At 37.3% G+C, this 69,856-nt stretch overlaps 3 protein-coding genes, 1 long non-coding RNA gene, 2 other non-coding genes and 3 pseudogenes across 9 annotated transcripts in view; 4 read left to right on the top strand and 5 right to left on the bottom strand.

The window, feature by feature from the left end:
• Nucleotides 1-10,150: 10,150 nt before the first annotated feature.
• LOC112181108 lies at nucleotides 10,151-10,263 on the bottom strand (annotated as a pseudogene).
• A 10,405-nt stretch (nucleotides 10,264-20,668) lies between these two features.
• Nucleotides 20,669-22,608, top strand: LOC112177652 (receptor-like protein EIX1). The gene is made up of 2 exons (XM_024315920.1): nucleotides 20,669-21,335; nucleotides 21,431-22,608. Exons 1-2 carry the CDS (start codon nucleotides 20,669-20,671, stop codon nucleotides 22,606-22,608), a joined length of 1,845 nt encoding a protein of 614 aa, XP_024171688.1.
• Nucleotides 22,609-23,330: 722 nt separating this feature from the next.
• On the bottom strand, nucleotides 23,331-27,820 carry LOC112175214. Of its 2 annotated transcripts, none has more exons than XR_002926354.2 (3): nucleotides 26,317-27,820; nucleotides 24,633-24,876; nucleotides 23,331-23,516 (listed from the first exon to the last, which is right to left on the bottom strand). It is a non-coding gene; the product is annotated as an uncharacterized LOC112175214 (long non-coding RNA). The 2 variants fall into 2 exon arrangements; XR_005803256.1 differs by lacking the exon at nucleotides 26,317-27,820 and adding an exon at nucleotides 25,354-26,308.
• A 3,035-nt stretch (nucleotides 27,821-30,855) lies between these two features.
• LOC112177651 (receptor-like protein EIX2) lies at nucleotides 30,856-33,488 on the top strand. Its single transcript, XM_024315919.2, has 2 exons — nucleotides 30,856-33,083; nucleotides 33,156-33,488. The coding sequence occupies exons 1-2, from the start codon at nucleotides 30,872-30,874 to the stop codon at nucleotides 33,476-33,478; spliced, it is 2,535 nt and encodes an 844-aa protein (XP_024171687.2). The 5' UTR covers nucleotides 30,856-30,871; the 3' UTR covers nucleotides 33,479-33,488.
• Nucleotides 33,489-34,772: 1,284 nt separating this feature from the next.
• Nucleotides 34,773-43,254, bottom strand: LOC112177650 (annotated as a pseudogene).
• A 3,486-nt stretch (nucleotides 43,255-46,740) lies between these two features.
• On the bottom strand, nucleotides 46,741-56,820 carry LOC112175212 (annotated as a pseudogene).
• Nucleotides 51,243-51,316, bottom strand: TRNAA-CGC. The gene has a single exon. It is a non-coding gene; the product is annotated as a tRNA-Ala (tRNA).
• A 1,930-nt stretch (nucleotides 56,821-58,750) lies between the features above and the next one.
• Nucleotides 58,751-63,439, top strand: LOC112175204. Of its 3 annotated transcripts, none has more exons than XR_002926344.2 (3): nucleotides 58,751-58,996; nucleotides 59,341-61,675; nucleotides 61,803-63,439. It is a non-coding gene; the product is annotated as an uncharacterized LOC112175204 (transcript). The 3 variants fall into 3 exon arrangements; XR_002926343.2 differs by having other exon boundaries at nucleotides 58,771-60,397; nucleotides 61,551-61,675; XR_005803250.1 differs by having other exon boundaries at nucleotides 58,787-61,675.
• Nucleotides 63,440-68,783: 5,344 nt separating this feature from the next.
• Nucleotides 68,784-69,856, top strand: part of LOC112177649 (beta-amylase 3, chloroplastic) — a 1,918-nt gene continuing 845 nt past the window's right edge. The window contains exons 1-4 of the mRNA XM_024315917.1: nucleotides 68,784-68,796; nucleotides 68,895-69,001; nucleotides 69,251-69,393; nucleotides 69,635-69,776. Of these exons, the coding sequence (XP_024171685.1) occupies nucleotides 68,784-68,796; nucleotides 68,895-69,001; nucleotides 69,251-69,393; nucleotides 69,635-69,776 (405 nt within the window). The remainder of the gene's footprint in view (nucleotides 68,797-68,894; nucleotides 69,002-69,250; nucleotides 69,394-69,634; nucleotides 69,777-69,856) is intronic.

Raw genomic sequence — 69,856 nt, 5'->3', positions numbered from 1 at the left:
TATGGATTAAAAGGTGGTGTGTTTCAACATACTTTGGGGAAGCATATCCATGAGTCCCTACTCTCTACCACCTGATAACAAAAGCAAATACAATATGAACCATTATTCCAGGGAATTAGTAAAATAGAAGGAAAGAACCAAAAAGGCTAATAAATAACTAATCCAATTTGTCCTCTCAATATTACATTTCAAAAAAGATTATGCCAACCTCCAAATGAAGTTGACACGGAGTCCTTAAAGAACTTATGCCTACCCCTTTGGCCCTTCTCTAGCAAGCCCAAAGTCTGAGAGCTTCGGCTTAAAGTTCTCATTCAAGAGCACGTTAGAGGATTTCAAATCTCAATATATCACATATTCAAACAATGCAAGAAAAAAGGTTCAACAAAGTATATAACAAATTATTGTCTTCAAAGAAATAAAGAGTTACCATGTGAGGTAAGCCAGTCTCTACCATCCTTAAATACACTCTTCAGCATATGGATATCAATGGCTAGAACCAAAAATAGAAGATGGCTTTTGTTTCAAGCTCACAAGCATATCATTGACTATGAAAATGGGTGCAGGCAGATGGAGTTTGGAGATGTATAAATATCTTGCAGCTCATAGAAACACACAAAAACTCACTAAAGATCTATATCAAACTGGTTTCTTTGACTTCACTCATCTCTTTCTTGAATTGAGTTTTAACAGCCACCAGTTCATCCCGTTCTTTACGCTAAGCTCAAACCTCCCTAATTTCTAGACATTAGAATACTTCTAGATTTTGCTGATGAACAAGAAACTAACTTGTAGTAATGTTCAATATACCTCCATTATTTCTATTTTTACCATGAAGAAAAAGGGCTTCATGCATATACATATGTAGCTTAATTAAACTAACTTATACCTTTCTCAGTGTTTTAACATATTAGTTCCCGACTACTGATAAAACAACCAAAGTAAATGACAACCGGCCATAGGCAGATACAAATCATCATGCACTTAGCCACTAGGTTTACATATTTCTGTACAAGAGAGTTGGTTAGAGGCCAGAGCAGAAACATAACACTAGCCTTTCAGAAAAATAAAGAGAACATTGCATGGAAAATCCGAGATATACTTTTTATTTCATCATCATGACAGGCAGGGCAAAGCCTCTATGATCCACAACAAGTAATATTGACACATTAATTCACAGAATGCACTCCGTTAATTTGAAACACCAAAGAGTATGATCAACACCAAATACAGTATCTAATTCATTCATCTTGAATAACAACTACGTCACAACAGAAAGCTGTATCTCCAATGCAAGTCAGCATATAAAGGTTTTAAAGTTAATATCTAAACTCCTCAGGAACACATATTCTACTGTCAAGGATAGGTAAGATGACCTGAAAACAGCCAAAGATGGCCAAAGGAGTTTTCCAGGAAGCCTTAAGACAATGTTTTCTCAAGCTTTAACAAATGAAGGGACTTCCACACTGCCCACCTGATGCCATCAACCTGCACCCAACACCTGAATAAGTCACAATCTAGAAAGGGAACCCTACTTAATACATGAATCAAAATTCAAACTTGAACAAGAATTCACATTCTGAATTGACATTTCATGCAGCTATTTCAATTGCACAAACAGAGAACAGGCTTTAGAGCCAGCTGTTGTCATTTGAATGGCTAGTGAATGGCAGGTGGAATGGGAGAAGAAGGGGGAGAAAGGCAGGTTCATGGCACTTCTTCGATACAAAGGCAAGTTAATTGGAGGCCTCCTTCTGTGGGTTGTTTAAAAATGAATTTTGATGGGGCTTGCGATGCTAAAAATAATGTCTGTGGCCTGGGTATGGTCTTTAGAGATAACGTGGTTTGCTAAAAGGGCTATGGCAGTGCCACAGGTTGGAAACCTCCCCCCAAGATCGGTGGAAGCTCTAGCTCTTCTACATGGTTTACGCTTCGCCTTGCATGTGGGATTACGATCTAGAAGTTGAAGGTGATGCCCTTCCGTGGTTAATGCGCTGGAGGATAGTTCTAATGATTGAGTGTGAGGTAATATATTGAGGAATTTAAGTCTTTAGCTCAATTATTCATGTCGTAGTGGTCACTTTGTAAAGCGGGAAGGCAACAATATGCTCACCAGTTAGCAAAGGAGGCTTTGAAAGTTAGTCAACCTTTTCTTTGTTAGATCGGGGCCTCATTGGCTCCATCAGTGTGTCAGCAGGACTTATAGTGTGAAGTCTAGTGTGGGATACTCATGGTCCCATAACCCATTGTAATCGTTTCATTATTTAATGAATCTTCTTTGATAAAAATAAAATAAAAATTTAAAGTACGTGGAGAAGAGTGCCAATACATAAAAGCAGTAAAAGACTAATTAACACACCCCCAAATGGAGGATAGTAGAGCATCTACTGTCCAAGTTCAAACACCACATCATTCCACCAAAGAATATCAGGAAAAAAGTAAAAGAAAAAATAATAAAAAAAAGAGTTAAACTAATCATTATCAACTGTAAGAATACTAGATTTCAATTCATGTTGAGCCTGAATGTGAGCTCAAAACTTCAATAATGAGGGAAAAGAAGAAGCATGTCCTACGTTACAGCAGAACACCATCTTGATGAGTAAAATCAACTGAATTAGAATTACATCTTAGAGTTACAACATTGGGATTTTACTCAAGTCTTGTAATTACCCAAGTCCTCTGCTTTTGGCATTAACAGTGAAACCGTGTTAGTTTTGGATTAATTTTACATTCACTCGTAAACAATAGTATAGTGGGAGCCAGTTAAGGACGAGTGGAGGCCATTGCCCCATTGAGATCATGAATTTGTCAATGGAGGAGATTTTGAATATGCCCCCACTAGAAAAATATGTTTACAATATATTTATGTGTTCCCACACCCACAAACCGTAAACAATATATGTGTTCCACATTCCACAACCCACAAACCTTTAAGTGGTGGCTGGATAAACATATCAGCACTACAGCACGCCATAATCCACAACACAGTCAAACACAAACACAGTACCCAACCGATAGTGTGATGAGCTCGATCTTCAGGAGTTCAGTGATCTATTGTCCTTTATAGTCTTATGTGAATGTGATCAGTTGATTAATTTGTTTTTTTTTTTACTGTTTTCTCTCCTCTGTTCTCGTATATCCAATTGAGAAAGTTGTGTATGATTATGAATCATTATTGGGCAGCATATTGTCTCTATTTGTTGGAAATATGATTGCGTTATGTGCTAGGAAATAGCTAGTCTTTTTTGTATAATGGAATCAATTTATGTAGTATATGCATGATTGCAAATGCAGGGGATGAAATGAATGAAATATTGTTAATATTAGAAACCGTAATGTGTGATCATGTGGTGTTTGTTATTTTGGCCCCCATACATTTTCATTCTCCCTCCGCACTAAACAATACTAAACCAACCGACCAACCCAATTAGAATTCTTAGTAAACAAATAACTATGTGGGTAGCGATGAGTGAGGAGAGAATGGAAGTACCCAATGAAGTCAGGAATGAGGATCGGAATCGATTAAGCTTCCGAGGTCTCTGCGAGCAGATTCTCTTCCAAACATAAGCCGTACTGATCACAAAATATTGTTAAAACTTGAAAGGAATGGAATTCCGGGAAGTGAGAGAGAAAGTAAGTACCAGCGGAAACGCAGAGAACTGTGCCACTGCAACTGTCTGAACCAGACCGAAAGCTTTCTCCATTTTCATGAATAAACAAGGGAAGAGGTTTTACAAAACAAATACGGTAAGCGAGTATCTCAATTTTAGAAGAGAACTTAAGGGCTTGGCTCCAGTGAGAGCCCAGTCTTGTACGACATCATGTACTTGTTTTTGTTTTTTTTTTTTAAATGATTGTACAAAACTGAAACTAGTCATATACGCATCCTCAGCATAGTCATATAAGTTGTGCTGGGTCATCTTCTATTATAATGTAAGACAGAGACTAGTAATCAATCAAGAAAAAAACCATTTCTGTTGTAGTAAAAGGATGCAGGAGAATTATCTCGTATATTGATAATAGGAGCCCTTATATAGGGAGTTATAGAATACATGAAATGTAATAGAATCCGAACATAACTAGGAAATCTAGAACTCCTCCTATTACAACTCTACGACTAAACCCTAGTTGAAAAAGCACACATGATGTCGACTTCCTCACACCCCCTTGTGCCGCTCAACTTGTGATGACGCTTGATCGTTGCCTCACTAAAAACCTTGCCAGTTAACAAAAACTCTGTGGGACAAAAAACCCTGGTCGAAGGACAAAAGAGCACAACACGTCCTTCACTCTTCGAGATCGAACATGTAGACATCATACCTCCCCCTGATGTCAATATCTCCCATGATTGCTACATCATGGGAGTTCGGATACTTTCTCATCTGATGTTCTTCACATGTTTCTCGAAGGTGGATTTAGGTAACGACTTAGTAAATAAGTCCGCTACATTATCCTCAGGTCGGATTTGATTCACTTCAATATTAGAAGTGCTTGTTGTTGCTGATTGTAAAACAACTTAGGCGATATATGCTTGGTGTTGTCGCCTTGATGAAACCTAATTTCATTGCTCAAGTAGCTTCATCTGTGGTAGACTTCAAACCACAAGTTCCTCGAATATGTCTAATTACAGACCTTAGCCATATGCATTCTCGCACGGTTTATGTAGAGCAATAATCTCTGCATGATTTGAAGAAGTAGCAACAAGGCTGCTTTGTAGACCTCCAAGATATCGCAGTGCTTCCCATGGTAAAGACATAACCTGTTTGGGAGCAACCTTGTGAGGGTCAGAGAATACCTACATCAGCAAAATCCATCAAAACATCATATCGTTTGATGTAAGGGAGGAGATGGGTGGCCGGCGGCTTTGCTGATCACGGCATCTTGGACGGTGCCACTTGGGCTACTGAGATCCGTTCTCATTCTTCCGTCATTCTTTTCTCTCTACAGAATAGAACAAGCTCATATCTATCGTACATTTTAAGTAACGAAAGATGTCATTATATCAGTCTAATGCATTGCGTTGGCACAAGGCTACATCTAGCCAACAAGTTCATAACAAATGAGGTGTCCGGTCTTGTATTGTGTTAAGTACAATAATGCGCCTATTGCACTTAGGTAAGACACTCTGCCAATTAACACGTCTTCGTCATCATCCCTAGGACAAAACGTATCTCTCTTAGGGTCAAGACTACGGACGACCATGGGAGTGCATCTTGACTTTATCAAAATGCAAAGCATTTATTGACACGGTATAGAAGTTCTAAATCTACACAAAACGTGTTCTCCCAAGATCCTTCATCTCAAACTCGGATTTCAAGTGTTCAACGGTTCCCTTAACTCTCAAGGTTCCAATTATGTTTATCAACATAAACCGTGACAATTGCAAATCCAGAACTTGTCATGAAAACGCAGGGGCATAGTTCATCATATATATCCCTTCCCAATCAAGTAGTCACTTTAGTGAGCGTTTCACCCTCATTGCAAATGCGCTCCGTGGTCAAGAGCCACTTGATTTGGGTAAATGAAGTCCACAAGAACCTTCATTATATTCCGTATCTAGATCCCATAGAGATATGTAGTGACCACATTCGTAAGCTGCATGTTCAGTTATTTGGAAACTACCAAATTGACAAAGTAGTGGAGTGCAATGACATCCATTATGAGAGAATATATCTTCTCGTAGTCGATTCCTGGGCGTTTTGTGAGAAGCCTTGCGCCATAAGGCGAGATTATCATCTCTTTTTCTCATCACGCTATCTAACGAAGACCTATTAATGTCAATAGGTTTTATGTTAAGAGGTGTTGGCATCTCAGGCCCGAAATCCTCTTCTTCGTTAGTGAATCTAATTCAACCTGGATCACATCTTTCCATTTAGGCCAATTTTCTCTACGTTAGCATTCTTCAATGGAGTAAGGTTCGATGTCATTGGTCTCAATAATTCTACGTCCTCATGTACACTAGTGTAGTTCGTAGAGATCTCTATATTCTCGAGAATTGGCTCTAACATTGAGGCGTCCCCAATAATGTCTCTTAGACATAACCACAATCCAGAATATTCTCATGAGATGGATTTTAAGTATCAATGATCAATGGATCAAGTTGTGCCAAACTCGTTTTCTTCCTAGGGCGAGAATCCATTGGACCTATGGGTCTCCTACGCTCTCTAGCGGAACCCATGGCCTATGAAGCCATTATGCACCTTGTGGTGTCACCATACCACCATCCATAGTAGTGTGCCGTATCCATCTCCTCTGGGTGGCACCATGTCCTCCTGTGGGGACATGTTTGCAGCAAGTATATGTGATCTCGTCACTTTTAGGGATCAAGATGAGACATAGTAGGGACATACCACGACAATTCCTATTGTTCCTGTTGAACGTTGACGTTCTAATCTCCCCTAATGACAGGAAGACTGTCTCATCAAAGTGACAATCCGCAAATCTAGCGAAAAAAGAGATCGTCTGTCAAGGGTTCTACATAGCGGACTTTTAGTTGGAGACTCATGTCCAACACAAATATATATATATATATATTATATATATGCATTCGTTGCAATGACTCATGTTGATGCGCTGTGGCGACGCAATTAGCACATGAACCGCACACTCAAATATGCATAAGTACGAGATATTAGACTCGAACCCATTCACTAGCTGTAACGCAAATAAAACTTGAGTGGCTGCTATGAGTCGTAGACGAATTAACATAGTTGGATGCGATATTGCATAACCAAGCGGAAATATTGGTGCGCATTACCAATATCCAGGCTACCATCGTAGTCGTTTAATGGTGGCTTTTCCGCAAGACCAATTAGGTGTGTGCATGGAATATGATACTTGATATCAATACCCAATGATATGCAATAGTCATCGAAAATTTTCGATGTAAACTCTCTAGCATTTTCAAGTCGAATTGACTGAACGGGATAATCCGGGTAGTGAGCCCGTAGCCATATGATTTAGGTTAGGAGTTCATTTTAAGCAGCATTACGAGTGGACGATAGTGCGACACATGACTAGCGTGTCCGCATATCAACCAACAGCATAAAACATCTAAGCAGTCCGCAAGTTGGTTGAGTCGATCCACAGAATCCCCTTGGATTCTATGTAAGAATGGAATATTTTTTAGTGTCCTTTGCATAGAATGATCTTGATCCTAAAAAAAACAGGCTTTATAGAATGAAAGATTGGCCTTATAATCAACCAATGAAGGTTTTGGTTGAGCCAGAATGTCACAATTTACTTTGAGAAGTAGATAGAGGAGCCAGGTCTCCATACATGGCGTCAATGCCATGTATTGGCCGCAGGGGTAGGCGGTACCGACCATGTGTGGCTAGTCTTGCACAATCATGGCGCCATGAGGCGCATGTCTAGCTCCTAGAACCAATTCTTGGTTCTTACTTCTTTTCGTTCTGAAAAATGGATGTCCGTGTGAAGAATACATGGATCATCATGTCATGACTTGGGTATCCCAAACGGTCATGCCAAAGTCTATATGTGTCAGAATCCCATAAATCATCTCCATGACATGGTTGGATTCAATGACTCAAATAGTGGTTGCATACAACCCAATAGAGCGACAAATAAGTTTCCCTGATACTCGTTTATGTCCGTAGTCATTAGAGGTGATGTGATTACATGCATTTATATGCATGTAATTATATCTAAAATACTAGAATTAAGCTAATCCTCAAACTAATTATTATGTAATTAATCCATTTTTATTTATGTTGTAGTAAATAAGTGGAGTTATGGATTTCGGAAGAAGTTGTGCAAAATTGGAGCAGAATGGGGTTTTCGACAAAAAGACGAAAAGTCAACTGATTAACCATCGGGTCAACCAAGTCAACTTTGCCCAATAGCAAGAAGTCCGAGACCCAAGACCAAAGAAGCACACAAGTGAAGACCCAAGCTCATTAGTGTTACATCATTGTATTCAAATTTCAAATTCAAAATTGATGTAATAATAATAATAATTAGTGGACCACACACCTTACACGCACACATCACACATGTGGATGAAGAAATTTATTTGTGTTCACACTAGGCACACACTCACTTACACTTTTGCCCTCCTATTTTCTTGATATTTTCCAAAATGTTTTCTACACTTCTAATTCTCTACATTTTTATTAGGTTATTTAGTCTTTTCATTTTACCTATTTTCTACTTGTTTTTGAGTCTTTGGATCTAGAGTATAAGTCCAATCTTGACCCTAGAACCCAAGGGGTATTTAAACACCTTTGCACACACATTGCACAAGCTTAAGACCCATTTTTCTACACTCTAGGCTTTTTGGCCGAATTTAGAGACCTCTCCTCCATTTTCCATCTACTCTCTCATTCTTTCTCTTTCCAATTTATCATTCTCTACCATTTTCAAGGGAAAATCAAGGAGCTTTCACTTCACATCATCAAGGTTTCATCACCACAAGGGATTTTGGCTTTGGTAAGAGTGGGGACTTAATATCAAGTTTGGTTCATATTTGCCTATAGCAAATTGTGAGCTTAATTTGTGTTCCCTCTCTCCTCTATCATTTCTCTAAATTTCTTATATATTGGATGATGTATTTGAGTATGGGTAGTGAGTAGTTCAATTTTGGGAGATAGGTTGTGAAGCCCTAACTCATCTTGTGTAAATATTGATGCTTTAAATGAAATAAATGCAATTTCCATTGTGTATGCTTTAAATCCGAATTTATTGGTCCTTAGAAGCATGTTTCTAGGTTTTGTCACCCTTTGAAATTATGTTGTGGGCAATTGTGATGAATAGATTGATAAATTGACAACTTATTAGTCTTGTGGTATCTAGGATTTGAGTGTGGTGACCATTAGCTAGCTTAATTGTAGCTAAGCTTGCTTGAGTCTCTATTATCTTGCTCTCTAGGCCTCTAATTTTGGATATTGCGGCCTTGACCGGCGTAATGCCCAAATTAGAGAGTTGATTGTGGCCTTAACCGGCATAATCAATACACCGAAAGGAAAATTGGTTTAGTAGCCTTAACCGGTACTAGATACGAGACTCAACACATATAGGAAATGCATGCATTTGTGAAATTGGCATCGATATTTGCAAGAGAGTTAGTGTGAATCACCCGACACTCCCATGTTTCCATTAATTTGAAATCCGAATTTAATTTCTTGCTTGATAATTAGTTGTTTGCCTTTATTTTAGTTTGCATTTAATTAGTTAATTCTCAATTCAAAAATCCCAAACAAAATTCTACCTTCCATTGTGCATAACTCAATGGGCTACAAGTTAGTGGCTTTGATTAGGCTTAATGTGAGCTAAGGCGAGCATTGCCGAGGCTTGGTGCCTTGTGAATATTATTTTACTTTATTTTATTTTATTTTTCTTTATTTTATTTTATTTTCATTGTATGCATTTGAGTGATTCTAGCGCTAATTACCTCGGTTAGGTTCAACACCTAATCCCCGAGGTACGATAATCAAGGTTTTAATACTTCCCTTACTTGACAACGATTCGTACGCTTGCGAGAGCATATGCATCAAGTCAATGGCGCCGTTGCCGGGGATTAGGGTCTTTGGATCTTAATCCCTTGGTAATTGGCATTTAGGGTCACTTATAGCATACTTTTATTTTATTTCTTGTTTCTTTATTTATTTGTTTACCTTTTTTTATTATTATTATTATTAATTTTTTTTTTTTTTTCACTTCTTGCTTGTTAATTTACTCATTTTAATAATACTTTTTATTTTTCATTCTCTTCTCACCCCTCTAGTTTATTGTCAATTTTGTAGTAGATATGGCTAACGAGCGTCAAGAACCACAAGATGAGGAGGAGCTTCCCTTGAGCCATTATTCATGTCCTAGTATTGTGAATGCTCCATCTTGCATTGTGCTTCCTCCGACAAATGCCAACTTTGAGATCAAGCCTAACATGTTGTCTATTCTACCTACTTTCCATGGCATGGCTAGTGAGAGGCCATATGATCATATAATTGAGTTTGATGCCATATGTTCCACTATGCACTTGGGAGGATTAACTTTGGAAGGTTTGAAGCTTCGATTATTCCCATTTTCTTTGAAAGATCAAGCACGCACAAGGTTTCATAAGTTTAAGCCAAGATCCATTCTCTCTTGGGCTGATATGCAAAGTGTCTTCTTGAATGCATATTATCCACATCATCGGACTACTTATATGCGGGATAGCTTGACCAAGTTCTTTCAAGAGGATAATGAGACTTTTTATGATGCATGGGAACGCTTCAAGGATATTGAGTTAGGTTGCCATCATCATGGACTCACCAAGTGGCTTCTTTGTGAATCTTTCTACAATGGGTTGATTATTGATGATAGAAGGAGATTGGATAATGCATCGGGTGGAAATTTTCTAAAAAAAGGTCCTAATGCCGCTTGGATATCTGTGAGGAAGTGGCTACACAATCCGGTCAATGGGATAATCATCAAAGGAGAAGAGGAGGTAGAGATGACCACACCACATCTAGAGGCCGAGTTGATATGGAGCCTCATGGTAGAGGTGTATGTGATGTTTCTCATGTTTCTAGAGATGATAGAGTTATGAGTTCTACGCTTGAAAGGCTTGAAGCAAAGATTGACAAGAAATTTGAGATGCTTCTTCAAGCACAAAAGGGTAATATTACTTCTTCTTCACATGTCAAGAGTGTTAGTTCTTCATATCTTTGCTTGATTTGTGAGTCCCCTCATCATTCTACTCATGATTGTCACTTGGCTTCACAATTTCTGGAATTTGTTGAGGAGCAAGTTAAAGCGGTTAGTTCTTATCAAAGGCCACCAAGAAATGATCCTTACTCTACTACATATAATCCAGGTTGGCGAAACCACCCAAATTTCTCATGGAGAGATGGTGGAGGGTCCTCTAATGCACACCAAGTTGGTTCTCATTCATATGGAGGGAATTAAGGCCCTAATTCTTCATCTTTTAGTCCCCACGGTCATGGGATCATGCAATTTGGTGGACAAAAACATTATGGGCAGCAAGCATCTAGTTACAATTCTCAAGGCCAAGGGCCATCTTTTGGTGCCACACATACTTATGGAGGAGCCCCACATGATACTCAAGGGTTTGGTCAAAGTTCCCATTCATTTGGAGTTGCCAATTCTACACAAAATGCTCCTCCCGGATTTCAAAATAGACAAGCACCACAACTACTGGAACCAAAGAAGTCTCATATGGATGATATATTGACCACCCTAGCTCAAAGTCATACTTCTCTTACACAAAGCCAAGCAAAGACCGATCAAACTCTTAGTATTCTTGCTCAAGGTCAAAGTTCACTTGCACAATGTGTGGGAAAGTTGGAGGTTCAATTGGGTCAAATGGAAAAAGAGCTTGGAGCACGTCCACAAGGAGCCCTACCTTCACAACCGGAGCCAAATCCAAGAGGAAAAGTCCATGAATGCAATGCCGTCACCACTTTACGTTCGGGAAAGCTATATGATAATCATGTATACATGCCCACATCTTCTAGTTTCCATACAAATCCTTTATTTGTGCATGATGACGATTTTCATTTATATGGGGTCAAGAGGGAAGAATATGTACATCTTCGCCGTGTTGTTGATGATCAATTGCATACATATCATGATTCTTTTTATTATAAGGAGGATGGGACCGGAAGGGAAGAAAATGTACCTTCCGGTAAATATGGAGTGGGTGATGTGACTTTGAATGCAAAAGGAAGAAATAAGGGGGTGGATAAGGTAGCCGGAAGGGAAGAAAATGTACCTTCCGGAAGAGCTATTCTTGATAGTGGTTATGGTTTCTTGATTACAAGCATTTTATGCGTGTAATTATATCTAAAACACTAGAATTAAGTTAATCCCCATGTCAATTATTATGTAATTAATCTATTTTTTATTTATTTGTAGGTAACAAGCGGAGTTGCGGAAACCGAGAGAAAATAGTGCAAAATTGAACCAACTTAGAATTTCCGACAAAAAGATGAGAAAAGTTAACGGTCGATCAATGGGTTGACTAAGGTCAACGTCATCAGGGTGTGAAGTTCATGTATTGGTATTTGGTGGAAGAGAAGAAAAATGAAATAATAAAAGAAAATGAAAATGAAAGAAGAAAATGGATGCTGCACGTGTTGACCATTTAATTAAGCAAACCTTTGCTTAATTAATCCTTAGTGACCAATCCTCCTCCTTTTGTTATTATCACGTACGTGCAGCACATTTTGTTTGATTAGATTGAGCCAATTAATGGCTAACACATGGCAGACTACCAACCCATTCTTTCTCCTCTTCCGCACAGCCACACATCCTTTTCTCTTCACAATATATATTGACCCACGACCTAATTCCCTGGGGGGGGGGGACACTCACACAACAACAGGAGTCGCAGCCACACCAAAAACAGAAGCAGCCCTTTTGGGCTGCTCTCTCTCTCTCTCCTCCTCTATTTTTCATAGTAGTTTTAGTTTTCTTTGGGGTATTCATAGAATTTCTCACACAAGTTTCAAAGATTCATCAAAAGCTACAAGATTCAAGCTTTAGGTATTTGTGGGAGTTGTAATTCAAGGGAAGTCATTTTAGCTCCCTAGCTAATTGTGGCTACCTTTGTGTTCTCCTACACTTCTATAATCTTTTCTCTTTGAATTTTGTATCTTTGATGTTCATAGTTATGGGTTGTGAGTAATTTCTTTGTTGGGTTTTAGGGTTGTGTCCCTAACCCAAATTTTGTGTAAAAGATGTTTAATTTAATGTAATGATGCAATTTTCATATGATGGATGTTTATATCTATTTTTGTTGGGTTAAAATGCATGTCTAGGAGCCTAGTCAACTCTAGGGTGTGTATTTTGAGCATGTCTAGGATGGAGTTAGAGGCTTGACCCCTCTAATTCCTAAGCTAGAAACCTTCAATTTCGTATTCGAGGGGTTATAAGCATGGTGATTTACACCCGTTGCGTGATTGCGCGGACGGGTCGCTTAGTAGTCTAATTCCTCGATCTCTACGCCTCTTGATGTGAATTAGTGACCCTTGAATCGGCTCTAATTCATGCCAAGTGAGTCCCTACGGCCCTTGAACCGGAGTAGGAATACCATGAAAGGGAATTTCGGTCCTTGAGCCTTGAACCGCCTTGGATACGACTACCGCCAAAATAGGAAATATGCATCTATATTAGATTAGCTTCCGACACATGAGATTTGGGTGAAGGAACCTCCCTAACACCCAACATTCTCATTTTTATTGTTTACATTTCTTTTTTTATTTTTATTGCTTTACATTCATTATCTTTTTGTTAAGTTGAAATCAACTCCCAAATATTGAACTCATCCACTCATTTGTGCATATCCACCACTAGGTTCTTAGTTTTGATTAGGCTTTGGTGAAAATCAAAGCCGAGCATTGCTAAGGCTTGGTGCCTTAGATTAACATTTTTATTTATTTTCTTTTTTCTTTTCTTTGTTTGCTAAGTGTCTTTAGTTCCAATTACCCAAGGATTGTGGGTTAGCCACTAATCCCCATGGTACGATAAACTTTGGGCATAATATTTCCCTATCTTGACAATGATACGTACGCTTGCGTAAATGTGTATCCAAGTCATTTCTTGTCCTTTGAGAATGGTGAGAGAAAATATTGTTTGATTGATAGTGGCAAAGAAAGAGCTTTATTGGGAAAGAACACTTCTAGGGATGAGGATGTCTCGGATCCTAGATTAGATGGTGAGGCCATGAAGGCTAGGGACCCATCTAAGACCGATGACACCTCTAGAAAGATTCTTAATGACATTAGACCCACTCCTAATGAGTTTGAGCCATCTACTACAAGAGAAAAAGGGGGAGGAATAAGGAGGAAGACCTACATGCTCATGGTAGCTCTAGTGATAGAAGTGGTCCGATCTATTCATCACTAGGCGAGGCCTTGAAGGTTAAGAACCCTAGTGGGACCGTGACTACCCTTAGGGGCACCACCGGAAGTCTCGCATTTGATCAACTTCTTGCTTTGAGCACACCGGAACCTCAACTTCCCTACCCTAATGTGCTAAGAAAGGAAAATGTGAAGAAGGGTGGGAAAAAGAAGAAATTTGGCTTGATGTCTGAAGTGCACGATATTTTGAAGAAGGTCAATGTCAACATCCCTTTGATTGAGCTCATTCAACAAACGCCGGTTTATGCAAAATTTCTGAAGGACTTGTGCACCCATAAGAGGAAGATAAAGAATGATGAGCGGTTTGAAATTTGTGAGGAGGTTAGTGCTATCTTGCAAGGACGGATCCCTCCAAAACTCAAGGACCCGGGGAGCTTTATTATCTCTTGCACTATTGGTGAGAAAGTCTTTGATAGAGCTTTGATGGACTTTGGTTCAAGTGTTAACATTATTTCTTTTGAGACTTTTCGGAAACTTGATCTAGGGCCTATTAAAGCTACTCCTATATACTTGCAACTTGCGGACCGGAGCATTATTAGAGCTATGGGCGTCATTGAAGATGTGTTAATCAAGGTTGACAAGTTCTACTTACCGGTGGATTTGGTGGTATTGGATATGGATGATGTACCTCATTGTGACAAGAACATACCTATCATTCTTGGTAGACCTTTAATGGCGACCGCAGGGATAAAAATTAATGTTCAAAAGGGTACTATCAAAATGAAGGTATTGGGCGAAAATGTATTACTCAAGAGGCTTGAACCCATTTACCCTCCGGAGGTGGTAAAAAGTGTACTTTCTATTAACTTGGTCAAGGGCAATGAAGCAAAGAGAGATAGAATATTTGGCCCATTGAACCAAGTCCCACACTACAACCAAGAGCCATTGGTTTCTAATTCTTCCTCTTTTTGCCAAGTGGTTGCAATTTCTCCTCTTGATGAGCTAAATGTGAATGCGGATCCCCCATTAAATGAGGAGCAAAAGAATCAAATTAAGACAATAGAGGAGATTTGTGGGTTGAAAAAGAAGAAGAAAGGGTATCTTGAGTGGAACACTCCGGTGAACATCAAATTTCTTGCACCATCTTGTGGAGATTCTAGTTCTACTAAAGCTTGTGTGGGTGGTGGTGGAAAGAAAGAGCCACCTTGAAGAGACCATGTTCTATAGACCAGCTTGGGGTCTTTAAAAACAAGCGCTTCTAGGGAGGCAACCCTAGGTAGTTTTGAAATTTTCTTGTTTATTTTGCATCAATAAGGCTATTTAGCCATTTTTTTTGGGAGGATGGGAGGTGTCTGGAGATTGAAATGTGGAGAAAGAATGAATTCGGCAGTGAGCATTTTCTGTCCAGAAAGTTCAGTTGAATTTGGTTGACTATAGCTTCCAATCCACATGCTAATTTCAGCTGAATTTTTTGGAGATATATCTCTGTGTGTCTACTATGTGCTGCCAAAATTACAGCCCTGTTGAATCACTGGAACTCAAGTTATTTAGTAGTTAATGCAAGAAGGTCAGAACAGAGGCAGCTACTATAGAGTGACTTTGAGAACCTATAGCCTCTACATATCAAACTATTTTGAGATAAAAATTTTCAGAGATGTATCTTCACATGTATTCTATATAGTGACATAACAGTTTTTAATTTGAACCTTCCTAGCTTCAGATATTGTGTTCCAAGTGACAGAGGTCAGAAACAGGGCGTAGCAAAAATTGCAGAACAGAATAGTGAGTTTGGAGGCCGACGATTTTTGACTCAAAATTTATATTTCAGTGAAATTTTACCTTCAGGTAGCCTTATGAGTCTAGTTTCATATCTCATTGGTCTCACCCTCTTTGCACCTCTGGAGCTTCAGAAATTGCAGTATTGGTGACTGAGGGTCAGCAGAAGACTTCATTACAAGCTGACAACTTTGATCAGCTATAGATTTCTTCTCAGTTGGAGATAGGTGGCTCACTTTATATGGATAGAAAGCTCTCTGAGTCTACTTTCTATTCCATGAGGTCTCACGTATTTATCTATTCTTTAGTTTGAGATATGGGTATTTGAAGACAGAAAGGTCATTGCTGGAAGTTTTCTGCACTGACTAGTTTTGTTCACTCGGGGTGATTGGACTTTTTTGCGCTTTATTTCATCTTTGGAGGATAATCTATGGGCAGTCGTGGAGTGTGTTGGATGTGTTCAAGGCCATGATCTTAATTAAGGTCCCTTGTCCTTATTCTTTGATGGGCTATTTGTGACGCATTGCTCTTAGACACTACATATTTTTCAATAGAGTTGATCTTTTCATGAGCACCTTGAGCTAGTGAGGAGCATACGTAGAGGAAGTCAAGGCCTTGTGCCTTGAGGTTGGTGTCTCATATTTGTCTTCTCCGAAGGTCGTGAGCAATGGAGGTCTACAAAAGGGGTTTTCCGTATCTTTTCTCCGCATTTAGATTTTCATTTTCATAGTTAATTTTTGTGCCTTCGCCCGAACTTCACTCTCATGCCTAAATCCAACACGGATTTTAGCTTTCGAGCTCACTTTGCAACATTGAGGACAATGTTGGTTTTAAGTGTGGGGGTGAGGGCTCGGACGCCTATTAAAAAAAAATAGATTAGCTTTTTGTAATTAGAATTTAGTGGTTAATGTCTTTTCCAACCCCAATGACGAGACATGGACTTAACTTGTTATGATTGTGGATAGATTGAGCATGATCTAGGACTTTGAATTTGTTTTGTGATTAAGTGTATATGTGATCTATGCTTGACTATATGTGTGCACATAGCCTATGTTAGGTTCGTTCATCATAATTAGAGAAGCAAATATATTATTCGATTAACTTGCATGCCCTTATTTGTGAGTTTTTGTGCCTATATCGATAGTGTATGCATCGTTCATTCACTTATTCTTTCATTCGTGTACAATTTCATGACATTGCGTATCTAGAACTTGCTTGAGACCTCTCGAGGCTACTTTTAGCTTACGATGGGATAGAAAGGATTGAGGCATTAGGCATAATACCACCATGGCCAAAGAAGCATGTGCCCAAAGATATTTACCACTAGATTGCCACTTTGAGCCGATGTATATATTTAGCCTTTTTGTTCATTTGCACCACAAATTCCTACCTAGCCTATACACTTTTATCCTACCCTTCCATGGTAGTTGGTGAAGCGATTCGAGAGAATGACTTTATGTTTGAATGCTTCAAAAGAAAGAAAAAGTCAAAAGTGTGAGGTTACAAAAGAATAAGTGTGGGGGTGAGTGGATTTGTATAGAAAAGAAAGTTCTCGATAAGTTTAAAAAAAAAAAAAAAAAAAAAAGAGAAAGTTTGTGAAAATAGAAAGAAAGTTCAAGGAAAATAAAAGTAGAAAAAAAATTGTGTTAAAAAAAAGGTATTACATGGTTTATTTAGTGGGTTATACATTGGGATTAGAGTGAGTGCCTTAGCATTCGAAAACAAAAGTCATATGTCTCTACAAGAGAGAGTTGTTTCATCGATTTCTATGGACTTTGTATTTCCTTATCCTTCATTTCTTATTGCCACTCGCCCTTAGCCCCAATACAACCAAATAAAAGACATCTTGATCTTGAATGTTGTGAGCTACCTAGCGGAGATGAGATCGAAGAGCAAGCATATGGCGGCGCATGTTGTGAAATTGCTTTTGAGTGAAACACATATATTTATAGCTCCTAAACACTTGAGCGGTAATACTTAGTGAACCTATGCGAGTTTAGTGGGTTATGTCGGGTCTTTTATATGCCTATTTGATTATGGTGGATTGATTTGACACATGGTCAACACATGCATATACTTGAGCATTTTTCACATGTGCATCTTAATTGCCTTACAAATTCAAAAATCTTATATTGTGCTTACATCTACTTCATGGTCATATACATAATTAGTTCTCCGAGGGTTATGGTTGGAAAGGCTAATACCATATTTTACTTATGTTTGTGAGTTAGTAGATTTTCGGATTTTGTTTCATTTAGTTTGCTTGGGGACAAGTAAAGTTCAAGTGTGGGGGTGTGCAAAGGAACTCTTGTCCATTCTCACAATGTGTTTCCACATGAAAACGATTGACTCTTATATCTTTCAAATAAAGTTCGAATTAAGGTATGTCCAACACATTAAGTAAAAGAATCGACACTCTATTAATAGCCAATGATTATATCAAAGTTTCACAACCAAAGTCTAATCCAAAAATAAAAATCAAACTTAGACAGATTGTAGTCACTCAATCCGTTTGGTGACTCCAATCAAATATGACCAGGAAAGTAGGAAGAGATGTCGGTGGAGCGAGGCTCTCTTAAGTATCACTAATCTCAATTACTTTCCTAGACATCATACTTAATTAGGTGAGCCAAGTGAGAAAGAGTTAAAACAAAATGTAATTTATTGATTTAAGGCATAACTACCATTACATAATTCTTGGAAATAAAAGATTATTCTAAATAAAAATCTGCGGCATTTTGTCTTCATCGCCAGATTTAAAGTCTTCTTGAACTCGATGTCTTGACCACTGTGAGGCAGCTACCTTCTTAGGTACATTGCAAACTCAGGCCCATTGATCAGACGTTCCATATCAGAAATAGATACCATGAAGAGGATTCTCCCTTAATTGAGGCGCATTGGCGCAATGTGCATGGTCCCTAGGACCTGAGGCGTTGGAAGATTATGACCATGGCCAACGTTAGCTCTATGGTTTCCAACCCTTAGTCCCTAAAAGTCACGGCTCCTATGGTGGCGTGATTGTCGCCTATGGCGACTACCTTCATGAGCATTTTGATCATATGGATCATGACGTCTATGGCGACTTTCTCTAGCCATGGGACAATGCTCTGGATAGCTATCTTGAAGCCTATCAATTTCTGTTCTCACAAGCTTGTTGTCTTGCCTTTCAGCAATTTCCATAGCTTTAATAAGCTTTTGAAAGCTTGTGATCCGTCTTGCATTTATATGAGTCCGAAATTAATCACAAGACCTCATAGCATAGACAAGGAAGGTATTGAGGGTTTTCTCAATCAATTGTTCTTCTGTGATCGTCTTGCCACAGAAGTGCATCATTCCTGTGATGCGGAGAGCTTCCGAATAAAATTGTATGACTGTATCAAAGTCAAAGAAGTGAAGATCATTCCATTCTGCTTCTAAATTCAGAAGGATGAAGTCACGAACGTTTCCATAACGTTCACGAAGTGCTTGCCAAAGCTTTATGGCGCTATCCTCATTCATGAACTCAAACTGGAGGTCTCTATCCATATGACGCATCATTAGGGCAAGTGCCTTGGAATTGTCAATCTCAGTTTGAGGGTCTGGAGCAGTTCCTTCAGAACAAAGCTCTTAGATTGTGTGCAATAGATCACGGGAAATAAGATGGAGCTCAACGTCCTGAGCCCATAATAGGTATCTTTTGCCTGCATAATCCAATGGAACAAAATCGAGTTTGTTTGTGTTTGACATCCTGAAAAAGGCTGAAACAAAAACGAATTAGTTTCGGAGTCAATGCTTCCACGAAAACTAATATTAATAAGAATTCCGAGCTACGCTACCAAGAAATCAATTTCCAAGAATATTTGGATTAGACCGAAACATTGATGTTTAATATGGTCACAATTTGATGCTTGCGGACGCTCTTAGTCCGAATATTATGAACAATCTTAGTTCATTGATTACGAACGCTCTTAGTTCGTTTATTATGAACACTCTTAGTTCATTTGTTACGAACGCTCTTAGTTCGTTAAGCTTGAATCCCCACAATTCCGCTTATTAAATACTCGAAACCATGTTCATATTTATACAAATCCTGCAGCAAATAAAGGAATTTAAAATACAAGAAAACAACAACTTTAATCACAAAACTTACTTGTTGATTCAGGGTTTGGATCACGCGCATGTTGATGCAGGCGTGATGGAGCGAAGCTAACCGAGGAGATGATGCAGCGAGGCTTGCAACGAGTCGGATGCGCGGGGCTGCAGAGTTGCGAGGCTGCTGGTGCGTTGCGGGGCTGCAGATGCAAGGGCAGCAGCGAGGCTAGCTGCTGCAGGGGTTGCAGGGATGCAGGCAGCAACGCGTAGGAGGTAGGGAAGCAAGGCTGCAGGGAGGCTGGGATGTAGGCAGCAGCGCGCAGGAAAGCTGGCAGATTGGAGCGCAGGTTGTAGTGGCGGGTTGCAAAGCTGGTGCGCGGGCTGCGGGGCAGCTACGCTACAGTGGCAACGTGAGCTGGGCGAAAGCTGCGGGGCTGCAGATGCTCAGCGGGGAGGTTGTAGGAGGCTGCGGTGTGCGGCAAGGAGGCTATTGGGGGAAGGCAGGGCTGCACGGGCTAGGGCTTGTGGTAGCTTGCGGCAAATTTTGGTGATGAGGGTTTTTAGGGTTTTTTTTTTTCTTTTTCTTTTAGGCTAGGGTTAGGGGTCGTGCTCGTGCTGATAACGTGTTGTAGTAAAAAGGAATTGTAGGGAGAATTATCATGTATTATTGATAATAGGAGCCCATTATATAGTTTGTTACAGCGTACATAAAAGGTAATAGAATCCGAACATAACTAGGAAATCTAGAACCTTCTCCTATTACAACTCTACGACTAAAACCCTAGTTTGAAAAGGCACACATGATGTCGACTTCCTTCAACATTTTTCAAATTTTGCCAATCAAGTCAACCAATTTCCAGAGACTTGCTTTGGAGTGGACTGAAGCAATTCGATTGTTGTTTCCACGATTATACATATGTAGCTTCCAAAATCCTTTTGCTTCAACTATATAGACTTCACTTTGCAGTTCGCATATCATCTTCATAATGATGTTTTTCAGTATAATGAGTGGTAGATCTATGCATTTTGTTTTGGTTGGCCTTGTGTGCCTGGCCGTTGCCTCTGCTATTTCTTGTTCTAGTGTTGGAAGCTCCTACAATATTATGTGCTTGGAGAGTGAAAGGCAGGCTCTTCTACAGTTCAAACAAGGCCTTGTGGATGAGTCCAATGCTCTTGCCTCTTGGAAAAGTGAGAAAGATTGCTGCAAGTGGAGAGGAATAGCATGCAACAACCAAACAGGTCATGTTACAGGTCTTAATTTCTCCTTTAGTTGTGATTCATATTTCAATTATAGTGAAGTTCCTTTAAGAGGTGCAATGAGTCCTTCACTACTTGAATTACCATTTCTAAATTACTTGGACCTCAGTTATAATGATTTTGAAGGAATTGTGATTCCCAAGCTCATTGGCTCTTTGAGTCAATTGAAAGAACTCAAACTTGCACATGCTAATTTCAGTGGACTTGTTCCTCCCCAACTTGGAAACCTCTCTAATTTGCACACTCTTGATCTTTTCGGGAACCATGATGCTAGTTCTGAAAACCTTGAGTGGTTATCTCATCTTTCTTCCTTGAGATACCTGAACATGGCATGGCTGAATTTGTCTGAGGCTGTGAATTGGCCACAATCTTTAAGCAAGCTCACTTTACTGACAAAGCTTCAGTTATCCCAGTGTAACCTTCCTGATGTCAATCTAAGATCACTTTCCTTTATTAATTCTTCCACCTCTCTTGGAACTCTCTTAATTCTTCAATATTTTATTGGATAGCCAATGTCAGCAGCAACTTTGTCCATATTGATCTCTCTCATAGCCAACTGGAAGGTCCCATCCCAGATGTCTTCACAAGCATGCTTTCTCTAGTAACACTAGATCTGTCTTGGAATAAACTTGAAGGTGGGATACCAAAAGGCTTTCAAAACTTATGCAGCTTAGAGTCGTTGACCTTATGGAGCAACCAATTGTCTGAAAACATTGAGGACTCTGTTAAAACCTTGTCTTGTGCTGAGAACACACTTATGACCCTGGACTTGAGTTATAACCAGTTTTGGGGGTCATGGCCAGATTTGGCACGATTTTCAAAGTTAAGAGAGTTACATCTTGGCAAAAATCAACTAAATGGGTCTGTACCCGCGAGTGTCGGGCAACTCTCTAGCCTTGAACATCTATCTCTCTCGGGGAATTCTTTCACTGGTGTCATAATAGAATCCCACTTTCTGAAGCTCTCTCATTTACACTATTTGGGTCTTTCTGGTAATTATTTCTCTATCAACCTGAGCTCTGATTGGAATCCACCATTTCAACTTACTGGTCTGTTAGACATGTCCTCCTACAAGCTGGGCCCAGCTTTTCCCAAATGGATTCTAACGCAAACAAATCTTACCGGTCTTTATCTCTCTAATGCTGGACTATCAGGATCATTACCTAACAAGTTCTGGGATATATTTTCTGGCTTATTTCAGTTAGATCTCTCTATGAACCAAATCCGTGGAAAACTACCGAATCTGTCAACAATGAGCTTGAGTAATGTTTATTTGTCTTCTAATCTACTTTCTGGTGCAATGCCATCATTTTCTCCTGAGCTCAGAAAGTTGTATCTCTCGAATAACAAGTTTTCTGAGCCGCTGTCTTGCTTCTGTGCAACGCAGGCTCCATATTTGGGTTTGATTGACATTTCTGAGAACCAACTGTCAGGAGAGCTTCCTAACTATTGGAAGCAATTCCAAGGATTGGAAGCTTTGAAATTGGAGAAAAATAAATTATCTGGAAAAATACCAAGCTCTTTAGGCAATCTAAAGAGACTTACGTTATTGAGTTTGAATGCTAACAACTTTTCAGGAGAATTGCCTTCTCTAGAGAACTGTACCAACACTACGTCAATAATGGCATCAGACGACAGTGACGACAGTTTTGGACTGTCGTCTGATGAGGTTGGGCGCTGTTGTTAAAGCCTGTGCCGTCTGATGGGGTGGTCAGACAATAGCACAAAACTGTCGTCTGAAGAAGGATAGTACAAGAGCAGGTTTCTAAATACCTGTTGTCTGAACACCAGAAAAGACAATAGTAGAAAACCATTGAGGTTGTGCAAAGCAAATTAAGTCAGGAGAAGATGAAGGCTGGAGACTTGTGAGGACAAGTCAGAGAACATTGCTTTTAGAAAAAGTGTTGTCTCTATGAATCTTCAACATCGAGGAATAGTTGTTAACTGTTGAGTGGATTTTATTAACACAACATATGTTTGGAAATATCAGTCTGTTAATGTATCATAGTGCATCATTTTTCAAGATAACTATTGTTCTGTTAGTAGTTGAACAACAGAATATGTAGTTTTGTAGTTGTGTTTCGTACAGTTGGGCAACAACACTTGTTTCAGGGATATTGTAGTTAGGTTTTACACACAACAGTTTTTTTCATTTCAATTTTTTGAAGTTCAGTTATTAGACAATAGTTTTTAGTCATAATTGAATTGTCTGTGAGATAGGATTATAGGACATACATTCTGGACATTGCATCGAACAAAAACCTATTGATCAAAATATCCACAAACACATCCAACATTGATTCCAAAAACTTTCCATTGATTCCAAAACATACAAATTCCATCAGCAGTATTCATATCCCAACATTAACATGAACATACTAACCCTGCCTAAACATAAATGTCAAAAAATCAAGGCCAGAAACATGACCACTTCCTTCTCTTCATCAACTTCCTCTTCCTTCTCAACAACATGATATGCAAAGTAGAATCCAACACCAAACTGACCAATCATGCTAACATCAGATCTAGTAGCCAAGGCTTCCATGAATTTCTTGGTGCCAGACCTTGCAATGGTACCAAGGTTGTTGACCAAATCTGAAAACACAAATAGAGCAAACTCATTAAGTACCTCATTGAAACACTAGTCTATTTTTCCACTTGAGCTTAAACAAAAAGGAAGGAAAGAAGAAGCTAGGAAGCACAGAGGAGAAATAAGGCACAAACTCATAGGTCTTTTCATTCAAATATAGCACAAAATACTTATATTTACTACAGCTGCAGCATTATTAGAATCCCCCACTGCAAATAACCAGACAAGATAACAAGCTTAATTAGCAGCTTCAATTGGTTCAGATTACCAAAAGCAGGGAGATTAGCCAAAGAGCATCCAAGGTTGCTATTTATAATTTTGGCAACCATATAGAGTAATGCTTTCTAATGAAGTCTTTTTTGAGTTTCTCTAATGGAAGAATTACCTATTACTTTGGCAAAGGACATGATTGCTGCAATAACTGAAAGCCATTACATGCATGTTATGGAAATCTGGTATCTGTGACACAACAATCTGGATGGCTCAAAATATCAGCATATACAGAGTATCCCTATATGTACATGACACCTGATGCCCTTCCTTGTGATAACAGTTTTGACTTCTAATCCCACTAAATTAACAGAACACAAACAATAAATCAATAGGCCTCAAATTCTCATTACACAATGAAAAAAAAAAAAAACAAAAACATGACTTCATGAGCAAGACGTACCTCATACTAAATGCAGTAGTAACCACATAAGAAAAACTAATCAGTAACAACGCAACATTTACTAAGCAAGTTTATAACTTCAATTGGCACAGTTTGATTAGCCAATTTTATAGTGAGCTAATGCAAAAACAAATAATAAATCTTTGCAAAGAGTCATAGAGATCTGTAAAAATCTATTTCCAACTTTGAACTAAACCATATGCACATATTGGACTCGACTAATACTAACAGATCTGTAAAAATAAATGATGAGCTAAGCAACAGCAATTACCTTCTGGAGAAGGTAGAGTTAGAACTGACGGTGATCTTTTTCATTGACCACGTATGTAACAAAATGATAGGTCAAAGAACAAGAATCCAATAAGAGAAACATAAAGTCATAAGCTGGAGGTAGGAATTATTGAAACATAGAATAGGTTGCATATTTGGAAAATTGAGCACTTCCTACCTTAGCAACAGCCAAGATCTGCAGATTTTTGCAATTGAAATTAAAAACCTAGCCCACTCCATCCAGTACTCAAGCTGATTATGAGATTCCACAAACTTAACAAGATTTTTGCTTCGTATCTTGGCTTCTTGGATCAAATTAATGAACTGCAGGGCTCGGCTAAGTTAGATAGCTTTTCAACTGATATATGGCTAGCTTTTGGATAGCCATTATCATCTGGCAGCCAACGAGCACATTTAGCACACTGTAAAACAAAATCATGAGTAACTAGGCTTATATGCTACAATAATATTAACAGGGAACACCACAACAACCAAAAATAGTATGCTATAATACAATCACCACATATCTTAAAAACCGTATTGAAATGATCTTTGTGTTCAGGGGGAGTAACATATATAAGCCATTCAGCACTTGTTGGCTATTCAATGATGTACTCTTGTACTCTTTTTAGCCAAATCCAGCACTTCCTACCTTAGCAACAACCACAATCCGCAGATTCAATTTCAAAAACCCTAGATTTTGCAATTGAAATTAAAAACCCAGCCTGCTCCATCCAGAAACTTAAAATAACAATTCAGATCTGGGCAAAATCTAAACCGCTTTTCCCAATTTTCTCAGTTCGATTTGTGCAAATAACCCACTTTTTTTCAAAAACCCATTCAAAATAGATAGTAATCAAAACTCAAAACACGAATTAAAGCAGGGAGAGAAACAAGACCTCAAAGAGAGAGAGTCATAGAGGAGAGAGTGAGCGAGGGGTTTTTATATAAGGAACATTCCATCAGGAAATTCGTCTTCTTCCTTCTCCACAACGCCGGAGGAGTCGGCGGGGAGTAGCGGCAGAGGACCGTTGATATCGATCGGGGATTGGAGCTTCGACCGTGGTGCTTCGGCGACCATGGCTGGCTTTCTCTGTAAACATGGGTAGAAGCCGGCTTGGCCTTAGCAGATATGCGTGAGAAGATAGCCGTTAGCGCGGTGAGGAGGAGCGATGGGGAGGTGAGCCTAGGGTGGGAGGCCGTTAGTCTTATTCTTTCTATATTTCCATATGAATTCTAGCTTTTCTATCAATAGCGTCCTACCAATTACATAGAATGTAAAATTGCTAAAACATAAAATCATTGCAAACTGCGAGGAATTAAAAAAAATTGATTATATTCTGGGCAGCATATCAATTAAACAAACTAGTTTAAGCCTATTAAGTATATCAATCAAAGGTTCAGCTCCAAGCCTCCATCAAATCAGTGCCTAACTAGTTGAATCATTTAATCAAAGTTTTATAATTCTATGATTCCAATCAAACAAAATCTGGGCAGCATATTCAAAGTTTCATAATCCTATTCAAAGTTTGATAATGGGATTCAAAATTTCATAATCCAATCACTCATTCAAATATGAAGACTCTCAAATGAAATCTGGGCAGCAAATTTGAAGACTATCAAACAAAATCTGGGTAAGGAGTCAATGATATAGAACTTCTGAATCAATTTCTTTTGCTGCAATCTGTAAAATAATGAAAAGCAAAAACCAAAACATTCGTCTATGGCCAATTTGATTGAATTAAGCAACAGAAATACTCAGTTGTAACAATCAACAATCACATATTCACAAAGCCTTTGAAAAGCAGAGCCTAAGCCTTGAATCACTCATTCAAAGTGCGAAAATCAAATTCATATCATACCTTCAAATCTTTTGCTGCCAATCAAACTCCCATAATCCAAATCTCTTGCTCAGTTGCTCCAAGTCTCCAACTCGAATTCCAAGTGAGAAAAGAATCTCCCTTAAAGCCAAATTCTTGAGAAAACTAATGGGTTCTAAGAGATTTTTATCATTTTTCTGGGTTAGGTTCGAATTTGCTGCGTTTTGGAAGTGCAAAGGCTGAAATCTGTTCTGGAACTCTATTCTGCTATTTCTCGCGACCTAGACAATGCTTAAAACACAAAGCCTAAACCGGCGTCTTTGGGTTTTGAAAAAAAAAAAATTACTGCGCCTGCGCCTCTGGTTCGCCTTTCACGCCTTGGTCGACGCCTTTGAAGCCTCATCGCCTTACAACCGAAACTCACTCAATTTAAGGGCTGATTTCCGCCTTTTGAGCCTCAGGCGAGCCTTGAGGCGCGCCTTTTAATTCATTGATTTTACGCTTACGGTCCAATGAGTTCAATGGAATCATACCCTTCTCCCTGTGCAATCTAGCCACCATTCATGTTTTGGACCTCTCTCACAACAATATTTCAGGAGCATTACCACATTGCTTCAATAACATAACGGCTTTGGCTGATGATTTTCTTTATGCTTATATGGTTGTAGAACTCGTGTGGAAAGGAATAGAGATTGAGTTCGGGAACAATATTTGGCATTTGAGAAGCATTGACATTTCAAGCAATTCTTTGGTTGGGGAAATTCCGGAAAGCATCACTAGTATGCAAAACTTGATTTCTCTAAACTTCTCAAGAAACAAGTTTACAGGAAAGCTTCCTGAGAACTTCGGTAACATGAAGAAGTTAGAATCTCTTGATTTGTCAAGAAACCAGATATCTGGTCAAATTCCTCCAGTTTTTCGAGTTTGAATTTTCTTGGAGTCTTGGACTTGTCATACAACCAATTGTCTGGAAGAATTCCAGCAAGCACCCAACTTCAGAGTTTCGATGCTTCTAAATATATGGGAAATCTTGGACTCTGCGGACCACCACTCTCACCAAATTGCCCTGGAGATGCAACAACTGAAGATGATCATAACAGGGAACACGAAAATGATGGTCTCATAAGCTTGGGATTCTTCATCAGTACAGTGTTGGGATTCATCACTGGGTTTTGGATAGTCTGCGGCAGTTTATTGCTTAAGAGTTCTTGGAGATATGCTTATTTCAAATTCCTGGACAATGCAAAAGATTGGATTTATGTCAAAGCTGCTGTCTACAAAGCAAAAATGCAGAGGAGGCTTCAAAGATAAATCGTAGGGGCTGCTGGCGCGCATTCTGGGCAATGAGCTTAATTACCCCAGAACTGGAATTTCAAGGCTTAATGTGGAAGGTTTTTAGATGTCTTTGCTTTCTCTTTCAGCAAGAAATAAATATTATGGTTGTTTCTCTTGAGAAATGTAATATGGGCTGATACAAGCCCTGATGATATTATGCTTTTTTTTTTCTTCATTGAGACATTTGTATAATTGATGGATGATAGCTAATTTGAATAGCTGCAATTTGAAAAAACAAAAACTCGATGTCATTATTGAGCAGGTCATTATAATTAATCATTCATTCCTTTAGTTAGTTTCACCTTCGGTAAAATTTAAATCTTGGATTTTAGTTTAGAGGAGGTTCTTCTCCTTCTTCTATACTACACGACATTTGTCCAAACGGAGTCAGTGGGTGGCAGTTTACCATTTATCTTTGAGACTAGCTTTTGTCAAAACGGTGGCTTTCGGTTATCACGTCACCATTTATCTTTGAAGTCTCCTCTGTAATATCTCCTTGCATATACATGACATAGTATATCACAAAAGTTAGGAAAAAGGAGAATGGTTGTTCATCCTCTGAAGATATTGCGTTTTGACCATTGTGAACTGTGAAGTATGCCCACAATGTGTTTGATGAAATGCAAAACAAAGAAGATAAGTTCATAAACTGGTTCCATATAGGGTCAAGTGCAATTGGTTCTAGCTGGCAGTATATTTCATTTTGATAAGTACTGTGCTGCTACATTCTACAACATCGTGATCATATATGTTTAAAGGCTATGAAACCTTCAAAGTCTGTGATAGCACCTGCCAGATTCTCGACTATTTTATGAGTGAGTCATACATGGACTTCTATATGATATGCTTCTATGCTTGCTTATTTGGTTGTTCAATTAAATATGTTTGAAGATTTTAATTGTTTCCAATTATTGATTGAATACGTATTGTATATGGAAGATTTTAAGTAGAAGACACTAAGATGGGACAAACTTGGTCGAAGATGTATATTCTTTCGGGTATATGTTTTGAGTCCTTGACATGAAGATGTATATTCTCTCGTGTTTCTTAATCAATCCCAAAGCTCAATCAGGGTGAAACGCAGTAAAAATGCACAAATTGTTTTCATTCAAAAAGTATATGTTTGAATTTTGTGTTCATTTTCTGTGGCAGAACTTTTATTCTAATGCCAAAAACAGATTTGAAGTTCAATAGTAAAAATGCAGACCAACTGTTTGAGGTTTTACTTGTGCAAGCTAAGCCTTGTTTAGTATATTCTGAGCTCTCTACAGTTACTCGTCCGAGATTGCAAGGTCAGTGATGAATCTATTTTATTGATTTCATACATTCACTTTAGTATTTGTAACTTTTCAGAATTCAAGTCCGCACAACACACAATGTAGCTATTTATAGCTAGATTGTAGAGATCTTTCTGTCGCTTTATTCATTATCAAATGCAGAGACTATATTTACATTATGAGTAGCAAGTGTTGGTTGGGCTTCTATGCTTGCTCGTTACCTCTGCAATTAGTTGTTCAAGAGTTGGGAGCTCCAGGCCTCCAGCGTAAGATTTGATATGAACGGCCAAGTACAAGGCAAGAGTAGTGCAGGGGAGACGTCAGAGATAAATGGCAAAGTAAAATAAGTTACACAAGTTTGTTTCTTTATTTGTGGTGTTTGACAGGACTTGCAATTAGAAAGATATTCTAATTTATAGTATGAGTGAAGCGGTAATCATATGAAACACACAATATATGGTTGTTGAACAGGAGAGGATCGATAGACTCGATCAGGAGTGGATCTATTATCATGCTGATTTTTTTACTCTCTGCAGGAGAACTGCCTAACCCAATATAGAAGCTTCGGCTTAAAGTCCTCATCCAAAAGCACGTTAGAGGATTTAAAATGTCGATACATCAAGCCTAAATGTCTGACTGCTTTATTGAAATTTGACAAAAGCAAGCAAAACTTGATCCAAACAAAAAAAAAAAACAGAAGAAGACATAAGCAAGTGAAAAAAGAATGACGCGTTATTTGATCCAATTGTAGGAGTATTAGCAATATATAGTTGTCACTTCAACCTGTTAAAATATTTAAATAGAACACAGTCACAGCAGACACTACTGATAATGCTTTCGTTTGATCACAGGCTTCTCTATTATATCACCTCAACTTGGGGTTCTTTTTAGCCAATTTAGACCCAGATGCCCCAAAATTGTTATTTACAGAGTTGGTACCCTTTTGTATCTTGTGTAGCTTGCTTCAACATCTCTACTACCTGATTCATTGTTGGCCGGTCTTTAATACACTCTTCAGCATTTGGATATTGATGGCCAGAAGCAAAAACAGAAGATGACTTTTGTTCTATCTGACAAGAAGAGCTGACCAAGTCTATGATGTAGTATTATAACATTAACATTAAAGCACAAGAAAGCATTTTTAAGTAGTAAGAATTTTGATTTTTCCCCTTAATTGACTTTCAGCTACAGAAATGGAAGAACAAGATCAGGGGACTGGTGTGTTGAAGTAAACAGGGGTTACTTATTAAGGCACAAAACTTACAGAATGATAATTTAGTTCATGCTTCTTTTATATTACTCTCAAGTTTTATGTCCAATTTCGCTTTGTACTAGACAGCAAAGAAGAGTGCAATGGCATTTGAAGGTTTTGAACTCAAGAACTCTTATACCATGTGACACAACCACAGGGTCCCAACAGCTAAAGCTTTTAGAGTACATAATACATCAAGATAATGGACAGTTACCGAAGTGACAGTGTCCACCAAGGTATGTAACTGAAGGTAATTATATTAGTAACACATACAATTTTAATTCCAAAACCAGAGATGTCACTATAAATGCAGCAAACAAGTAGATGTATGACGAGCCGGGTATATGTTTTGAAAAGAATGGAATTGAGAGAAAGTAAGCAAGTACCAGCAGGAAACGTAGAAGACTGTTGCCACTGCAACTGTCTGAACCAGAGTGAAAGCTTTCTCCATTTTCACGAATTTTACAAGAGAAGAGAGTCTTGGGGTCCAGTTGAGGGCCCAGCCTAAGTACAAAACCACGTGATAATCAGAAAGGAGAGAAACATAGAATGATTGTACAAAACCACGTGATAATCGACGAAGGAAAAACCCAATTTCCAAATTATGCCGATCAAGTCAGTCAATGAAGCAACTCCATTGATGTTTCCACGATTGTACATATGTAGTTTCCAAAGTCCTTTTGCTTCAACTATATATACTTCACTTTACAGGTTGCATATCATCTTCATAATCATGTTTTTCAGTATAATGAGTGGTGGGTCTATGCATTCTGGTTTGGTTGGGCTTGTGTGCCTGGCCATTGCCTCTGCTATTTGTTGTTCAAGTGTTGGAAGCTCCAACAACATCATGTGCTTGGAGAGTGAAAGGCATGCTCTTCTCCAGTTCAAACAAGGCCTTGTGGATGAGTCCAGTGCTCTTGACTCTTGGAAAGGTGAGAAAGATTGCTGCAAGTGGAGAGGAATAGCATGCAACAACCAAACAGGTCATGTCATCACTCTTGATCTCTCTTATAGTTATTACCATTCCATTAAACGGAGAGGTGAAATTAGTCCTTCACTACTTGAATTGCGATATCTAAATTACTTGGACCTCAGTTATAATGATTTTGGAGGAATGATCATTCCCAAGTTCATTGGCTCTCTGAGTCAACTGAAAGAACTCAAACTTGCAGATGCTAATTTCAGTGGACCTATTCCTCCCCAACTTGGAAACCTCTCTAATTTGCACACTCTTGATCTTTACCATAACCAAGTTGTTAGTCCTGAAAATCTTGAGTGGTTATCTCATCTTTCTTCCTTGAGATACCTGAACATGTCATATCTAGATTTGTCAAAGGTTGTGAATTGGCCACAATCTTTAAGCAAGCTCACTTCGCTGACCGAGCTTCAGTTATCTTGGTGTGAGCTTCCTGATGTCAATCTAAGATCACTTCCCTTTATTAATTCTTCCACCTCTCTTCAACTCCTTGACCTCTCTGGGAACTCTCTTAATTCTTCAATATTTTATTGGATAGCCAATGTCAGCAGCAACTTTGTCCATATTGATCTGTCTTGGAATAAACTTGAAGGTGGGATACCAAAAGGCATTCAAAACTTATGCAGCTTAGAGTCGTTGACCTTATGGTCAAACCAATTGTCTGAAAACTTTGAGGACTCTGTTAAAACCTTGTCTTGTGCTGAGAACACACTTGAGACCGTGGACTTGGGTTTTAACCAATTTTGGGGATCGTTGCCAGATTTGAAACGTTTTTTTAAGTTAAGAAAGTTATATCTTTCCAATAATCAACTAAATGGGTCTGTACCCAAGAGTGTCGGGCAACTCTCTAGCCTTGAAAGCTTGTATCTCAGAGGGAATTCTTTGAGTGGTGTCATAACAGAAGCCCACTTTTTGAACCTCTCTCGTTTACAGTATTTGAGTCTTTCTGGTAATCGTTTCTCTATCAACCTGAGCTCTGATTGGAATCCACCATTTCAGCTTTTGAGGTTAGATATGTCCTCTTGCAAGATGGGACCAGCTTTTCCCAAGTGGATTCTAACGCAGACAGATCTTACTGATCTTTATCTCTCTAATGCTGGACTATCAGGAAAACTGCCGAATCTATCATCGACAAGCTTGTTTACTCTCAACTTGTCTTCTAATCTATTTTCTGGCGCATTGCCATCATTTTCTCCTATGCTACAAAGGCTGTATCTCTCGAATAATAGGTTTTCAGGACATTTGTCTTCCTTATGTGCAACGCAGTCTCCATATTGGATGTATCTTGACATTTCTAAGAACCTATTGTCTGGGGAGCTTCCTAATTGTTGGATGCAATTTCAAAGTTTGTATTCATTGAACTTGGGAAAGAATAAATTATCTGGAAAAATACCAAGCTCATTAGGCAGTCTACAGGGAATTGGGATATTGCGGTTACATGATAACAACTTTTCAGGAGAATTGCCTTCTTTAGAGAACTGTACCGGATTATTGATGGTTGACCTTGGCAACAATAACTTGTCTGGAAAGATACCAACATGGATTGACCAAAGCCTAAAAAACTTGGTGATTCTACGCTTACGGTCCAATGAGTTCAATGGAATCATACCCTTCTCCCTGTGCAGTCTAGCTGCCATTCATGTTTTGGACCTCTCTCACAACAGTATTTCAGGAGGCTTGCCACATTGCTTCAATAACATAACCTCGTTGCCTACTAATACTGGAGTTGGTGAAAATGTGGAACTTGTGTGGAAAGGAATAGAAAGAGAGTTTCCCAATCTTATAGGTATGAGAAGCATTGACATTTCAAGCAACTATTTGATTGGGGAAATTCCGCCAAGTATAGCAAGTATGACAGAGTTGAAATCTCTGAACCTGTCTAGAAACAAATTGACGGGAAAGCTTCCTGAAGACTTTGGTAACATGAAGATGTTGGAATCTCTTGATTTGTCAAGAAACCGGATATCTGGTAAAATTCCTTCAAGTTTTGCGAGCTTAAACTTTCTTAGTGTCTTGGACTTATCACACAATAACTTGTCAGGAAGAATTCCATCAGGCACCCAACTTCAGGGTTTTAATGCTTCTCAATATATGGGAAATCGTGGACTTTGTGGACCACCGCTGACACAAAGTTGTCCAGGAGAAGGAACTGAAATTGATAACAAAGAACATGATAATGATGGTCTCATAAGCCTGGGATTTTTTATCAGTGTTGTGCTGGGATTCGTCACTGGATTTTGGATGGTCTGCGGCAGTTTACTGCTTAAGACTTCTTGGAGATATGCTTATTTCAGATTCCTGGACAATGCAAAAGACTGGATTTATGTCAAAACCGCTGTGTACAAGGCAAAACTGCAAAGGTGACTTCAAAGATAAATGGTAAACTAAGCTACATAATAATTGGTTTTTATAGTGTTTATGTTTTCTGGCTAGATATACTTGTAGAAACTCTTTCAAATTTATAGTATTACAATCGTTTGGAAACACAAAATATTTGTTCAATCTTTTAGAAATATTGTTTTTTGACTGTCATTTGTTTTGACATGAATGAGCCTAATGATCCCGGAAGTGGAAAGATTCAAGGGTTAATGTTGAAGGTTTTCAGATGTCGTTGCTTTCTCTTTCAGCAAGAAATAATTATTATGCTTTTATCTCTTCAGAAATGTGTGTGAATAATGGATTGTATGTAGTATGAGCTGGTATCACTTTTATTCCATCTTTCAGGCTGTAATTTAAACCTAGCTTTCTCGATTGATTTCAAAATAATTACCTGCAATTATATATTGTTCCATTCCAGAGCATTTCAATTCATCTGATCTATTCCAATCAAACTTCAGAGATTTTATTACTCTGCATCTATGGGGAATTTTGGACTTTGCAGACCACAGCTAACACTCAAGTCCCCGAAATATGCGACTGTTCAAGATCCTGGTATCTCTAGTGGCAGAGGAAAAACTAATGGTATCAGAAACCTAGGGTTTTATTACGATAGTGCATAGCTTGGATTCTTCAGAGGATTTGGGAGTCTCTGACACTTCACTACTAAAGTCTTCATGAGATGCGCCTATTTCAAATTCATGTATGGTACAAAAGATATGATTTATCTAATAATACTAGCAGATCATCATTTATTGTTTTGTACTTACATAAATGTTTGTAGTGTGGTCTTTTTTTCTTTTTATAAGATGATCTTAGAAGTTGCAGCCTACTGTTATGTGGAGGAAGGAGTTAGTATCCTACTCCCAAGGGCAGGATATGGGAGGTTTTTCGATTTGAGATGTCTTTGCCTCCTCTTTCTTCATTTTGTAGCTGCATTTCGCTCTTTGTTTTCTTTTTACCTTCTTTCAGTTTAGAATGCACGACGTCTAATGTAAGATAACCATGGATATGTCAATGTGACAGAATATGGTAATTTTGGAAAACGGATGTATATTGTACAGTAGTTTCTTCAAGGTTTCATACATCGCTAACCAGTAAACTAGAAAACTCACATTGTAGCTCCAAGAGATCAGTGACATCTTATAAAATCAACTACCCTTTCTAAAGAGTGATCGTGTCTTTTGTCATTCTTTTCACTCCCTCTTTATCTACATTCTTTGCTCCAACTTTCATAGCTTCAGTCTCAGGAAAATAGAAGGTAGAAATGATAACCATCCAATTGTACCCAAGCCCCCTCAAGTAGTACGCACACCCTCTCTCAGTAGTGATCAAACCACCCTCATGTTGGACCAGAACCCCTAACTTCAGTTAAAAAGGGTGTAAAAACAGAGCAGGCTAAAAGTATTTGAGGTCTGCAAAATTGGAACTTACACAAAACTTCCCATTTCCACTTATCCAATCTTTTCAACCTGTTAAAAAATTTAAATAGAACATAGTCACAGCAGACACTATTAATAATGCTTTCGTTTGATCACAGGCTTCTCTCTTATATCACCTCAACTTGGGGTTCTTTTTACCCAATTTAGACCCAGATGCCCCAAAATTTTTGTTTACAGAGTTGGTACCCTTTTGTGAATCTTGTATAGCTTGCTTCAAGATCTCTACCACCTGATTCATTGTTGGCCGGTCTTTTGCATATCTGCCAACTTGGCAATTTTTCGAGCTGCATTAATAGAATATTGGTCTCTTAGGAGTGGATCTATTATCATGCTGAACTTTTTACTGTCTGCAGGGTACTGTCTAACCCAATAAAGAAGCTTCTGCTCCGCTGTTGGCCGGTGTCTTTCTAAGACACGCCTCCCAGTGAGGATCTCATACAGCACCACACCAAAACTCCATAAGTCACTATGGATGGAAAGATGGCCTGTTTCGACATACTCTAGGGCAGCATATCCATAAGTCCCTACCACCTGATAACAAAAGCAAATACAATATGAACCAGGGAAAATGTTAAATAGAAGCAAAGAACCAGAAAGGTAAATAATAACTAATACCAATTGTCCTCTCAATATTGCAATTAAAACAAGATTCTGCCAACCTCCAAATGAAGTTGACATCGAATTCTAAAAGAACTTGGGCTAGTAGTAAAACAAGTCATCTATTATCTACTTACTGCTGTCGATACATGAGTACGGTCACCCTTTGGCCCTTCTCTAGCAAGCCCGAAGTCTGAGAGCTTCGGCTTAAAGTCCTCATCCAAGAGCACGTTGGAGGATTTGAAATCTCGATATATCACCTATTCAAACAATGCAACAAAAAAGGTTCAACAAAGTATATAAAAGGGCTAAATACTAGTTAGTACCCTGTGGTTTAGGTCCAAAATCAATTCAGTCCCTAGACTTCTAATTTTATCAAAAACACCCCTGCACTTTCAATTTTGATCTAATAGGTCCAATTTGTTAATATTATGTTATGGGTTCAAGTTATAGTTGGATTATTTGTTGAAAAACTATTTATTTTTAATAGTAGGACTCACTCCTAAATTGACTATGCAGACCACCTCGACACCACATCATAAAATATAGGCCATATATGAGCCACATTAACAAGTTAAATAACTCAATTGTCGGAAAACTAACAAATTGGATTTATTAGATCAAAATAGAAAGTGCAGGGGTGTTTTTGATAAAATTAGAAGTTCAGGGACTGAATTGATTTTGGACCTAAACCACAGGGTAGTAATTTGTATTTAGCCCTATATAAAAATTCTTGTCTTCAAACAAAATAAGGAATTACCATGTGAGGTAAGCCAGTATCTACCATCCTTAAATACACTCTTCAGCATTTGGATATTGATAGAAGATGACTTTTGTTTTAAGCTCACAAGCAAGATGACTAGGCTCAAAATGACTTTTGTTATAATACTACATCATAGCTGAACCAAATCTATGATGTAGTATTATAACATTAACATTAAAGTATATTTTTAAGTAGCGAGAATTTAAATTGTTCCCTGTAATTGACTTCCAGCTACAAAAATGGAAGAATAAGATCAGGGGACTAGTGTGTTGAAGTAAACAGGGGATACCTATTAACGCACAGAAATTACAGAATGATAATTTAATTCAACTCTCAAGTTTTATATTCAATTTCAAATTGTACTAGACAACAAAGAAGAGTGCAATTTCATTCGATGGTTTTGAACTCAAGAACTCTTATACCATGGGACACAACCATAGGGTCCCAACAGCTTAAGCTTTTAGAGAACAAAATACATCAAGATAATGGACAGTTACTGAAGTGACAGTGTCCACCAATATATGTAACTGGAGGCAATTATATTAGCAGCAGATACAATTTAAGTTCCAAAACCAGAGATGCCACTATAAATGCAGCAGACAAGTAAAAGATGTATAATACATAGTTACTACATTCCAATCATTAGTCGTGGTTCTAATACTACACTATCCTAAGCAGGTCACACTGATTTGGTATTCCATTGGTCAAAATAACATATATGAGTTGCATTCTCACATGATATGGTAGTTCTACATTCTAAACAAACTGAAAGGAAATACATGGTCAAACATAGGTCAAATAAATGAAAACTATATTCACCTGGACTTCCAGTCCCTCGTGTAGATAAGCCAATCCTTGAGCAGCACCAAGCATTATTTGTAACCTCGTGATCCAAGGAAGAGGGTTCAAAGCCCTGTTGAAAAGATGATCCTCTAATCTCCTATTAGGCATATATTCATATACCAATAGCCGTTGGATCCCTCTTTCTCCATCTACAGAGCAATATCCTAGAAGCTTTACCAGATTTGGGTGATTTACCACACCAAGAAATTGAACCTCTGCAAGCCATTCTTTATGCCCCTATATTAAAACAGCAAAGAACCATAAGCTTGACAACTAAATAGATAAAAATAATAGAGAGGCACACAATGCCTCCAAAATGGGTGTTTAGGAAAGGATAACTTGAACTTAGAGTTCAGTTGAATGTGCGAGTCTTTCTCAACAGTTTAAAAGAGTAATGGGATGTATCTTTTACACAGACCAATATCATTTCAAGGGCTAAATCATTACATTTATCCATTCTCAAAGTTAAAATGCTATTTCCACAAAATTTGAGAATCTGTTCCAATTCATGTTCTTGAGAGCAAACCCCTCTCTTTCGTAACTAGTAAGAGCCTTGTCATACAACAGATAGCTGCATAATAGAAACAAGTCTATTTACAATTCACTTTAGTAATGGTTTTGAAACACCATATGAAATCCATTCGCCTAAGTTTAATACTCACTTTCCTATTGGTTCTTGCTAACACTACAAATGATGATATTATCTCCACACTCCTAGAGTTCGAGCACCAGATTAATTCCAAGGTCCAAATTTGTCATACACAAAACTACATGTAGGGTCGTTAACTAAATGTATACCACAGAACTTCCGTGACTTGATCAATAGAAGACATTCAGATTTCTTTCAACCTCAACGGAAAAATCATTATGTCACATTTAGTCTTTTTCATGTCCTACTCACTTGAGCACATTCTCTATTTGATTATTTACTTCCATATCATTCCCACTCCAATTGGCCAGGAATTAGGAATGATAGGATGGATTGGTAACCCCATGCCCCTTTTTCCTCCCCACTCTACTATGCCTAGTGCCTAACATGTATTTTGGGATTATATTGAAGAATTGAATAGTGTTTCTTATAAATCCAACAAGCTATATTAACATGGATATAAAATCACAAAGACCCAATAAATCTACTAAACAAACCACATGTACTAATCAATTAAAAACCATATGTTTATTAACAAATGCAGAACATGGCCACTACTAGAAGTATAGTCAAAACATGAACATATATATAACTATTCTTTAGGAATAATTCAACCCAAAAACAAACTACTTTAATTCCCTATCCAATATGACAATTCTTTCAGATCAGAATACAATAGCATTCAATGCTACCATCACAATCATTCAACATCCAAGACTAAGAAAACAACCAACCAACCAAGTAGACAGTAGTAATGGAGAAAAACCAAGTGGAAGAAAAACAGACAGAAAAATGGAAAAATTAACCAAACAGTTACAGTTCCTTAATGAAGATAAGAATTGGAACCTGTAAGCTATGTGGATTCAACTTCTTTATGGCAACCAAAATTGGACTACCCTTGCCATTTTTGGGCTTGATTATTCCTTTATACACACTCCCAAATCCCCCTTCCCCAAGCTTTTGCAACCTGCTGAAGCCATTGGTTGAATCCCTGAGCTCTTGGAGTGAGAAAACCTTCAAATTTTGCTCCTTCTCTTTGTACAATTCTGGTATGCTTCTTGGTGAAGGTAGAGATTTCGAGGCAAGGTCTAATACCGGAGTTAAGGAGTCGCTTTTGTTTCTTAAATCCAGAGCTGATTTTGACTCCTTTCGTTTCTTCTTGGATTTGAATTTGAAGGGAAAGATGCATGCCTGCCTGTCACAATTCTCTATACTAGTCGAAAATAGGTTTAAGAGATTATTTTTCTTTTTGGAAATAGGTTAAGAGATTAATATAGGGTCCGGATCCTCTCCTAAGCAATAAAATTGCCTAAGCTTCCTAAGATTTTAATCAAGTAATGACACGTGTAGAAACAACATCTAGTGGCTATAATAGTGCCATGTAGTGATTGACATCAAAAACGAATACCCAGAAGGCCAGAAACCTCGACCGTCTCCTCTCTATCTTTCTCTCTCCTAATATCAGATCTCCGCAGGGAAGACTTTCGCTCTCTGTTAAGTTCTTGAATCTTGACTTGTCCTTATGGGTTTTGGTGGTTGATAAATTTCTCCTGGAATTGGTTGGGATTGATGGGTTCGATTTTTGGGGCTGGGTTTTCCACTGATGTGTTTCTTCCCTGTAAAATTTCAATAACTAATGGAATATGATATTGGAAAACCAATTTCTCTGTTCAATGGAAAAGAACAAGCATCAGGTTTTTATTCACCCAAAATTTTTGCTTCTTTTCCATGTTTTCCCAATTTTCAATTTCATAGTTGGGTTCTTGAAAATTTCAAAGTAACATCTGAAGTCTGTTTGAATTTCTTCAAGTTTGAATTTTGAAGTTTCTGGTTCAGTTGCTTGTTGTTCTTTCTCCAAGTTTTTCAGTTCAATTTCTAGTCTTGCCGATCAGCAGTTCATGTGTGACGTTGTCTAGTTGAATGTTTGTTGTGATCTGAATCTTATTCCATTCCTTTACTGTTTACTCCTACTTATCAGAGCTTATCTTCAAACATAATATGTTGTTGCTTAGGATTACATTTTTCTGTTGGGAAGATTCTTGAAGGGTTTTGCTTTAATTGGGATGTATCATTTATTGGGGGCAGGAATAGATATGGAGTATTTTGATGGATTAGAGTTTTAGGTAAAGAGAAAGAGAAAAATTCAGTCACCGTCCGCAAATTATGCTGCTAATATCAATTTGATATCCGAACTCTTAAAAGTATCAATGTGATATCCAAAGACCTATTTTGACATCAACATGATACTTCCGTCCAAAATCTCTGACGGTGCCGTCAACTTGATGATGTGGCAAGCATGTGGGTCCCTCAAAAAAATGAAATGACCAATTTACTTTTTTATTTTTGTTAATTTTTTTTTCTTCTTTTCATTTCTTTTTCTTCTATTTTTTTTTCTTCTTCTTCTTGTTCTTCTTTTGGGATTTCGTTCTAGCCAAACCGCCGCAAGATTTGCTCCTTTTCCTCCTCTCAAGAAATCAAAGAAAATGTCTTATGTTTCTTCTTCAACCTCAGTCTCCTTCTTCTTCTCTCTCCTCTTCTTCTCCTTTGCCCAAACCATCACCAACGCTGCCAAGATCCTCTCCAATTTCTATCTCTTCTTCCTTCTTTCTCATCCAATTTTGCTATTGATGAATACCTCTACAGCTCCACCTCAATCAAATCCACTGCAATTCAATCTTCAAATCCATAAGGAAATTACAGCAGCTCGTTTCGAGAATCAATAAGAAGGGATGGGTTCTTGTGTTCAACTGTTAACTATATAAATCCAATTGGACAACACAACAACATAGTTACTGTACATTAAAACAACAAAAACCACAGGCAACAAACGGTGGGAAGAGGCAAAATGTAATAGGTCACTCAGATTTTGATCGTCGGACTCACTTATGGGTTTATTTTGGTTTGGGTAGTTGTTGTTCTTATGTAAAGGTTGAGTCTTGTAGAAAGCTGTTTTCCCAAATTTTTGGTACTCTTCTAAGCCGACTATACCTCTGAAATTATTGAACGAAATGTTCAAGGATTTCAGGGGACTAATTGGGGGAAAATCCGAAGGGAAAGAACCATTCATGGAGTTGTTTGAGACATCTAAGTAGGTCAATGCGTGAAGAACAGAGATTGGCTGCGAGCTGCCGGAGATTTTGCAACTCGAAATGTCTAGGTGTTGGACATTAGTGAGGTTGGCAAGATCAGAAGGGAGAGCACCCAAATTGTTGTGAGAAAGGTTGAGGATTTTGAGGTGTGGGAAACCAGAAAGCAGAATAGAGTTGGTGAACCTGTTGCTCGAGAGATAGCTTCTGGACTGAGTAAACCGAACCGTTATCAAACCCGAAGCTGCCGCCGAACTTGTTTTTGGAGAGAATGACTTCGACTAAGGTTGGATGAGGCAATAACCAACCTGGGACAGAGCCTTTGAGAGAATTATTTGACAAATCGAGGTTTCTGTGGTACTTCCATGAGACTATGCTGCTAAGGTTTCTAGAATAGAGCTAGATTTCTGTGATGTGTGGATTTGAGCAATTGGGAGTTTGATTTTGGAACCAAGAAGTATTTGCGTGTTTTGCTTTTAAGAGATGCTGTTTCTTTCCCAGATTCTAATTCAATACCCGGATCATCACCGCTCCTCTCTCCTCCACCAGCTCTGACCAGTACTTCGTCCACCTCCACCTGAGCTCTCCGGCCCAGAGTCTCCTCCTTGTCACCGATATCGGCAGCGATTCTCGCTACTCCGACTGTTCTTCATAAGCCACAAACACTTTTGATCAAAAAAAAAATTCTCTATTTGGGCTGTTCTTCATAAATCCAAAAATCCATTCCCAGTGATAGAAAGGAGAGAGGATCAGATTAGGAAAGGAAGAGAGAGAGAGAGAGAGCTCGATCTGTTTTGCTTTGTTTTTTTTTTTCTTTTTTTTTTATAATTAATTAGTAAAGAAAGACAATTTTACCCTTGCCACATAGTTGACGGCACAGTCAGAGATTTTGGACGGAAGTATCACGTTGATGTCAAAATAGGTCTTTGGGTATCACATTGATACTTTTGAGAGTTCAGGTATCAAATTGGCCTTGACAGCATAGTTTGGGGACGGTGACTGGATTTTTCTCAAAGAGAAAATGGTGTCGAAATCGTATTCCAATCTGTTGGAGCTTGCCTTAGGCTACTCTCCTCTACTTGTTTAGTCTCCACTGTAGACAGACTCGTAAAGAAGAACAGAGAGGAGAGGGAGAGAGGAGTGATTGAAGAGACTAATAAAGAGAGAAGTTGTAGACCGTTGGATTCATTATATCCACGTGTCAACATATAGATAAAAGCTTAGGTAGGTTAGGCAACTTCATTGCTTAGGAGAGGATCCTTTCCCATTAATATATGATCCGACTACTCTAAAGTTCAAAGACCGTGAAGTTCCTGAAGTTCATGAAATCTCCATCTTCCATTTCATTTAACGGTTAGATTTAGAACCACATTACCTAATATCTATGTTGAGGCTTTTTGCTCAAACTGAGACTTGTTTGCCGTTAACTACATCAAAAAAAGAAATCCTCTCTTCTTCAAAGTTATAAAAAGACTAAGATCTGAGCATACGCATACAAAACCAATTGAAAATGCTATAGGGCAATCAGGACCCGATGAAACGCCCCTGAACAAGCAATTCTTCACCTCAGCCATAACATAGATGACAAGAAACAACTTCCAAAACATGGGAAGCACCCATGACCAATTTTATAAACGAAAAACCTTGCGGGTATATTTGAGTTTCAAAGGCCCTGTAATAATTACCTGAAACAATTTATTGGAAATATATACAAATCTGATAGCCTTAAGCCCTTTAGTATGTTTGTGAGAGATCAACTGACGGAGACTAAATGAAAGCAAAACGGAAGAAAAAGTTAGCATTCCTTTTCTTCTTTTAATTTGTTGCAAGGAGAGGATCCTATATCTGGTAACTAGTATTCCCATGAAGGATCGTGAACGGCTGTACGAGGTTTTGAACGGAATTTTTTTGTTTTTGTTTTTGGAGTTAACGGCAGTGTAACTCGTATAAAAAGGAAAACACCAATAAACTAGTATTAATTAAGTGATGTGGTTCTAAATCTAACCGTTGAATTATTTGAAAGATTTAGATTTTACGAACTTTACAAACTTCACTGACTATGCACTTTAGAGAAGCCGGATCCATGACTAAATTTTCTACTATGGGCAACTCCAACAATAAGGTGCCATACCAAACTTGAGACTCAAACATGTTTTGGGTTCTCCAACAATGGGTTTTAGGGGGACTTGGTCTTGGAATTATACAATTTGGACTCAAACCAAGTCCTATATATATATGGGACTTTTTCAAAACCAAGACTTGGCTATAGTGATTGGGGCCACACATGTGGGCTGGGTCAGCCCAACTCCGAACGAAACGCGCCAGATGGAGAGGTTGAAAAGGACGCGCTGGGCTGGATGAAGAGGACGACGTGCACGCGCCATAATGCGCTAGAGAGAGAAGACATCCATGAATTTGGACTGCTATGGTGGGCCTCTCCTGACATACATGTCCCCAGCTGACTAGAGTGAGTTTACAACGGTTATGTTTTGGACGGCTATGATCCATCCATTTTATATGGACGGTTCTAATGTCGGTTTTTTTTTTTTTTTTTTTTTAACAGCAATAGATATATTTTGAATCTGACTGCTCATATTTGAGGGTAAAAAAATATCAATGGCTCCTATTAAATCGAGCTTATTAATTTCAATTTTATCCAAGAAAATTAAGAGAAATTTAAATCAAGATTTAATTTCATTGTTCAATAGTGGATGCAATTTGGTCACCATTTTCGAACACCTTTCAGAAATCTCGTAGTCCCATAAATCTCGTTATAAATACTCATATCTCAAAAATAGGCGATTTGGTCACCATTTTCGTAGTTCAATAGTGGATGCAATTTGGTCACCATTTTCGAACACCTTTAAGAAATCTCGTAGTCCCATAAATCTCGTTATAAATACTCATATCTCAAAAATAGGCGATGACTAGAGGGAACTGCCGACTAGTCATCTCATGCCACCTGGAGGGTACTGCCGACCAATGACGCATCAGAGGGTACTGCCGATCGGACGAGGAGGTGATGGTTAGAGGGTACTGCCGACTAACCATAGATAGTTAGAGGGTACTGCCGACTAACCATAGATAGTTAGAGGGTACTACCGACTAACTATCTCATGTCATCTAGAGGGGATTGCCGACCGAAATATTCTGGAGGGTACTGCTGACCAGACTATTACCTGGAAGGAACTGCCGACTATGTAATGCATGCATGTGCTAACATAATTGCCTCCTCGAATAACTGAACTCCATCTCGAAAAATGGATCATACTCAAATACTCGAAAATTCTTAATTCTCTTAATATTTCCTCAATCAATGACTTTCCGAAAACCACTTCCCAATAAATCAATGACTTTCCGAAAACCACTTCTCAATAAATCAATAGCTCAACTTAAGTAGCTCGATAATTAATTGTTAAACTATTGCAAGAAAATTGATTCAGCACGTTTTGTGACACCAGATTTTGGAGACTATACGTGTGTGTTAAAATTGAATTGACTTGCTTTTGTGAAAGTCTTTGGAAATTGTTCGACTTGACTAAGATATACAAGTAGTTATGGCTGATCTTGTCCATATTCACAAGTTCTTCATAGACAAAGATGGTCGTGTCACAATCAAACCTATATATAAGACTATAAGTTACAAGATGACCCAAAATCCCAAATGGACTTGTATATATATATGGACTGTATTATTGGAATAATTAATTTTTTGTGCAGTATATTGTAATTTTTTTTGTGTTTATAAGAGTGTGTAGTACTCTTTTTCTTTCATAAGGAGTATCGTCTCTCTCGGATTATACCCTTATACATATGGTTTAATGAGCCCACTTTTGATTGAGTATTCTTAGTGTTTCTAATGTTTTTATTTTTTTTTATTTTCTAATTAGATGGATTCAGTTTTTCAATGGATCTCAAAGCTGAATGAAAATAACACGAAAGTTTTGATCAAGACTTTGATGTGGATTAATTCCGATCCACTTGCTTGACCTTGACTCTAACCAAAATAAGTTGGACGTTTGTACGGAAGTATGTACAAATCAAAAGAAAACATGTCTGGATATTGCAAAATGGGACTAGTAGAAAAAAAAAAAAAATCTAAATCACTGGATAACAATAAGGTGATTGAAATTTATTTACTTTCCATCAGTATCATCCACCATTGGATTTAGATCTAACGGCAGTTGAGTACAACTGATCATGAAAATAACTGAGTAGATGTACGAAATCAAATGTACGAAATACTAAAGCAAATGTACGAAATCAATAAAATAGATTCATCATTGACCCTGCAAGCTCGGACGGTAACTGTAGAAAACTAAGCAGAGACTAAACAAGACTTGCTTGCTCAAGCAAAATCTCAAATAGTTGGTGTGCATTTTTACTATTGAACTTCAAATCTGTTTCTGCCATCAGAATAAAAGTTCTGCCACAGAAAATGAACACAAAATTCAAACAGAAATTTTTTCAATGAAAACAATTTGTGCATCTTTACTGCGTTTCACCCCTAATTGAGCTTTGGGATTGATTAAGAAACACGAGAATATACATCTTCATGTCAAGGACTCAAAACATATACCCGAAAGAATATACATCTTCGGCCAAGTTTGTCCCATCCTAGTTTCTTACTTAAATCTTCCGTATACAATACGTATTCAATCAATAATTGGAAACAATTAAATCTCCAAACATATTTAATAATTTTAATTAAACAATCAAACAAGCAAGTATAGAAGCATATCATACAGAAGTCCATATATGACTCACGCATAAAAGAGCCAAGAATCTGGCAGGTGCTATCACAGACTTTGAAGATTTCATAGCCTTTACCCACAAGCTGAAACCATCGTTTAAATCATGATTACAAAAGCTTCCTGCTTTTAACCCATTAAACACTAAAACTAGCCTATATAGCACAATCACAATAAAGAAACAGAAATTGGAGAAGAACTCATACAATCCAAATTTGATAACCGAAGAATTGGAAAAGAAACTGAAAAATTAAGCTTCAGCAGATATGAAACAAAAGCTCCAACTGAAATTAAGAATGATAGGAACTCACCCAATCCTTCAATTCTTGTTCTTGCATGAACTCTAATTTCACAGTAGGTTGTTCCGGAGACCGCTCATTGTTTGGGCTTCGTGAAAGACATACCAGGAGTTTTGTGAAGAGCAAAGTACTGAAGCACGACGAGGAATATTGAGAGAGAAGCCGAAAATTTGGGAAGAAAATCAGTTTGTGAGCGAGAGACTCCATGTTCGCGCGAACTCTTTTTATTTTTCAAAAAATTTCGTTTTGTTTTGAGATGATAGATGATACTCTGAAAATATGAAGATGTGCTTGGAGGTAGATAAAAAAAAATATATAAAAAAAATAACAAAACAAAACAAAAGGAAAAGGATAAAGCATCGGTACTAGCGGTTCCCCATTTCCCGCTATTCCTCAATCTTTTTGTTTTTTCCAATACTTAGTTGAATCTGCAGCTTAGCCTTATCTTATCTGTTCACAATATTTCAAAATAATAAAATAATATCAGGTCTTATAAGAACTGATGTCTATATTCTTAATAGACATCAGAAAATATCAAATTCGATGTCTAAATTTTTAAGACATCAGTTTTCTTCTCAACCGATATCTTTTAAGTGATGTTTATTAAAAGATTTGTAGTAGTGCATTCTCCTTTTTCCAAACTTTTGTTATATTTATAATAAAATCAAGAACTCATTTATGCAGATCAATAATTGTTATTTACAGAGTTGGTACCCTTTTGTGAATCTTGTATAGCTTGCTTCAAGATCTCTACTACCTGATTCATTGTTGGCCGGTCTTTTGCATTCTTGTTTTTGGCAGCTATCTGCCAGCTTGGCGATTACTGGTCTCTCAGGAGCGGATCTATTATCATGCTGAACTTTTTACTGTCTGCAGGGTACTGTCTAACCCAATAAAGATGGCCTGTTTCAACATACTCTGGGGCAGCATATCCATGAGTCCCTACCACCCGGTAACAAAAGCAAATACAATATGAACCAGGGAAAATGTTAAATAGAAGCAAAGAATCAGAAAGGCGAATAATAACTAATACCAATTGTCCTCTCAATATTGCAATTTAAACAAGATTCTGCCAACCTCCAAATGAAGTTGACATTGATTTCTAAAAGAACTTGGGGTAGTAATAAAATAAGTCATCTATTATCTACTTACTGCTGTCGATACATAAGTACGGTCACCCTTTGGCCCTTATCTAGCAAGCCCAAAGTCTGAGTGCTTCGGCTTAAAGTCCTCATCCAAGAGCAAATTGGAGGATTTGAAATCTCGATATATCACCTATTCAAACAATGCAACAAAAAAGGTTCAACAAAGTACATAAAAATTCTTGTCTTCAAACAAATAAAGAGCTACCATGCGAGGTAAGCCATTATCTACCATCCTTAAATACACTCTTTAGCATTTGGATATTGATGGGCAGAAGCAAAAATAGAAGACAGCTTTTGTTTCAGGCTCACAAGCAGAGCTGAACCAAATCTATGATGTAGTATTATAACATTAACATTAAAGCACAGAAAGCATTTTTAAGTAGCGAGAATTAAAATTTTTCCCCTTAATTGACTTTCAGCTACAGCAATGGAAGAACAAGATCAGGGGACTAGTGTGTTGAAGTAAACAGTGGGTACCTATTAACGCGCAGAAATTACACAATGATAATTTAGTTCATGCTTCTTTTATATTACTCCCAAGTTTTATGTCCAATTTCGATTTGTACTAGACAGCAAAGAAGAGTGCATTGTCATTTGAAGGTTTTGAACTCAAGAACTCTTATACTATGTGACACAACCACAGGGTCCCAACAGCTAAAGCTTTTAGAGAACAGAATACATCAAGATTATGGACAGTTACTGAAGTGACAATGTCCAACAATGTATGTAACTGAAGGCAATTATATTATTAGCAGATACAATTTAAGTTCCAAAACCAGAGATGCCACTATAAATGCAGCAAACAAGTAAAAGATGTATGACGTAATAAGTAGTTGCTACATTCCTAGTCCTACTTCTAATACTTCACTAGCTTAAGCAGGTCGTTATATTGATTTGGTATTCCATTGGTCAAATTCACATAGATGAGTCACATGTTCACATGATATGGTAGTTCTACATTCCAAACAAACTCAAAGGAAATGTATGGTCACACATAGGTCAAATAAATGAAAACTATATTCACCTGGACTTCCAGTCCCTCGTGTAGATAAGCCAATCCGAGCTTGAGCAGCACCAAGCATTATTTGTAACCTCGTGATCCAAGGAAGAGGGTTCAAAACCCTGTTGAAAAGATGATCTTCTAAGCTCCTATTAGGCATATATTCACATACCAATAGCCGTTGGATCCCTCTTTCTCCATCTATAGAGCAATATCCTAGAAGCTTTGCTAGATTTGGGTGATTTAACACACCAAGAAATTGAACCTCTGCAAGCCATTCTTTATGACCCTAAATGAAAAGTTGAAAACAGCAACGAACCATAAGCTTGACAAGCAAATAGATAAAATGATAGAGAGGCACAAAATGTCACAATGTCTCCAAAATGGGCGTTTAAAAAAGGATAACTTTGAACTTAGAGTTCAGTTGAATGTGCGAGTCATTGTAACAGGTAAGAGCATTGTCAGACAAAAGAACGCTGCATGATATGTTTTCCAGCTGAGAGAAACAAGTCTATTTACCATTAACTTTAGGAATGCTTTTGAAACACTACATGAAATCCATTTGCCTAATTCTATTCACTTTCCTTTTGGTTCTTGCTAACACTACAAATGATGATATTCTCTCCACATGTATATAAAATCCCAGACCCAATAAATCTACTAAACAGAACACATGTACTATCATTTAAAAACCATATGTTTATTAACAAATGCAGAACAGGGCCACTACTAGAAGTATAGTCAAAACATGAAGATATATATATATATATATATATATATATATATACATAGATCCTATCCAGAGCGGAGCTCCGCTTTGAAATTAACTTGTGAAGTTCGAGTTTTCGGTCACTTTTCGGTCGTATATCCACATCTCGACCGTTCAGTTTTTAGGTATTAGTGTATAGATCATCTCTGCAAATTTTCAGCCAAATTGATGATAGTTAAGTTATCCAACTCGCTTAAACCAATGGATGGACTGAATCTGTCAACCTGAACCGTACTAGCTTTAAGGCAGTTATCAATGCCTTAACGATCATCATTTTGGCTGAAAATTTCCAGAGATGATCTATACACTAGTACCTAAAAACTGAACGGTCGAGATGTGGATATGCGACTGAAAAGTGACCAAAAACTCGAACTTCACATGATTAATTTCAAAGCGGAGCTCCGCTCTAGATAGGATCTGTGTGTGTGTATATATATATATATATATATATATATATATATATATATATATATACGGACGCGTTCCAAAGAGGACGTCCGCACTTTCGCTGAAGTGCGGACGACGACACTGCAGCCCAACTCAGGCCACGACGGCGCGACGCTGCTTGCCGGAGGGAGACCCCCGTGCGGAGGGGTCTGCGGTTGAGTGGAGTCGCCGGCGACGGGTTTTCAGGTGCTGCACAGAACCTGCAGTTGCAGGTGAGGTGGCTGCCCAGAAACCGGCAACCCCGACCTCCTCCAACCTCGAACGGTGCCCAGAAGCCGTCTAGGATGCTTCCGGCCTCCTTCCGGCCCGATTCGCTCCGCCGTCGACGCCTGAGCTGGGCTGCAGCGCCTGCGTTAGCACTTTAGCGAAGTGCGGACGTCCGCTTCAGAACCAGCCTGTATATATATATATATATATATATATATATGTTATAAATATTATATAAATGTGGTTGTCCACTGTAAATACTCATTAGTTATGTCCTTATGATGTAAACACTACTCCTATATAAAGGGGTCTAATGAGAATAAAATAGACACTTCTACCTCCTCCCTACTCTGTTTCTCTCTTCTATCTCTCTCTAATTCTCTAGTTTATAACACGTTATCAGCACGAATTTGCTCTTATTTTTCTTCTTCTTCTTCTTCTTCTTTGAACTCCATGATGATCTGCAAGTCTTATGGTGCAACATAGTTGCTTATACCGAGGCAAATGATCTATGAGTTTCTATTTTTCTCTATAGATGAATATCAATTTTCTTTATGCGATCATTTACATATATTTGTATGTATCTTTTATATAATCTAATTGTTGAAATTTATATTTCATATGCGACAATGAGAACTACATGTTCCATTGCTCAAGACTCGAGTCCTCTGACCGAGTAGTCTTAGAACCTATGGTTCTATAGACATCACACGAATGTTTTTCTCGTGTGTTCCCTATGGGATCCATTGTTCATATTTATGAACTCTTCGAAACCTTTGTTTCGTATATGAATTTTTCATAGAACATATTGTTCTAATAATTATGGATCCTAATATATCTCATCTTTTCTGTTTGTAGAAAGATGAAGCATCTAACAAAATTGGATTTTGATCCTCTTAAAATTTCTGGCAAGAACTATTTGATGCTGAAATTTACCTTATGGCTAAAAACCTTGGAAATGCCATCAAAGTTGACAATTAGTCATCTGTGCAAGAGCCCGCCAAACCTATGATTTTCTTGCTTTATCATCTTGATAAGATCCTAAAAGATGATTACCTTACTGTGAAAGATCCACTTGAGATTTGGCAAGCATTGGCTGATCGATTTGTTCACCAGAAAACCATTGTTCTATCTAGAGCACGATATGAATGGACGCATTTTGCGCCTTCAGAACTTTAAATCTGTCACTGATTTTCAATTCCGCTAAACATATGATTACCTCCCAACTAAAATTATGTGGAGAATCTGTCAGTGAAGATAACAAGTTCAAAGTCTCTGATTTTTTTGTCGACAATGGAAAAACATGTTGATGACATGATCAGCGCCAATTTTCTTGACACCAATAAATTTTAAGCCTATGTTTAGGCCGTTTTTTTTGTCTCTATTTATTTTGTTTAGTCATTTTAAGCCTATGCTTTGGCACCGATTAAACGTAATTATGTTGTATTATCATTATCTGTTTAATCATATTTATTATGTTTAAATTACCTTTATTACAATTCTTTCATAACTGAATTTGTCATGAGTATTTGTTGCAAGAGCTACAATTATCATGATAATGTTTTTAATTGTCATTATCTAGTAGTTATTGTTATTAATAACTCATTTTATTATTATTCTATTATCATTATTTGATACTTACCATAGTTATTTATTTTATGTGATCATAATGAACATTTATTATTTATGATTATTTTTGTCATATCTACCTCATATGATTATGTGGTTTGTGAAAAAAATAACAAAATTTATTTTTCCATCGCTGGGACTTGAACCCAGGTCTTTTTGGATGCGAACCAAATATCCTAACCAATTAGACTACAACAGTTTTATTGATTATTTTGTTATAATGTTATATTAATGCATGTTTCAATTATTGACTCTAAATGAATCTATCTCTATTTTGGCATATGGTACTCACATATTGGTATTAAAAATATCAATTATATTTTCAACAAAATCGAGGTATGTATTTTCATGAGTTTGACAACTTCAATTTAATTTCCTCTTATTATCTTATCTGATAATTTAATATAAAATTGTCACTTTATAATGAGATCGAAACTACATGTTTCTTGATCCAATTACATGTGGACTTAAAATTCCTCCACTGATTGTTATACAATCAAATAAATCGAAACCTCTTGTTTCTTGATCTCCAATTATGTCAGGACCTTTGTCCCTTCTCTTTATGAGTACATGTGAGCCTCTGTTCACTCTATTTTTAGAACATGCTTCTAATTGTGAAGACTCAAACCAAATGTTTTGAGTATGAGGACTATGGTCCCTAAATCTATTATTATTGGAGTATATGCTTATACCCATATGGACAGCTGTCCCAGACTCAAATTTGAGTATATAATTTTGACATTTGTTTTCAGTGTCAAACAATAATATGAACAACGTGTTCATTAATAAATTCAATTTGAACCATGAATGTTCATGATAAATATAATGACAAACATAGTTGTCTTGCATGCATATAATGCAACTATGGACATGATCCATTGCAATTGTTGATAATTTTTCACAATTGATGCTTCCAAAAGCTAAGGTAACAATCATCTCAAGAGCTGCAGATCTTGATTGATGGCCGACTCCAATTGAGCTCATATTATGTTACATATATGGAATACCACTGCATATATTGGTGATGAAATTTTCACCTAAATTAAGTTGTATTAATCAACTATGAGTATACCACTGTATACTATATCATGAATTAAAAATTTCATTGAGCCAAATAAATTTATTTTGGCGTGACTAATGTGTCATTATTATGTCATGTAGACTCATCTACATACATACTCTACATATTGCAAACTTTCCTAACGAGGATATTATAATTTATCGCATATTGGCGAGTTGTCACTTTAATGGGACAATCCTCCCGCCATTAGAAGGAGCAATATCGTTTATGAAAAACGACATGAATTGGTGTGTAATATCTATTCACCATGTCTCATTTTAATTTTGAGAAAAAATCTCAATTCATTATCTTCTTGACCTAAAAATTGGTTTGGGCCCGCCACCCACCAATAGATTTTCAATCCAATATTTATGAACACATATTTTTGTGTGGTCAAATCTGATAGTCTTCCCGCCGTTAGGGGGAGGAAAGACTAATGTAACGGCGTGAATTATGTGGGATATATCCACTAAGTCCAATGTTTTAATCTCCCTTTAAAGGAATATTATACAAGCCCTATAACACTCTTCATGAGGTTATACAAAGATCCACATTCTCTAATTAATTTGTCCTAAAGAGACAATATATTCCTAAAAGAGGAATGAGTACTTGATATCAACAAAGCTTATTATAGCTAATGCATGCATATATAAATGTGTGAGATCGAAATTTGATGATATCTCATCTATAGTAGCGCTACTGAAAATCATCAGGGGCTGTATACTATACCACGTTTCGATGTGTACATCGACAAATTATAATATTGGCCAAATTGGAAAGAGGCAATTCCAATGAATTTGATTATTGGAAACATGATGAAATATTTGGACTTTATAACCCCTAAAATATAAGAGGGTGTTCATTCTAGTGAATTAAAATCACTATGACACAAGTCTCTTTAGAGAGACATGGGACTTATCATTCTTCTCCAAGCGACAACTTTTCTATAAGTACAGTGTTATATTGACGAGAGACTTATGGCATGTTGTCTTGGCTAATATGAAGATCTTAAAGGAAATTGCTAAAAGCAAATTCCCAAATCCTATGTGTCATTATAAGCATATTGCTTAATCAAATCCTTGACCGATTCATATTGCCAAAGGCAAGTCCATGAATGAATGAGCTTAAAGCTCACTCATGGAATCAAAAGTCTAAAGCTCATACATACTCATTCAATTATGGTCAAAGTGACTTATTGCCTCAATGAGTACTATGACAAGACTAAGAAATCGAATTCGAATCATGCTCACAATGTTGCAACATATTCTAACTTTCGCGAAGTTATGAATTTGTCTAGAGCTCATATTGAGCCTATATGAAATTATAAATTACACAAATTGATATTTATGGCTAATTATGCCATACTTGAATTTCAATGCTCGGATAAAGGTAAATGTGTCAGTTGTTGTTCCTTTATATTGTTATTCTTTAACTAATATCTTTATCTATAATTTGAGCAAATGAAAATGGTTCTACTCTTATCATGTCAGGTAAGATTCATTAAGAACATTATAGTTTTATTGGTAATGCCCTAAGTTTTGCAGGAATTGTAATTCATGATGAGTCCCCTTTATGCAAAGTACACATGGTCTCACCTATGTGATCGACACACCATATCTAATATACATGGTGCATGTATTTTATTACATACATGACTGAAGCTTGCAACAATCAAGGGGAGATTCTCATCAGGGGGAGCATTCAAAATTATGCTACCTAGGACGTATGCGCGTTGAACTCTTTTTCTCCTTCGACCAGGGTTGTTTTTGTCCCACTGGGTTTTGTTACCTGGCAAGGTTTTTGACGAGGCAACATTAAGCGCGTCCAACACCATATCATTTAGTGGTGGACATCCAAGGGGGAGTGTTATAAATATTATATAAATGTGGTTGTCCACTGTAAATACTCATTAGTTATGTCCTTATGATGTAAACACTACTCCTATATAAAGGGGTCTAATGAGAATAAAATAGACACTTCTACCTCCTCCATACTCTGTTTCTCTCTTCTATCTCTCTCTAATTCTCTAGTTTATAACAATATATATATATATATATATATATATATATATATAACTATTCTTTAGGAATAATTCAAACCCAAAAACAAGGTAATATAATTCACTATCTAATAATAACAACTCTTTCGGATCAGATTATAAGACCATTCAATGCTACCATCACAATCATTCAACATCCAAGACTAAGAAAACCAATCAGCCAAGCAGTAATGGACAAAAACCAAGTGGAATAAAACAGACAGAAAAAATGGAAAAATTAACCAAACAGTTAAAGTTCCTCAATGGAATGAAACTATGAAAGACTGTCAGAGTGCAACTCCACTGGCACCGGCCTTTTTGTCCGTTTTATCAAAGAGAAGAATGTCCAGGAAGAAAAGGAAACTGTTCTTGTGTAGAAAATTTGTTTTAAGTGCATCTTTATATACAAACTGAGTATCCGAGTATATGGTTAATTACTATTATATAGTGGGAAAAAAACAAAGGGAAAGAGTGAGGGATAAAAGGAGTAATTAATTATAAGCAAGGCATACTTGGCATCAGATGCTGAGGCTTAAGATGGTTAAACTATTCCCTGTATATTTCTTCATTACCTGAATGGTCAGTTGATGTTCATTCAAACCAAGTTGTCATCTAGTTTAGCGGATGTTCAGACGACTCTTGAGAATAGTTGTCAACCTAGTCCTGTGTGTCAAGTAATATGCGTTCATGCTTCTTAGTGAAAGCATCTACAACTTCCAATAGATCAGCTCTAATTTCTATTTTCTTTGCTTATTGTTTCAATATAGCTACCCTGCGGGAAATGGAAGACTCATACTAACCCTTTCTGATATACTTAATGTTGGAAACAAACAATATCATGTCTACATATGTGAAAGAAAAAAAAAAGAGGGTGCAGGCAGGTGGAGTTTAGAGATGTATAAATATTTTGCAGCTCATAGAAATGCACAAAAACTAAAGATCTATACCAAACTGGTTTCTTTACTTCACTTATCTCTTTCTTGAATTGAGTTTTAACAGCCACCAGTTCATCCCTGTTGAGCTCAAACCTCCCTAATTTCAAGACTTTAGAATGCTTCTTCTTGTTTTTGCTGATGAACAAGAAACTAGTTCTTGTAGGAAAGTTCAGTGTCCCTTCAAAATTACCATCTTTACCATGAAGAAGAAAAAGGGCTTCATGCAAATATTAACGTAGCTTAATTTAACAAACTAATACCGTTTTGAGTGTTTTAGCAAATTAGTTGACAACTTCAGATAAAGCAACCAAAGTAAATGTCAAAAGGCCAAATCATCAACCACTTATTAGCCACTAGGTTTGCATATATATTTCTGTACAATACAGTAGGTCAGAGCAGAAACATAACACTAGCCTTTCAGAAAAATAAAGATAACATTGCATGGAAAATCTGAGATAAATTTATTATTTCATCATCATGACAGGCAGAAGCGTTGGACTAATCATAAAATAATTGTCAGGAAGAATTCTAACTTCATAGTTTTAATTCCTCTGCATAAATAGAAATTTGAACTTTCCGGACCACTGCTAACACTGAAATCCCCCAAAGATGGGACTACTCAAGTCTCAAGATCCTGGTATCTCCAATTCTCCAGTGACAAAGAAAGTGAGAAAACTAATGGTATCAGAAACCTAGAATTTTATTATGTTAGTATGGCAACCTAAAATTATCGGATGGTACAAGGATAGAATTTATATCACAATGACGGTGTACATGGAAAAAAGGAACAGCAAACCCCATGGATGATTGGTAAAGCTAATACTGTTCTAGTTCTTTTCTAATTCTGTTATGTTTATTCAACTATATTTTAGAGTCTTTCAAGTTAATAATACTAGCAGAGTATAATTTATTGTTATGGACTTGCATAAGAGTTGGATATCAGTGCTTGCTTAAAACCACAACTTTACTCTTGTGTGCAAAGTATCCCTTCAGCAGACTTTTGTGTATTAGCATCGCCATTATGCCCTCCACCTACAAATTTGACCAGATATTTGATTAAATAGCCTATCAACAACAGAAACTGGAAATAAAACAAGATTGAAAGGGACAGCAGAGCAAGTACCTCATCCACATCAATGACCATTTCAATGCTTTGACAATTACTTCCAACTTCAGCTGGTGAGCTTTGCTTGGGTCCTTCTGCTTTTGGATAATATAACTGCACAATGAAGAAAGCATCATCATGAATTGAATCTTCAGAGAAATTATACTGTCAGAGGGCGGATTTATAGTTGCTTGGGAACTTGCATCTTTTTTCAACAATCTCTGATAGACCTGAAGTTCTAGCTTCTCTAGGACAAGATATACAGCAAACCTAAAGAACCTGATATATTTCAAATAAATTAGTATCTCATAGAAAATGCAGTACAATCTCCAGCTTTTCACAATGAAAGCAATTCATACCTGTCTTCATGCTCTTGAAAAGCATGCCGAAGAAGTCGGAGGTCGCCTCTTCTTAGAGCTTGCACAACTTTTCCATACTGCAAAAGCAAGGATGTTCTCAACTAGAAGTCAAATGAATGAACGGAAACTATAGCATTATAAGTTTTGGGTCTGACTCTGTTCACTTCACATTCCACCCACCCAGCAATGCTAGTATGAACATTATTCAGGATATAGAATGTACCAGCACAACAAAAGTAGTTATTTTCCCTCCCTCCCTCCCCTATAAATACACCCCTTAAAGTCTATAATGCCAATGAACATATGCAGCAAGCACGTGCATGTACACCAGATTATGGATACATTCAGTTCATTTGAAAGGAGTGTTATTAAACCCATGTACACCAGATTATACATAGACATACATACAGAGTATTTTGTCCTTGTCAGTTTCACTTACGTACACCAGCATGTAAGCGTGTGAATATTTTGTAAATTTGAAAGGAGTGTTAAACCCAGGGTTTGTCTAGGGTAGCTGTCGAAGCATGAGAAAGGACTAGAACTTCAGGGTTAACATTTTACTGAATACATTTAAGCAGCAAAAACAGATGCAATTGTGCATGCAGAATAAGAAATACATCTTCTTCACCACCACACTGCTCCTCCAGTGCCCTCTCTATATCGTCTTTGGTTACCCTCTCATCATCAAATTTGTTTATGAGAAACATAAATCTTAATGGCATGGTAACAGAATAATGCTCAGCGATGATTAGCAACCTACGTTACCCACTCTGTGTCCTACATGCTTCTGAAACTTTCTGAATTAATGTAAAACCACAACTAGGATTGATGTAGTAAAATCATGACAATCAAATTTAAGTTGTCCACAAATGCAAAAGTTGTCTGCACATTTCAGCGGATGCATGACAGAAAAATGAGAACCAGATGCGTACCAATGATCGGAAAACATCAGCCTGATAAAGGCCTAGCAATGTCCACCATGCACCCCGCCAATGTGTACCAATACACTGCAAACAACCAACAAATCCTTATTTGGGTCTGAGAATCTAAATTCAATTAAATATTCTCAGACCCAAAATGAGTTGTACTCAACCTCATTTTTTTTGGGTCATTGTGAAGGACGCCCACAAGGCGTTTGATGAAATGCCGAAGAGTTTTTGACAATAAGCAATGAAGATGAGCATAAGTTCATAAATTGGTGTCATGCTTTCATACATACTGACAGAGTGGCAGGGGACGCCTTCGTTTCATTATACAAGTATTCTCTCTACAACACCTCATCCTCTTCAGTTTACTTCTTTTTATTTATAACCCTTTCTATTGGCTGTAGAATTTAGCTGAAAATAGTCAGTAAATTCAAGTTGGTTCTTCTACAAATGGCATGCCGATACACTTTTCAAAATATCCCAATTCAACAGTAAGATTGTACAAATGGGAAGTCGATCAAGATAAAAAACATATTTAGCTCTTAAATACATGCCTTGCTCTTTACGCAAAAGCAAATGGAATTTAGTTTAATATCATAAATGGAATGTCCATGCATTCTGTCCACACCAACGTCCAACTCATTTTGGTTATAGTCAAGGTCAAGCAAGTGGAATTGACCTTTGGTGTCATTTCTTTCAGCTTTGACGTCCATGGAAAAGACTGAATTCATCTAATTCGTTAGAACCAAATTAAAATCATTGGAAAACAATAAGCCTTTTGTGGATTTGCCTTCTATTCTGGCTTCTTTTTGGCGTTCTTTGAACTTGGTTCTAATCTGTACAAATGGCAGAGGGGTGTCTAGGTCTAATGTTTGGTCTTTGTAAGCCGTCTCTCAATCCTTCCACTCAAATTCTTTCAATCACAGATCAACTGGTTTCATTTCAAATTGTTTTCGATTCGGTTAGTAGTGTTGTTACTGCTGTTTATGCCAAGTCTACGATGGTGGAGCACTGTAGATTGGCAGGTGGATAGAACAGTTTTAACTATTTGTTCATAAAACAGGAGAAACATACAAGAGTATAGTAAGGCCTTACTAAAACCGTATAGGCGTAAAACTCACAGCGAGGCAAAAACACCGAACCAAAGAAAAAGGATCACACACTGTCAAAAAAGGTACAAACAATAGAACATATTAAACTACATGATAGGTATCCAGACTACGTCAGCCCTTAAAAATTTGAAGTATTTTTTTCCGCAAGATTCGAATGTTATGCCGACGCAGAGGAGGAGGGAGTGCCTGATCTTCTGTTCATACATTGGCTTCTTGAGCTGAAATGACGATTTTGCCCTCATACCTAATTTCTTGAAAATCAATGTGAATCTTCTTCATATGTGGTTGATTTAGGGATTGGGCTCTGCGATTGCAGTAAGTATCAAAACCAGGGACACATGTAGGTATGATGAGTCTTTTTTGTGAAAGATCTGTTGGGTTGTTTGGGATTCATTGGTTCACTGTTGAATCCCAAGGTTTGAGATTTTTTGTTATCTAGCTCTTCTTCTGTTAAAGTTTGAATTTTTATTTGGTGAGAAGTTTGTTGGGTACTTGAATCACTCCGGTTGATTGGTTCAATTGTGTCTGTATACATGGTCAATGATTATGTGAATCGATGTTTTCTGCATCTGGGCTTTCATTTTATTTGTTGTCTCTTTTCCTGGGTTTTCTTGCACATGTGTACTCATATTCGATTTGGGGGTTTGTTTTGCTGATGAGGTCTCGATTCATGTTGAATTGAATACAGAGAGAAATTTAGGGCAAGATGATTGAGGTATTCGCTAGTCTCACGAACAAGTCTACAATAGCTGGTGGTCTTCATGGACGTCAGTCTACTTCTCACTTTTTATTTATTCAATTCCATTTGATTGTGCTGGTTAGATTGTTTTTATGCATAAAGTTTTAGTCTTTTTTGTTGATGGAAAATCTTTCTTGCACTATTACTTAAGCCTAGGGGATGTAAATATGGAAAAGCTTGCAGTTACAACCATGGAAAAGGGAAACCATTAGCTCCAGTTGTGGAACTTAACTTTACATGTATATATATTTCGAGCATCTTTGATTTTTCTTTACCTGATGGCTATGGAATACAGATATTGGTAAACCAAAAGGAGTAGTTGAATTTTTCCGAAACCTAATTCAAACAACTAAACAAACTTCTGGAACAGAACTAGTTAACCATAGTATGTAAGTGTGTGTGCATTCTAATCTTATTGTTTTCTTCATCTATTTAGGACTTGGTTAAGAACAATGCAGAGTAAAATAGGCAAGTGCTCTCTACCCTTTATCGGGCCAGATTTACATAAAACTTCGTTATGTGAAAGTAGGCAAGTGCTCTCCACCCTTTATTTGGCCAGATTTACATAAAACTTTGTTGTTTTGTGATCAAACCACTCCACTAATTTGATTGAAATACTATTCTACTCAGTATTATGATAGCAAAATGGTGTTAGCTTTAAAGAAAAACACCTCTGTTTTAGCCAAAGAGAAAGAGAGATGTGAATATATATGTCAGACACAGATAAAGGCTATGGATAAGATCAAATGGACTGTTAGCGATAGACATAGCTAGACATACATCAAGTAGGTACCAAATAAAAATCAATGTGTCATATATGTCTTCTGGGTTTGTTCTATTATTTTTCTCTCCATCATCCAAGTAAGAGGGTAAATAATTAAAATATAATTAGAAAAATGAAATATCTATATGCCATCTGGGTTCAGAAACAAAAAGACACGTATAGTACTGGACTTGCATTTCAGCTAGAATTGGAGAGAAAAACAAAGAAGAATCCACTACCAGTGTAAGTCAATCGTAGCCTAGAGATAGAGTATGTATATGTATATAACCATATATGCACATATGAAGTACAATATTGGTTGCTCTCAATGCTTCTTAAATTAGTCAAGTAATTTACTATGTTAGAATTTGTCAAATCTTTTGGCTTAACCAGACTTAGTGTAGCTCACTTACCTAAATTGGATTTCTGTTTTTCCGGAATATGACCATGTGTGACTTGGTTTAATTGATCCAATGGCTTACTTCAACATTCCCTTATTCTCCTTTTTGGGTCACTCTGGAAAGTACATATGTTATTCCTCACTCAAAACCTCTCTTCAAGTTTGCATGGATGATCTGCTTTGATTAAATCAGCAAACAAGATTGATATCTATATTAATTTGCAAACATGGAATCATCACATTTATTAAATAAGATCACTGATGCATCTTTCGCAAGATTTTTTATTTTGAGATTGAAAAAAAAAAAAAAAAAACCTTTGTACCTTCTGCCAAGATTTTAAGTATGATCATCCCTGCATCTCTCTCCCAAGCTTTTTTGGCATTGCAGTTATCAGTTTGTCATGGCAAAGAAGGACAAAGCGGTAAATGATATGCCAAAGGAAAGAATTCATAATACGGCTTAGATGTTTATTTTTTGTGATACCTTGCATCAAATTCTTAATGTACACAGAGTCAAATCTTTGACCACATTCATTCCTAAATGTCAATCTGGCATTTCAAATCAGTTATTTGCATATACATTTGATACTTCCCTCCATTTCCATGATGACATGTATATTGCGCGCATTTTCATATATCTGAGAAATGAATCAATAGTTTCATATTTGTGAGTTGTTACAATTTAATAGCTATGTGTTTCTTTATTTGTTGGTATAAATCCGAATCTAATCCAACTTCTGTACCAATTTAGACGTTGAAGATTATCTGCTGATTTTTGCAACAGCAATACAATTAACATAAGTCATTTTGTTCTCTACATGCATAATTAACATAAAATCTCTTATTATTGTTTGATCTGATTATAAATCATATATATGCTATCTGCAACTTCAGAATTCACACATTGCATCAACTATGTCATCATTTATTCACTATTACTCTATATTACTCTACTTATGATATTGTACTTGGCTTATTTCTGATTTTCAATGACAGCAATGAGATGGAAAAACGAGGTATTGCTTACCACAAAAGATGCATCATATGATTGAACAAACTGAGGATACATCTGAGAATTAATGTAAAAATAGTTGGTTTGAACTGAAAACATAGTTGTGCAGGTAAAGAAATTTTAATAAAAGCTATTGCTCAAACCATGCTGCTTTATGCTATGAATTGCTATTTGTTGCCTAAGACGTTATGTGATGATATCCATAAGCTTTGCGCTTCTTTCTTTTGGGGTGACAGGAATGACAAAAATAAAATTCATTGGAGGAGTTGGGAACGCGTACGGCTCTGTCTCACAAAGCATGAAGGAGGCATGAGTTTCAAAAATTTATATGCTTATAACCTTGCTATGTTGGCAAAGCAAGGTTGGAGATTGGTCACAAATCCTGATTCACTCATTGCAAGATTGTATAAAGCAAGATACTTTCCAAATTGTGACTTTTGGCAAGCGGAGTTGGGTGATGCACCCTCCTTCTCTTGGAGGAGTATCCTTGCAGGAAGACCTGTGTTAAGGGCTAGAACTAAGTGGAGAATTGGCGATGGTACGAAGGTGAATATATGGCTGGATCATTGGGTTCCAGAATGTTCGCAGTTACTTATACAGAGACCTGCTCTCTCTCCAGTTGAATATGTGTCCGACCTTATTAACTTGCAGACTAGACAGTGGATACCTGGACTGGTCCATGCGGTCTTCCATCCTACTGTGGCACCTAAAGTTCTCAATATTCCTCTTAGTCAACAAACAAAGCCTGACAAGTTGTACTGGAGCTTGGAAAGAAGATGTTGGTTCACAGTCAAAACTGCATACTGGGTGGCTAGAGCACAGGTCCTTAACCATGTCCTTGTGTCTTCATCTAATGGAGATCCTTTTAAGGAGTTGTACGTGGAGGAAAGTTTGGAAGGCCAATGTTCCTGGTAAGGTGCAGATATGTGTATGGAGAGCTTGTTGCAATTTGTTACCTACAAGAGAAAGGCTAATGGGTAAGGGCAATGTGGGAGACCTCACTTGTTTGTTATGCAACCATCAATTGGAAAACACTGCTTATATCTTTTGTAAGTGCACTACAGCCTCTACTCTTTTATCTCAACCTCTATTCCATCTCCAAAGTTCTTTGCTTCCTTAAATCAATTTCAAATAATGGATGCTGGAACAAGCTTTGAACCTTAGAACGGAGGTTTTTGAAAAGCTCTTGATGCTTATATGGGGACTGTGGAAAAATCGGAACACCAAACTGTGGGAGGATACTGCTAGAAGTCCTCTAGACTTGTTATTTGGTTGCATGACTTGGCTGGAGGAATTCCAAAAGTCACGAGCTAGTGAGAAAATGCCGAGGCAACCTAATCTTTATGCATGGCAGTCTCCAGCAGCAGATACGTTAAAGCTTAACATTGATGGGGCATATGTACCTCACCTCACTAAGGGTGGAATAGGAGGCATTCTTCGTAACTCTAGGGGAAATGTTGTTGCGGCGTTTCAGCGACTAGTCCATTTTGTGAGCTCAGCTTTCCATGTCGAGCTCCTTGCTACACAGGCCGGACTAGAGTTGATTAGAAGACATAATTACAGGTCTGTGGTTATTGAAACTGATTGTCAAATAGCAGTCCAAGACATATGCAGTGCTTCTCCAGTTCTCACTCAATATGGGACTCTAATTGTTGACATTCAGACTACCTTCAAGAACCTGCAGCTGGTGCGTTTATGTTTCGGTCCCCGCACTTGTAATCGAGTAGCCCATAGACTAGCTGGTATTGCTTTTGAATCTAATTCGTGTTAAAATTGGGTGAACTCCACTCCGGAGTGTATCCAAGACATTGTACAAAAGGAGTCCGCTCCTACTTAATTTATAAAGCTGAGTCTTGTTTGCCTTAAAAAAAAATTAAAAAAATTAAAAAAAAAACTATTTTTGCTAAGACTACCCATATTTTGCAATCTGTACATAATTTTTTTTTTTTTTGGATAGCATATCTTCTTGGGAGCTTCTATTCATACCTCCTAAATTGGTATTTGGACCTCTCATTCTAAAATTTATACAAAACTTTCAATCTTGCCCTTTTTTTATCGACACAATTTTTTCCAATACAAATTTACTAGTGATATCTTTTTTTTCATCACTTAAAACTCATATCATAGCCATGACTTAACACAATTTACCTTGTAAGTTTGGATACTCTTATGAACCTCCTTCTATTTCTTAATAAATTGTACAATTTACAATACCACAGGAGGACTATTATCAAAATCAATTTCCCTAAACCCAAATCAGGCTAGCAACATAGTTTACTCTAGCAAAAAAAAAAAAAATCATTTGGTGATAACAATTGACGATCAACTCCATGAAGTGAAGCAATTAAGCCAAACTAGAAAGAAACAAAAAGAATAGGAAATAGAAATTGCTTTTCGATCATTATTTTCTCGATTGTTCTTCTCTATATTTTTTGTCTTTTATTCCATTTTGCAATCTTTAACATTCTACCTTAATCAAAGTTGCCCAATAATCCTCATGTATAACTATAAGAGAATGAGGGAGGGGAAGAGGCCGGGGAGAAGAGAAGGTGCAGATTTTATTTAATTTTTTTAATCTTTCATTTTGTTCATTTTTTAGAAGGGCAAAGTTGGATTTAAAAACTTCCAAAAATTGTTGGAGGTCCAAATACCATTTTAGGAGGTATGAATAGAACTTCCCAAAACAATATCATGTTCTATTATATAATGTATCTAATGTTTGTAATTGCTATTTCTAACCTCAGACATATGAATGATAAAATTTCATAGAACAAACATACTCGCAGCATCTCGAGCCCGTATAGAGTGAAAATGGAAGACCACGTATAGAGTGAAAATGACTGAGGCTAACTGATTTTGATCTTTTGCACTTTTTCACTTTTAAACCAGAGCCCACCAACATTGTCTCCTTCAAACACTGCTTATAGGGAATCTATTTTTATAAGTAGGCACACAACCCTTCACCATTCTCATCACATTTTCTCTCCTCTTCCAAAGTCACAGGAAATTAATTAACGTTAACGCTTCGTTGTTCAACGCCTTTCATTAATCTTAAAAGAGTACTCCAAAAGCCTGAGGAGCTCTGATGAGTACTCCAGTGTTGTTTGCTTTGCGCAAATCAAGCCATCATGCCGCATCCGGGCAAAGAGTTCCCTGCAAGAAGCACAGCTCTTCCAGGAAAGAATCAGGGTGAGCACCACCACTGATGATCTCCCGAGGGAGTTGCTTCATGCACTCCCAAATATTGCTCACAGCAGCAATAACAACGACTTCAAGAAGGTGCCTGTGTATGTGATTCTTCCACTAGACACAGTGACGCATGGAGGGCATTTAAACAAGCCAAGAGCAATGAATGCGAGTTTGATGGCTTTGAAGAATGCAGGAGTAGAAGGAGTTATGGTGGATGTAAGACTTAATGTGGACTATCAATATTCGTCAAGTATTACAATAAATAAGCTGCATACTTATAGAGCAAGCAAATAGACATTCCTAGTGTTAATCGGTTCATGTTAGATTTCCTATTGATATCAGTACTGATTTAAGAGGTTACTTTGCTAATGAGGTATACCTAATTGCATATGGAACAAGAATAAGGTTGGCCTAAATGTAAAAGGATTAGGAAACCTTTATGGGAGGCACCTAATCCTCAATGCCTATTTATAGACCTTGATCTCTGCTCTAACAATTACATACAAGCATTCAAGTTCTCTGCCCCATTAGTGAGATTGCCATCATCAGATTGTTCAGAGGAGAAGATCAAACATGTCTTTTTCAGGTTAGTGTTATGTGCTTTACTTTTTAAGCATTACTTGTATTGGTGTGTTCTTAAATTGAGTGCAATATATACATGTTCATGTTAATTACTTCTTACAATTGGTATAAGAGCCATTGTGCTCAATTAAGAACCCAAAACAGAAAATAAAAATATATTTGTTTTCAAAAAAAAAAAAAAAAAAAATCTGTTTCTTGTATAAAGTTTTGGTTGGGCTTTGCTTCATTATCAAAGCCTAGAACTCACTTGGAGACAAAACCAAGACCCGCTTCTGAAGACAGCCTTTAGCCTAAACTAATCGTTACTCAAATTAACGGCTGGCCCCAAATTTGACTTCCAAATTTCTAGGGTTCTTCGATGGCGATCTCGGTCATGGTTTTTTCCGCCTAAATTTTCTTGAACTATGATCGGAATCGTGATCGGACAGCCCTAAAAGCTGTTATACGGGTTTTGGACTGGTCTCATTTCATCATCAAGAAGCAAGCACAGTATCCTGGTATGCTTTCGAACTGCTGCAAAACAAATTTTGAAGGAAAATTGATCTAATAGCCCGATTCATATATGTTCTACGTTATTTTCTGCTCCTTGGTATTGTTGAGGCATATAATTGAATGCTGTGATTAATTGGTTTTGTGTGTTTTGAGTATTCTTGTTCATTAGCCAGTAATAGAGTACTTATCCTCTATCTCAGTATTCTGTGATTAATTGGTTTTGTGTCTACTTCTCCTCGTAATCATTGTTCACTGTTTGTCTCACTACTAAAATTTGTAAAACTTCATAATGTTCTTTTGGTCGGTCTCTCTTTATCAAACAAGAAGCAAATAAATTTTTGTATCCTAGCAAATAAAGTAGTTTTCGTATTGGAAAAGACAAAGTTGAAGTGAATCAATCTTATATCAATTCAAATATGTTTTGCCTTCTGTTCCTTAGCCTTGTTGGCATATATGTGGTTACTATGATTGATTAGAATTGTACGTTTGAGTGCTCCCAGCTCATTGTTTTTATATATATTCCACTTGATTGATTATGTGTTCTGGATTTCTTGTACGTGCTTCTGGATCCAAGTTTTGTGTGTTCACTGCTTTATGTTTATCTCCCTATTCAGTATATTAAATTTCTTGTGAACACGCTCTAACAAAACTCAAGACACAAACTTCATATATTCTCTTGATCCAGTTTAGTTAAATTTTTCACATATAGTATTGTCAATAGCAATCCCATGTTAAAAACTTTAATTAAACCTCAGTATTGGATCAACATCTTGTGACATTAGTTTTAGAAGCTGGAATCCTTGCTCCCCATAGGAGGTTTAAATGATTATGGCTCCTGAGATTGATGTCAGCATATAACAGGCTTTAAAACTTGCCTTCAGAAGGTGAACTGAACTGTCTTCTTGCCACCCTAGGTGTTGACATGTTCTAAACAACCTATAGTTGAGTTTTGATTTTCTGCTTATATGATTCAGTTAGCGTCTATATGTCTTTTGCCACTCTAGGTAAGACAGACACCTTATGTATTATTTGAGGGCACTTCAGTTTAATGCCATGAATTCAAATTTATTAATTTCCTACGAAATCTGGAACCTTTTAATGTTTTTGCTACAGCCATTAACCTCCCTTTAGGATTTCATCAAATTGAGAGCTTAAATGGATCAAACTTTAAAAGATGGAAGCAGGATATAGAGCTGCATTTAGGCATGATAGATTATGACCATGTCCTTAAGGAAGATCCACCAGCTGAACCAACACCTACTACCAGCAAGGATGTGAAGGATAGGTACCATCAATGGCACAAACACAACAGATTGACCCTAGTAATTATGAAGAAATCTATGACAGAAGCTGTGAGAGGTAGTATACCTGAGTCTGAGTATGCTAGGGAATACTTTAAAAATGTAGAAGAAAAATTCAAAGTGTCAGATAAAGCTGAAATTGGAAACTTGATGAATACTCTCATTACCATGAAGTTTGATGGAGTTGGAAGCATTAGAGAATATATAATGAAGGGTATTGATGTAGCTGCAAAACTCAAGGTCCTAAATGTCAGTATTGAAGACACCTTCATGGTACACTTGCTTTTGAATTCACTACCTCAACAATATAGTCAGATGCAGTCAAATTACAATACACAGAAGGAGAGTTGGAGTGTAAATGAACTGATTTCAATATGTGTTCAAGAAGAGGATAGAATTAAGAAAGGAAAGAGCATTGGAATTAACCTTGTCAGCAAGCCTCAGTTTAAGAAGAAATTCAACTATAGATCAAACCAATCAGGTGCCTCATCTTCTAAAGTTTCTCAAGGGTCTAGCAACTCTGAAAATTTTAAGAATAGTTCTGTAAAATGCTTTTTCTGCCGAAAGCCTGGACATGTCAAAAAGGATTGCAAGGGTTTCAAAGACTGGCTTATGAAGAAAGGGATTTCTAAGGAAGAGGATCCCAAACAAGGAGGCTAGGAGTTAAGGCAGTTAGTTTGTTTCAAACTCATATGGGAATTTTATTAAGTTTTTGGTGCTTTACATTAGTGGGAGGATTTAGAATTTATTTTTCTGCATTATTTGATTTTATTGCTGGAGACTTCATTCAAATTTATTTAGAACATTGATTTTGAGTTCCTGTTTCAGTATTTTAAATCTGCAGATTTCTGACTCAAGAAGTATTATTGAAAGTTCTACATTTGTGATGTTTTACTCGAGTATGATTGATTCTTTCATTAGCCTTATTTGCAGAAATGTTCAATATACTGATGAAATTTGTGTTGAGCTTGATTGAAAGCGCTAAATTTACAGATTCCTTAATTTTCAGAACCTATGTTCTGGATCATTTTCTTGCACTGCATTTTGTAAGAAAATCTGAGTTTCATATGCAATTGTGCTCCTGTGTTCTGTGAAATATTACATTGTGATTGCAGGGTGCTAATGCTTGGTTAATCATTAGGTTTCCTGTGGTTCAATATAATGAATTACAAAATGACTGAGTGTTGGAATGCATTTGATGATGCTAAGTATGTCTCTGTGCACACTTCATTTTTGCTATAACTGATGCAGCAGCTTTTATTATTGTTTGAACATTGATAGTCCAAGTGGGAGATTGTAAGACTTAATGTGGACTATCAATATTCGTCAAGTATTACAATAAATAAGCTGCATACTTATAGAGCAAGCAAATAGACATTCCTAGTGTTAATCGGTTCATGTTAGATTTCCTATTGATATCAGTACTGATTTAAGAGGTTACTTTGCTAATGAGGTATACCTAATTGCATATGGAACAAGAATAAGGTTGGCCTAAATGTAAAAGGATTAGGAAACCTTTATGGGAGGCACCTAATCCTCAATGCCTATTTATAGACCTTGATCTCTGCTCTAACAATTACATACAAGCATTCAAGTTCTCTGCCCCATTAGTGAGATTGCCTTCATCAGATTGTTCAGAGGAGAAGATCAAACATGTCTTTTTCAGGTTAGTGTTATGTGCTTTACTTTTTAGGCATTACTTGTATTGGTGTGTTCTTAAATTGAGTGCAATATATACATGTTCATGTTAATTACTTCTTACAGTGGATGCTTGGTGGGGATTGGTTGAGAAAGACGGACCTTCCAAGTACAATTGGGAAGGGTATGCAGAGCATGTGAACTTTGTCCAGAAGCATGGCTTGAAGATTCAAGTTGTCATGTCTTTCCATCAATGTGGAGGAAATGTTGGAGACTCATGCAGTTATGACATGTTTAAACTTAATGTCGGGATATAGATCTCGAAATAATTAGTAGGACTAGAAAGAAATTATGTGTAGTTTTAAGAGCTAATTTACCCACAAACAATCATTTTTGTGAATTTTCAGTATTCCACTACCTCCTTGGGTGCTTGAAGAGATCAGCAAGAACCCTGACCTTGTGTACACAGACAAATCTGGCAGGAGGCCAGGAATCCTGAGTACATATCCTTGGGGTGTGATTCATTGCCTGTTCTTGGAGGAATAACGCCCATCCAGGTTTACACCGACTACATGAAGACCTTCCATGACAGATTCAGAGATTACTCATGGGAGGCGTTATTGTGGTAAGATACTTGCAATATACATGTTAACTTCAATTGATGTGCTAAACAATTAAACACAAAGATATATTTGTATTCTCCAAAAAAAAAAAAAAAAAAAACACAGATATATATTTGCAAGTGTTCCCAGAAAGAAACTATTGAACAGAGCAAACTAATTAAGACAACTTGGTAGTAAATCAATCAATATTAATTTGTTCCTCTTAATATAAAGTTGAGTTTATAAGGAACTTGTTTTTAAAAGGTTTGAGACTCAATTTCAACTATTTCTCCAGGAAATTCAAGTCGGTATGGGTCCTTGTGGTGAACTCAGATATCCTGCTTATCCAGAGAGCAATGGAACATGGAAGTTTCCTGGAATTGGAGAATTTGAATGCTATGACAAGGTAACCATTGTAAACAAAAGGAGTTTTATTTTAATTTTATTTCATGCTACCAAAAATCGATCAGAAAGGCACCTAAAAGA

This window comes from Rosa chinensis, chromosome 7 (assembly GCF_002994745.2).
Source record: "Rosa chinensis cultivar Old Blush chromosome 7, RchiOBHm-V2, whole genome shotgun sequence".
NCBI classification, from domain to species: domain Eukaryota; kingdom Viridiplantae; phylum Streptophyta; class Magnoliopsida; order Rosales; family Rosaceae; genus Rosa; species Rosa chinensis.
This window is presented reverse-complemented; position numbering and strand designations above follow the sequence as displayed.

Coding starts and splice junctions, on each gene's coding strand:
- LOC112177652 (XM_024315920.1), top strand. CDS start 20,669: ATGAGTGGTAGATCTATGCATTTTGTTTTGGTTGGCCTTGTGTGCCTG. Junction 21,336..21,430: donor AAAGCTTCAGTTATCCCAGT/GTAACCTTCCTG, acceptor TTTATTGGATAG/CCAATGTCAGCAGCAACTTT.
- LOC112177651 (XM_024315919.2), top strand. CDS start 30,872: ATGTTTTTCAGTATAATGAGTGGTGGGTCTATGCATTCTGGTTTGGTT. Junction 33,084..33,155: donor GTCAAGAAACCGGATATCTG/GTAAAATTCCTT, acceptor ATAACTTGTCAG/GAAGAATTCCATCAGGCACC.